This window comes from Gossypium raimondii, chromosome 4 (genome assembly GCF_025698545.1).
Source record: "Gossypium raimondii isolate GPD5lz chromosome 4, ASM2569854v1, whole genome shotgun sequence".
Lineage (NCBI taxonomy): Eukaryota > Viridiplantae > Streptophyta > Magnoliopsida > Malvales > Malvaceae > Gossypium > Gossypium raimondii.
This window is the reverse complement of record NC_068568.1, coordinates 20,751,118-20,823,206: the sequence shown is the minus strand read 5'-3', so window position 1 is coordinate 20,823,206 and position 72,089 is coordinate 20,751,118. Positions and strand designations below refer to the sequence as shown.

General features: G+C 33.9%; 4 protein-coding genes across 4 annotated transcripts; 2 read left to right on the top strand and 2 right to left on the bottom strand.

Annotated features, from left to right (window-relative positions):
• Positions 1 to 23,890: 23,890 nt before the first annotated feature.
• LOC105767784 (CEN-like protein 2) lies at positions 23,891 to 25,720 on the bottom strand. The gene is made up of 4 exons (XM_012587353.2): positions 25,403 to 25,720; positions 25,240 to 25,301; positions 24,526 to 24,566; positions 23,891 to 24,416 (listed from the first exon to the last, which is right to left on the bottom strand). The coding sequence occupies exons 1-4, from the start codon at positions 25,589 to 25,591 to the stop codon at positions 24,199 to 24,201; spliced, it is 510 nt and encodes a 169-aa protein (XP_012442807.1). The 5' UTR covers positions 25,592 to 25,720; the 3' UTR covers positions 23,891 to 24,198.
• An 8,187-nt stretch (positions 25,721 to 33,907) lies between these two features.
• On the top strand, positions 33,908 to 37,045 carry LOC105766682 (CAAX prenyl protease 2). The gene is made up of 8 exons (XM_012586249.2): positions 33,908 to 34,270; positions 34,586 to 34,645; positions 34,763 to 34,975; positions 35,271 to 35,382; positions 35,769 to 35,840; positions 36,069 to 36,131; positions 36,510 to 36,587; positions 36,699 to 37,045. Exons 1-8 carry the CDS (start codon positions 34,061 to 34,063, stop codon positions 36,833 to 36,835), a joined length of 945 nt encoding a protein of 314 aa, XP_012441703.1. The 5' UTR covers positions 33,908 to 34,060; the 3' UTR covers positions 36,836 to 37,045.
• A 4,596-nt stretch (positions 37,046 to 41,641) lies between these two features.
• LOC105766683 (hypothetical protein) lies at positions 41,642 to 42,855 on the bottom strand. The gene is made up of 2 exons (XM_012586250.2): positions 42,742 to 42,855; positions 41,642 to 42,188 (listed from the first exon to the last, which is right to left on the bottom strand). Exon 2 carries the CDS (start codon positions 42,143 to 42,145, stop codon positions 41,909 to 41,911), a length of 237 nt encoding a protein of 78 aa, XP_012441704.1. The 5' UTR covers positions 42,146 to 42,188; positions 42,742 to 42,855; the 3' UTR covers positions 41,642 to 41,908.
• Positions 42,856 to 67,791: 24,936 nt separating this feature from the next.
• On the top strand, positions 67,792 to 68,382 carry LOC105767239 (uncharacterized). Its single transcript, XM_052629203.1, has one exon. It carries the CDS (start codon positions 67,792 to 67,794, stop codon positions 68,380 to 68,382), a length of 591 nt encoding a protein of 196 aa, XP_052485163.1.
• Positions 68,383 to 72,089: the final 3,707 nt, after the last annotated feature.

Below are 72,089 nucleotides of genomic sequence, written 5' to 3'. Positions count from 1 at the left end.
TTGTTTTATAACAAAATAGATTGTTTTAATTGATTGTATGACTGAATAATTGGATAACCAACTATATTTTACTTAAGCATGTAATTCATCAGTTTGTAGCTATTTTGTGTATGCATAATGTATAATAATGACATACCTAGCAGCTTTGTGCTGTAACTTTGCGAGCTCTTTCCCGTCCATATGACTTTCCTCTCCTTGTAATGTGTGACTTATTTGAGTCATCCATGTCTCCTCTTGATCCAAGCTAAAAATTTGTGGGATGTTGTAGCTTGGAGTGTCTCTATATTCTAAAAAAATTTGTCCTCCTTTCTCGATGAAAATTGAGGACGCCAGCTTAGATAAAGCATCTGCACGCATGTTATCCCTCCTTAAAAGTTGCTTCAGCTATACCTTGTTGAATCCTACGAGCAATTGGGCTGCGATTGAATGATACATCTTTAGAACTACCTCATTCACCCCAGATTTACCACTCATCTTTTTTTCCACCAATTGGGAGTCTGTGTGTACGAAAAGGTCCCTCGTCCCAAGTTGGTGAGCTAATTGCAGTCCTACAATTAGAGCTTCATATTTTGTTGTATTGTTGGATGTTTGAAAATAGAAAGATAGCCTATATTTCCATTCAATCTCACTAGGATCAACTAGGACTACTCTTGCTCCTGATCCTGTCTTTGATATGAAACCATAAACATAGGCTAACCATGTTTTTGAGCTATCAGTCGCGTTTACATCCTCCTGAGGTGAACTAACTAATATGTTGCGTGTAGCAAAATGGAAAAAGAGATCTTAGAATAAAGAATAAGTCTATCAAAAATTATCATAAAGATAATGAATTATACCGTTGATGGTCATTAGTGTTTACAGGAGATTACAAATATCCAATATGTTTAATTTTATAAAATACTCATGGCACAGTATCTCAGGTTATAAATTATGTTATCCATTGGACTAATAGGCTTCTCAAAAGAACATTCGACTATAAAATCGACTAGTATTTTCCCCTTTATTGTCGTCATCAGTGCGTACTCCCCACCAAACTCAACTAACTCGATGCTCCACTTTGTCATCCTTCTTGATGTGTCAACTTTGACCAATATATATTTTATAGGTTGACTTGTTATGATGACAACAAGATGGGCCTAAAAATAAGGGCGCAGCTTGCGAGTTGTGACAATTAGAGCAAAGATAAGTTTTTCAATTTTTGAGTACCTTAGCTCACCATTCTACATCACCTTACTAACATAGTACACTGGGAACTGGCAGACATCTTCAGCTCTAAGCAAAACAACTACAATTATTTCCTCTAAGGTTGCCAAATATAAGTAAAAGGTTTCTCCCACTCGTGGTGACATCAAAAGTGGTGGGAAAATGAGGTACAACTTAAGCTTTTCAAAGGCCACTTAGCACTCTTTAGTCCACGAAAAAGAACTGCACAAAGGCTTAAAAAAAAGGTAAACATTTATCTACCATTCTTGAGACAAACTTAGTAAGCGTGACCACTCTTTCTGTCAAATGTTGTACGTCTTTTATCGTATTCAAAAGGGGCATATCCATTATGGCATAGATCTTTTATAGGTTTATCTTGATTCCCCTTTTTGAAATCGCGAAACCTAATAACTTAATAGCCTTGACATCAACAACACAGTTTTCTAGATTTAACCTCACGTTATAAGCTCGCAACACACCAAATGCTTCAATCAAGTTCTAAACATGCTCACTAAGAGTAGAACTCTTTACCAGTATATCATCAACATAGACCTTAACGCTTCACCCAATTTGTTCCCTAAAAATCTTGTTCGCCAGCCTTTGGTAGGTCATGTCTGTATTTTTCAAACCAAAAGACAAAACACGGTAGCAGAATAACCATTCTGCAGTAATAAAAGTTGTCTTTTCCTGGTCTTCTGGTGCCATGGCTATCTGATTATATCTAGAGAAAGCGTCCATAAAACTCATGAATTTACTACCCGAAGACATATTGACCAATCTATCAATCGAAGTCAGGGGTAAACCATCTTTAGGGCAAGCCTTGTTAAGATTGGTGAAGTCGATGCACATTCTCCACTTCCCACTAGCCTTCTTCACCATTATGATGTTTAAGACCCAGTCAGGGTACTCTACCTCCCTAATAAACCCTGTTGATAACAACTTTCCAACCTCTTGTCTCAAGGCTTCAACAACATGTGGAGCAAATCATCTTCTTTTTTGTTTCACTGGCTTAGCTTTGGGTAAGGCATTCAACCTATGAACAATCACTTAAGGTTCCACTCCTGGCATATCTATGGCTGACCAAGCGAAGACATCAGCGTTTACCCTTAAGCATTCCGTTAAACTATCTTTTTCCTCACTAGTCAATGTGTCCAAAATTTTGACCACCCTGTCTACATCATCATAAAATAACTGTAGAGTTTTTATGACCTCGTTTGCCACTGCCTAACTATTCTTTGATTCGACATGTACCCTACTCCTGTTCACGTGGGGAATTTATCTTCATACAAAATGTTGCCACCATCATCTTCTCCATTCTCATAACGGGTTGTCTAAAAATAACATTGTAAGCCATGGGGTGATCCATTACAAAAAATTAGGCATACTCAAAAGCTGCAATTGCTGCAGAAACAACCATGGGATCATTCACTTTTCATCACAGACCAACTTTTTATCTTTGTTACTAAATTCAACACTTCACTTCGCTTGTTGACACTGTTTCTTGGGTGTATTAACTAACATCACACTCCTCATGTGAGCCTTCCTCTTGGTGTTGTAGGTTGTCCAATCCTCATCTGTGCCCACAATTACATGTATCGTACCCCTCACCTTCTATTTGCCCTTGGTGTCAACATGCGAACTTTGGCTCTGTTGGGTAGTATCTTGAGCCACAAATTCTACGAGCTCACCATTTCTCACTACCTCTTTAATAGCATTCTTCAAAAAATTAGTCTTTAATCTATTGTCCCCCATCATTAAGGAAAGCACATATTTCTTTTTACCTGATTCAGAATATAGGCATAAGTAGCATTTAGAGGGTATAAACTTCAAACTTGCCCTAGGGTGTACCTCCTCAAGCGATCTGGTTGGGCTCTTTGAGATGCCCTAGATGGCTCATTTTATGATTTTGGTCTCTGTTGCCTCTCATTCAGCATACGTAAATACTGATAAGGTGGCCCTTGTCTGTTGTGAGCCCTATCCCTATTTCTAAATTGTCTATCTTCCCTCTAGATTGTGCCACGTACCGCTCTTTTTATCTTTTCTACCTTTACAAACTTGTGGGCCCTCTCATACAAATCTACCAAACTCTAAAGCCTATTGTCAGTGAATAAATATTATACATGCTCATTTTGTACTCCCATAATAAAAGCAGCAATGGCCCACTGATCTTCAAGGTTTTTTGTGTTCAGTGCTGCCACGTGGAAACATTTTACGTAATCCTATAGGGATTCTCCTTCCCTCTGTTTCATAGACATTAAACCCATTGGAGTCCTCATGATTGTTCTATGTGATCTGAACCCTCCCAAAAACATATGACCTAGTTGAGAAAAACTTCAAATAGATCCCTGAGGATAGATAAGTACCAATCCTTCGTACTCCCCTTAAGCGTCATGGAAAAAGCCTTATATTTCGTAGAATTTGAAGCCCCAACACATTCATGTAGTCATTGTGTTGTATGAGATGAGATCAAGGGTCCCTCTTTCCTCCAAACAAGTCCTTCGAGACCTTGAAATCGACTGGTCAACCTACTGCAACTACTTCTAGAGCCAAATGTGTCACATCCCAAAAACCAAGTTAGTAGAAATTGGGTTAATGAACCAAAAGTGGTCACGCCCGAATATTTTTTAGTGATTGAGTAGTGGGGGAGTTGTCCTTAATTATCTGTGTTCGAATCCCTTCCTTCACATTAATTTTTATATGGTGAAATTTTGCTTCAAACCTTAGCAAAGGTCACACCATGTTTTTAAACTAAATGTTGTAGTTTGTGAACAAAAAAGTAAGTTGCTTTGTGGTTAGGAGCTTAAATAATTTCTTAAGGGTTCTAAGGGTCCTAGGCTTAATTCTCCACACTCTTTATATTTTATTTAATTTTTTTGGCAACTTTTGAATAGGAAAAAGCTTTCATAACCGTCCACTCCTAGTTACCATGCAAAAGAACTTTCTTTCCTCTTTTAACTAGTCAACTTTACCTCTTAAAATCCCCTTTTCACTCTCATAATGCGCTTTTTAGTCCTTTGTCCCCTCAACATGCCTATTTTCTTCACCCTTACCTTGTGTGCCATATATTGAACCTAGACAAGGTCAATTACACCTTTTGATGTTCATCTTTTTTTCCTTCCTCTTCATTTTTTCCACCCCCTCTTTTGCTCCTCCCTATTTCCCCCATTTTTTCTTTTGTTTTAGCCATCAACCACCATTTGTATTATTTTTCCTCCTTTCCCCAACCAATCTTTTGTGTCAAACCACCATCATCACCACTGGACCTCCATCTTGTTGCTTCTTCTCTCTTCAATTTTCTCTACCGCCACACTTAGTGGCGCCCTCATCCACCTGTCAACCTCCGTGAGCCACCACCCATCATCACCCTCTTTTCTTATATTTTTTCTTTTCTCCTCTCTTCTTCTTTGAGAGAGTGGTCGAAACCATAACCCTTACTCTTTCTCCCCGGTCAAACCCTAGCCTTTAATGCCGGACCACCACTATCGTCGCCGTTACTGTCGTAGCACCACCATCGACGATAGAGATTCTTTCTCCCTTCTTCTTCATTTTCAATTATTCATTATTCTTTTTAGTAGTCAAGAAAATTCTGCACTAATTATTTTGTTTAATTCTTAATTCTAAACTCTATTTTCTAGGAAATATTTTAAAATAATCCTCCTTTTTAGATCATTCTTTCCCCTCTGATTCATGATCAATACGATCTGTCAATCCTTCCATTTCAATCGTGATAGTGTAAGTGTAAGAGAAGTGTAGAAATATTTTTCTCCTCCCTATTTTCTTCCCTTGGTCGAATGCTTTTGAGGGCCTTAGTGATTTATTCTCTCAAGTATTAACATCTCGTATATCTTATTTATGGAAGGGTCAATTGACACCAACTCGAGAGATCATTAAAGTAGGAATCAAAATCACTAATCTAAGTGATTATTTTTCTAAGGGTAAGTGTTAATAGGAAAATCGATACCAATAACGTATCAACCTTATTAATGATCGTTATTAACGTAATATCGTCATTTGTTGATTGAATAGGTAATCTAATTTTTAGATCCAAGTGTAGGCATTTTAGAGAGTTGTTGCACATCGGATCTACGATCAGGTGTGGGTTTTAACACTAAACTAAATTAAGTCTTTGTTTTATATTGATAAAAATGTTGTTATTTAGATAATATTATTGATAAATATACTTTATGTATCCATAAAGAGAGATAAACCATCGATATAGATTTTTTCAATTAAGTATTTCCCCAAATCTTATATGTTGTAAAGAGCATGTTGTGTTCGCAATTGAAGTGTTTCCTGGTACAGCTCCGGTGTCAATGTCCCCCTATTGTATGGTAGCCACAGAGTTGAAAGAATTAAAATTATAATTGCAAGACTTGTATGGCGGCTTTGTATTGACTATCGGTAATTGAATAAGTTGACGATTAAGAATCGATACCCTCTACCTCGTATTGATGACTTATTCGATCAACTAAAAGGAGTTTCTATCTTTTCAAAGATCGATTTGAGATCGGGTTACTATCAGTTGAAAGTGAAAGATAGTGATGTACCAAAGACGGCATTTCATACGCGTTATGGCCATTATGAATTCTTCGTGATGCCTTTTGGATTGATGAACGATCTGGCAGCATTCATGGATCTCATGAATCGTATTTTCCAACTGTATTTGGATCAATTTGTGGTATTTTTTATTGATGATATTTTGATCTATTCGAAATTCGAATCCGAGCATGAGCAACACCTCAGAACTGTTTTGCAAGTGTTATGAGAGAAACAATTATACAGAAAGCTTAGTAAGTGTGAATTACGGTTATCAGAAGTTATATTTTTTGGTCATGTTATCTCAGCAGAAGGGATTAGAGTAGACTCAAAAAAGATAAAGGCAATTGTTCAATGGAAAGCACCGATGAATTTGTGAGAGGTTCACAATTTTCTTGGACTAGCTGGTTATTATCGAAGATTTGTAAATGGATTTTCGAAGATAGCTTTGCCAATGAAAATTTTGTTACATAAAAATCTTCAATTCGTCTGGGACGATCAGTGTCAAGAAAGTTTTGAGAAATTGAAGTAGATGTTGACTGAATCGCCAGTTTTAACTCTACCAGAATCGAAAAAAAGATTTTGTAGTTTTTAGTGATGCTTCCTTGAACGGTCTCGGTTCCATTTTGATGCAAGACAGAAAAGTGATCACTTATGTGTCTTGTTAGCTAAAGAGCATTAACGTAATTATCCGATGCACAATTTAGAGCTAGTTGTTGCAGTTTTTGCAGTAAAGATCTGGAGACACTACCTGTACAACAAAAAGTGTCATATCTATATCGATCATAAGAGTCTCAAATAACTCCCATCTCAAAAGGAGTTGAATTTGAGACAGCATCCTTGCGTGGAGCTTCTGAAAGATTTTGATTGAATTATTGATTACCACCCAGGTAAAGCTAACGTTGTAGCTGATGCGTTGAGTAGAAAAGCAGTGGTTTAGTTACAAGCAATGTTTTCTCAACTCAGTATCAATAATGATGGAAGCCTATTGGCTGAATTAAAGATCAAACTGGTGATGTTTGATCGGATCAAGTAAGCACACTTAGATGATGACAAGTTGGCGAAGAAAAGAGAAATGGTTCATAATGGTATATTAAAAAATTTCAGCATTGATGATTGTGTTTGCTTGAGATTTCATAACTGAATTTGCATTTCGAATGTTTTAAAATTGAAAGATTTGACACTTCGCGAAGCTCATGATAGTCCTTTTACGTTACATCCTGGAGGAATGAAAATGTATCGCGATCTGCGAGAATCTTATTGGTGGCTAGGAATGAAAAGAGACGTGGTCGAGTATGTAGCTAAATGCTTAACTTGTCAACGAGTTAAGGTAGAACATCACGCTCCCACTGGATTACTTTAGCCTATTTATATTCCTGAATAGAAATAGGATCGTATCATGATGGATTCTGTAACAGGGTTACCTTTATCGGCAAGTAAGAAAAATGTTGTATGGGTGATTGTTGATCAAATCGGCTCATTTCATTGCGGTCAAGACTGATTGGTCACTTCAAAAGATTGTTGAAGTTTATATTCAAGAAATTGTAAGATTGCAAGGTGTCCCTATATCGATAATCTCTAATCGAGATCCGCGGTTCACTTCGATATTTTGGAAACAGTTGCACGAATCTCTTGGTACGGGACTTAATTTTAGCACAACTTTTTATCTGTAGACTGAGGGACAATCTGAGCGTGTTATTCAGATTTTTGAAGACATGCTTCGTACTTGTGTTCTTGATTTTGAATCGGAATGGGAGCGTTACTTACCTTTGGCAGAATTTGTATACAATAATAGTTTTCAATCGAGTATTCAAATGGCCCCGTATAAAGCCTTATACGGTCGTAGGTGTCGAACACCTGTTTGTTGGATGGAATTCACTGAAAGAAAAATGATCGGGCCGGAATTAATTCAAGAAATAGAAGACATTGTTAAAAAAATTCGAGACAGATTGAAGACAACTTTCGATAGACAGAAATCTCATGCAAATTTGAAACATCGAGATATTGGATGTTCTGTTGGCGATAAAGTATTTCTTAAAGTTTCGCCTTGGAAGAAAATTTTGAGATTTAGCTAACAAGGAAGCTGAGTCCTCATTTTATCTGACCGTATGTGATCATGGAAAGAGTGGGACCAGTTGCGTATCGTTTAGCTTCGCCTGCAAAACTATAGAAAATGCATAACGTTTTTCACATTTCAATGCTTAGAAGATATCGATAGGATCCATCTCACGTTATTTTGACGGAAGATATTGAGATTCAACCCAATTTGTTGTACGAAGAAGAACCGGTTGAGATTTTGGCCTGTGAGGTGAAAAAGTTACATAATAAACGAGTTCCGTTAGTGAAAGTACTATGGCGCAGTCATAGTGTCAAGGAAGCGACTGGGGAACCCGAAGAGACGATGAGATCTCAATACCCCCACCTCTTTTCAGGTAAATTTCGGGGGTGAAATTTAATTAGGGGGAGAATTGTAATGACCCGATAGTTAGGGGTGTCAGAAAGTATATTGCTGGGACTCTGTTTCCGTAAATCAGACTCGTAAATATTTTTAATAAATATTTACAAAGTTAGTTGTGTAGTTAATTAGGTATAAAGACTAAATCGTATTTGAGTTAAAAGTTGAATTATAGATTAAAAATTAATTAAGGGGCCAATGTAGTAATTATACTTATATATATCTATATGTATAGTGGACGGCATACATTATAGAAATATATTATAATATTAAGAAATCTTAATTATTAAGTTATGTCTATATATGTATTATATAATAAAAATTAGTATAATAAAACAAATTAGGTATTAAAAGAAAGAATAAAGAAAAAGAAATAAAAGAAGGAGAACGCATGGCCTTAGCGTTTTTAAGGTTCAAACTTCAATTGGTTAGTTAATCTAGTCATTTTTCTTGTAATTTTTATATTTTGGAGTCCCAGTGTTAAGTACTACCCGACCCATGTCAAAATTTTAGTAATTATTAAGACTTTAAATGTTGTTAAGGTTGAATAGTTTTAGTATTAGGGATTAAATTAATAGATTTTTCAGCTAGAAATGAAAAAGGATTAAATTGTAAAACAAATTGTAAATTTTGAGTAATAGGGACTAAATTTTGAAAAATTTGAAATTTAGGGGTTTAATTGAAAATAGGGAGTTAAATTTATTTTAAAGTGAAATTTGTGTGAAAATATAGAATTAAATGTAAAGAATAAAAATTAGTCTCGATTTAGGGACTAAATTGAAATTTTAGGCAAATATTGAGTAGAAATTGAATTGTGTTATATTGATGAATTTTAATTGTTTTAATTTCGTAGTTAACATTGTACCAAAATCCTAGACTAAAAAGGAGAAGGATAAAATCGACGTCGAATAGCTCGGAATCCACGGTGTATTTCTATAATTCGAACCTAGTTGATAATTGTTGTAATTTGATATAATGCATATGGTAAGTGTTTGAGGTGATTATTTGAAATCTTGATAGTTGATTAAAATGGATTGAATCGGTATATAAATTATGAATGTATTGATTATTAAATTGAAAGGACTATATGTGCTAATGTAAAAGTTGGATTTTGTTTATTATAATATGAAAAAATTTATATTGGATATTGGTTGTTTTTGAAATGTGAAGTTAAACCCTATTAACTGTATCGGGCTGAGTCGGATATAGATGGCATGCCATAGGATAGGAAGAGTTTAGGGATTTTTTCAACTTTGAGTCGATGACGCACTGGGTGCCAATTTGCTTTGATTTAACCGATGAGACAGTGGGTGTCAATGTATATATCGCTGGGCGTAATTATTACTTCAAATTTATCCGATGAGAAATTGGCTGCCAAACTGGTGTGTTGATTGGATCTGTGTATCCGTCCTAGTCCAAGTCATGTTAATAGGGGTAATTAAATAAAACGGTTCTATAATTGATATTGGATGATATTATATGTGAATTGAAAATGGGATAGATATTTGAAACATGAAAATGAAATATGTTATGACTAAATGAGACACATGAGTTATGTACTCATGAATTGAGTATTGAATGGCTAATGTCAATGTATAGCCAATTGTGGTTTGATATGTGAATAGTTATTTATATAGCAATTGTGTGAATTGGGACATTGTTAATCAAATAAAAGATGTTAGCATGTGCAGTTAGAGTATAGTACGAAATGATGTTGAAATGATGTGTTATATGTATGAATTCAAAAGGTTGACATATGATAGTTGTGGTCTTAGTCATTAATATGTGTTTATATTTCAATTGTGCATTTTGTACTCTCTTGTCCTTAAATGTTCGAAATATAGAAATATCACTGAGTTTTACTCAGCATATGATTTTGTTTTTCGTGCGCAAATTAGGTACTTCTCTTTTGATCGTCGATTCAGCATCCAGCAACTATTCCGAACTCAAATGTGGTGGTGTTTATCTTTTGTGTCGGCATGTACCAAGGATGTCTAGTTGATAGTTATTTTGTGGATGGATTGTAAATGAGGTTATAAGTGTAATGTTGGTTTGGTATTTATGTAAACATGTATTTTTGTTTGAAGCCATAGTATGGTATGGTGAGTTGAAGCAATGCTTCATATGTGCATGTGAATTTAATTTAATGTTTTATGTAGATATGAGCTAGGCCAAATTGATAGATTTTGGTATGTTTATAATTTTAATTTGAATGATGCATTGATGATATGTTTTGATGATATAAATGTGGTACCAATAAGGGTACATTGGTTAGGCACCTAGGATGATTGTTTTGGCATGTTTTCAAATGTTTGAAATGAATGATTAGATTACAATTACTCGATAATGCTCTGAAACCCTATTCTAGCGACAGATACGGGTTAGGGGTGTTACATCATTTGTTTTGAATTGGTAAACCAATAATTTTAAGTTTTTTTTAATTCTGAAAGTTTATTTCGACCATTTTCATTGACAAATTGTTTTTTTTAAATGGGATTGAAAATAAAGTTGAACATTTGATTTTACTAGTTTTGAACGAACTGCATAAATGGTTTTTAAAAAATACATCTGAAATTAAGAAAGTTTTTCTGGGCCATTTTGTTGGCCAATGTAGCTTTATGAATTTGGCCATAACGACTGAGCCAGGTTTGGGGTGTTACATTTAATGGTATCAAAGCCCGGTTCAAAACTCAGACCGTGGATTTTTTATTTGAGTTTGTATGCATATTTGAAAGGGGTATTTTGGGAACCATGTCATAAGAAAATTTTCAAAAGATTTTTACAAAGTTAAATCTGAGAATTCCGATGTCGTTCCTAAGTTAGTAGTGTTACTATTAAATTGTAGATAAATATTAAGATTATATTGTTTAAAATTATATATTTGAACTGTAAATTTTAGACTGTAAACACTTAGGAAATAATTAGACGTTTTATTTTTGAACCATAGATTAACATAAAACTTTAGACTCAAGAAAGCAATATGAAAACTCGAGGTATGCGAACTCGTGGGATGTGATTTTCGAGGAGCGCAATGTCGAAGAGCTCAAGATTATTTGTTAGTTTTTTTTTTTTAAACTTGTGCCTGACCTTGAGAAAAATGGCATCGTTAATGCATCTACCACTAAAATAGGAAATCAGGAGACTAGGGATGATGCAAGAATTGTTGGGAGTTTTAGAAAGGGTTTTCGAGACTACGGTTGAGAAGAACAAGATATTAGAAGGGTGTAAGTGGCTGGAACGCGAGGGAAAGAGAAAGATTAAAGTGGGAAATAAGAGGAAGTCTAGTTCTACTAGCCCAAATTCACAACCATTGAAGTAGGCCAGAGAGGATAGACCACAATAAAATGTTGTTAAAGCTAAGTACTAGAAGTTCTATTGGTTTAAACAAGAATTTTTTTTTTATTTGTAAATATTGTAGTAAGCGTCATTAGGGAAAATGTTGGAAAAAGTAAGGAGCATGCTTCAAATGAGGGTTCGTTGAGCACCATGTTGAAGATCATTCACGTCATTTTTTTAGATAAATGCAAGCTTCAACTCAGAAACGAAATTAGAGATTGGTTTATGTTGCTAGGCATCAAAAATATATGCCTTGACGGGTTAAACACCTGAACCCAAAACTCTGGTTTGCCCAAATGAGAAGTTAATGGGGGAATTTTCATTTAGGTGAGCCATTTTGGATTTTCAAACTAAAAGGAAATATGTTGGTCGAAAGTCTGTCCACACTCACCGCACCAAATTGTTGAATGTTTTTACTGTGTGTCCTCTTGGTAGGGAGAATCGAGTATTTATACAGCATGGTTACTATTCATGAAATTGACGTTCTAAGTAGGCTCCATGCATTTCGACACGTATTTTATCCTAGACTTAACATGTATTTGCTAGTCTAGGTGATCGTCAATTCACTCATTTGGCTTTGTACCTTGTGCTTGTGAACACCCAAGGACATGTGAATTGGGCTCGCGAGATTACACGCCATCCCTTCAACGCAGCTACTTGGTGGGGCCTAAACTTGGGTCGTAAGTCGATAACCCTGGTTATATCCAAGTTTCGGGTTGACAATTAGATATACCATAACAATCTAAAATGCTAAATGTAAAAAAATTATAATGTGAACAAAAATATTTATTTAGTACTTTGTAGTAATATATATAATATAGATGCATAATCAATGAATATTTCATTAATTTATTTTAAGATGTAATTCTTAATATATTATTACATTTTAAACTCAAATAATGGATAAATTAATAATTTTAGAGGATAAATATATCATGACTCCTTGTATTTTTTGAAAATTTGGAACATAGTCTTTGTCCTTTCATTTTGAAAAATTTAGTCACTCTATTTTTGATTTCAAATTGCATATAACATTGTTAATAATTCTTTATTAAATTTATTGTTGCAAAATTTTAAAATTTAAAAATTAGCCACTTGGTAGCTTTTAACTAAAAAATAATGTTGTAATAAACTTGAATTTAACAAAAAAACTAATATTAGCATTGAAAAGTAGATGAGCTAAATTTTTAAAATAAAAATATAAAGACTAGATTCTAAATTTTAATAAATACAAAGACTTATGGCATATTTTAACCAATTTCAATATATATATTCTAAGAATAACTAATTTAACAAATACGAAAACTCTCCGTAACGAATCAATTCAATATTGACATCACTACGTATCCTCAACTCACGGTTGGATCTATCATTTATGTGTTTTCGTTTTAAATGCCAATGTACTTTCGCTTATAAGAAATTTGGATTCAATTAGTGATATAAAACATGGAAGAGGTTTAGAGTTGAATCTGTATTGTTTTAGCCTTTTACTGCTTCTTCCTTTTTATAGTTTAACACAGATATTATTAAACAACTATGGAAATTAAAACATTAATTCATGAATTATGTTAGGATTTGGGAACTTCCAACCCAAATGACCTAATAGGATCCGGATCTTCGACCCAGATCTGACACGGAAAAAGAATGCTCACCTACAATCATAGTTCGTTGGGGACCCCGCTGAAATGCCAAATGTCCGCAAAGATAGCTCGCACAGAAAGCTTGTAAGGAGAGCTCGTGTAAGCCTCGTAGGAATGAGGTTGCAAGTTATGTTCGCAGAAGGGATCACGAGCACTACAAGGGATCCCCACTCGTGACTAGCAGGCATGAAGCTCGCTGGAGGAGTCAATCCCTGGATCAGAAAGGGCCGCGTGCTCCGTAGACACGCATCCAATAAGCCAAGGGATGCTTAGGTAATGTCAGCACCAGGGACAAGGAATGTCAGTACCATCAGCCCCAAGACCGAATAGGATCCGGATCTTCGACCCGGATCTGACTCAGAAAAAGAATGCTCACCTGCAGGCATAGTTCGTTGGGGACCCCGCTAGAATGCCAAATGTCCGCAAAGATAGCTCGCACAAAAAGCTTGTAAGGAAAGCTCGTGTAAGCCTCGTAGGAATGAGGTTGCAAGTTATGTCCGCAGAAGGGATCACGAGCACTACAAGGGATCCCTACTCGTGACTAGCAAGCATGAAGCTCGCTGGAGGAGTCAATCCCTGGATCAGAAAGGACCGCGTGCTCCGTAGACACGCATCTAATAAGCCAAGGGATGCTTAGGGAATGTTAGTACCATCAGCCCCAAGACCGAGACAAAATAGTGGGCCCTATTGTGAGCTATAATAGTAGTAGTAGGAACATGTATAAATACCCCCTGTGTTTCCCTTAATACAATATGAGAAAAATATTACTCAACAATTGGTGCGGTGAGTGTGGACTACTTTCGACCAACAGATTTTCTCCAGTTTGATTTAGTTCTCTTCAACTCAAAAAAAAACAAATGACTCGCTCAAATGAGACTTTTCCTTTCATCCCTTCCTTCGATCAAGTGGGACCGTCGGGTTCTAACCCCTAACATGATAAGATAAACTTGTTCGTAACTTGGTTCGTTGACAGACTCGAAAACCTTGACAATGCGATTTACCGAAGGTCATCCCCTTTGTTGGACCTTAATCTCTTCTTGGGCCAGGGAATGCCCTCTTCCCTCAATTAGGAACCACCCCCACTACTGTTCCTGGCCCTCCAGGAGTAGATGATGTTCATGAGGGAACAAATGGCTGCAGAAGAAGCACGGTTTGTAGAACAGCAAACCTTCCAGTACGATTTACTAAGGCAGAACGAAGAACTGCGCAGAAAGGTACATAATGTCAACTTAAGGTCCAAGGAAAACGCCAATACCCAAGATAAAACCCCGAGTACCCAGGTGAAGGAGTAGCTGAACGAGATGGACGAGCTTTGTCATGACGTGGGAGCCTTGCACCCTGAGTCACGGGACATGGATTGGTTATTCTGCTCCAACAACCCATTGGCCCCCGAAATCATGACAGTAGGCTTACCTTGCGATTTCAAGGTACCTGAGGATATGTTTGAATGATAAGGGTTCCACAAGCCCATCTGATGTAGTATAATGACTATATGAACGTGTTGGGGGCATCAGATGCAGCCAAATAGAAGGTCTTTTCTATAACACTGAAAGCAAGTGACAAGGACTGGTATTTTTCCCTCCCGTAAGGCTCAATTTGCAACTTCTCGCAACTGGGGAAAATGTTATTAGGAAGGTTTAGGGCCCATCGAGCAATCATGAACAAACCCATGGGGTTGATGTTAGTAAAACAGCGGGAGGGTGAGTTCCTTCAAGACTATGTAGAGAGGTTCCATGCAGCTATACTCAACACAAAAAACTTGGAAGATCAGTGGACGATATATTCCTTCATTATGGGAGTGCAGAATGACCATCTACAGTACTCGTTCTCAAACAACAGACCGAAGAGCCTAGCCGCCCTATATGTGCAGGACCATAAGCTCACAGAGGCAAAAGAAATTAAGAGAGCATCGCTGGCTAATTTCAAAATGAAGGATAGATAACCCAGGAGTAGAGAAGGGCAATGTGCTAGGCAATCTCCCATCAACCAGTCCCTGCGGGTCAGGATCGACAGGTCGCACAGAACCTTAGCCCAATGCGACACACTTAGAAACCCGCAGAGTCCCTAGCAAGAACATGCGAGGCTCTACCGCCCTAAGGCAGGTTTCAAGCTTACACCCCGTTGAACGCCCAGTGATCTTGTATTCTTAACAAGTAAATAGCCTGGGCATCCTTCCCAAACCACCCCCGGTGCAAAGTATCGATAGGAAGACAAATTCTAGGGACTGGTGTGCCTTCCATGATGACTTGGGGCATAAGACCGAAGACTATCTCATGCTAAAGGACGTCATAGAATAAGCGGCCCGAAATGATGAACTTATTGAGTTCATAAATCAGAGAAGTCCGCAGCAAGGCCAAAGCTCGCAAGGTTCAAATCCGAAGGGTAAGCAAAGGGTGTGAGGCACCATTCATGTAATCGTAGGCACTAACGATGAATGGATGCAGCCAAGCGCAAAACAACAAGCACACATGAGATGTGTGATGTCACTTAGTCCCCCAAAGAGGCCACGACACCAGGAAAAATGGAATGTGGAGTTCAAAAGTGACGACAATGAGCTAATCCATTATGAGGAAAGAAACAACCTAATGGTGGTTTTAGCTGTAGTCACAAGCTTCAAAGTGAAAAGGATACTTGTCAATAGCGGCATCGCAATGAAATTCCTATCTTGGGAAACGTATAAGAAAATAGGCTTAAAAAAACAGTCATTGCCAAGCCCAGCCCCTTGTTCAGCTTTGTGAACCACCTTGTCTAGGTAAAAGACGCTATCACATTGCCGGTCACTTTAGGTGACGACAAACAGACAACCACAAAGTACGTCGAATTCTATGTGGTCGACCTCCCGATGGCATATAACACCATCTTTAGAAGACCAATCATGAGGATAACGAAGATGGTGATGGCGACCTTTTCTATGAATATCAAATTCTTGACAAGTACCGGCATCGGCTTCTTGTGATCCAACTAGCGCATGGTGAGACAATGTCACATGTTGTCCGTTAGGCAGGCAAGACAGCCTTTGACCGAGAAACAGAGTTCACCAAGCCAAACTATCAACTTAGCCGATCTGGATGTCAGAGAAGAACATAAGGATAAGAAACTTGATGCAGTGGACAACACCAAGACCTTACAGCTATTCTGCGACAATAAAGAAAAAACAATTAAGATCTCGTCAGCGCTAAACAAGAAAGAAAAAATTATATTGGTCAAATGCCTGAGGGGGAATTTGAACATCTTCGCATGGTTTCGCAATGGATATGCCAGGTGTGGATTCGCGGGTAATAGTGCATAGGTTGAATGTGCTCCCAGAAATAAAGCCCGTAAAGTAGAAAAAGGGAAAATTTGCACAACAGGTAATAGAGGCACTGAGGCAGGAGGTCTCCAAGTTGTTGGTTGCCAAATTTATTAGGAGGGTGAAGTATTCGGACCGGATCTCAAATGTGGTAATGGCAAAACAGGCGACAGGAAAATGGAGGATGTGCATCGACTTCACTAACCTGAACAAGGCATGCCCCAAAGATAGCTTCCCCCTGTCGTTGATAGATCACCTAGTTAACGCCTCTGCTGGGCACAAGTTTATAAGCTTCATGGATGCCTTTTCGAGCTACAATTAGATCCTACTAAACCGTGATGACTAAAAAAAGACAACTTTCATCACTGAAGAGGGTGTCTTCTGTTACCAAGTCATGCCATTTGGACTCAAAAATGCAGGTGCAACTTAACAAAGGTTGGTAAATAGGATATTCAAGGAGCAGATAGGTCGCGGCTTGGAGGTGTACGTAGATGAAATGCTGATAAAAAATGAATCTATGGAGAAATATGTGCAAAACCTCTCTGATATGTTTGTGAGATTGAGGGCCCACAACATAAAGCTTAATCCAGAGAAATGTGCCTTCGATGTGCAAGCCAGCAAGGTCCTAGGTTTCATGATCCTAGAAAGAGGAATAATGGCGAATCTGGAAAAAATCCAGGCCATTACGGAGATACCTCTTACGAACTATAAAAGAAATCCAACACCTTATGGGCAGGGTGGTGATACTGAACAGATTTATCTTTAGAATGGCAGACAAGTTCCTCTCATTTATCAGAGCTCTACAGAAACCCTTCTCATGGACCGAAGAACGCCAAACCGCTTTCGAACAATTGAAACAGTACCTTACTTCCCCCTACTACTAAAGTTACCTCAAATGGGAAAAACATTATTCCTATACTTAGCAACCTTAGAAGAGACAATCGTGGCCGTCTTAGTCAAGTCCAAAGGCACCCTCTAATTTCTGGTGTACTATGTCAGCAAGGTGCTTCAGCATGGCGAGCTTAGTTACACAAAAATAGAAAAATGCATCTATGCTCTAATTATTGCATCTCGCAAGCTACGACCATACTTCCAGGCCCACCAAATTGTTGTAGTCACCGACCAGCCAATGAAGGAGGTGTTCACCACGGCAGACACCCTGGGGAGGATAACGAAATAGGGCATTAAACCTACAGAGTTCGGCATAGATTTCACCCTATAAACGGTGATAAAATGGCAGGTGTTGGTAGATTTCATGGCAGAATACTCTTTCGAAAGAAGTGAAGACACGACAGAAAACACACCCCCAAGAATTACGCACATAATAGATAAATCGAAAGGTCGGATGGTTTATGTTGACGATTCTACGGCCAAAATAAGATCAGAGGCACGTGCACTCATGATAGACCTACAGGGCAATAAGTGGCAATATGGACTGTCGTTTGGATTCCAAGCATCGAACAACACCGCTGAGTACGAAGTGTTTATCTTTGGGCTACAATTAGCGCACCAGTTGGGCACTAAGAACTTGACCATACGCACTAACTCCCAGCTCATGATGAACCAAATACATAGCGAGTACAAGGTGAAAAAGTAACACTAAAATAGTACCACACAATGGCAATCCAATTACTGGTGGGGTTCAACAAAGTCGAGGTCAAGCAACTCTCAAGGAATGACGACACGTGCGCAAATGCTATGTCAAAGTTAGCATCCTCCATCACTATTGAGTAGACAGGAAAAATCCTACTCTAACATAAGGAAACGCCGAGCTACGGTGCCCCCAAGTGCTATCTACCCCCTATAATCCACACGCTACAAAGTAAAAAGAAAAGCCAATACTGAAAACAGCATGCAAAATAACAATGTAAGGTGGAAAGGTACATCCTCGATACAAATTATGAATACTTGTTGAAATCCTTGCATGAAAATTACATATCCATTCATTCCAAACTTATTACATACTAAGTTAGAACGACGTGTTTTGTTCGCCTTTTGATAGATACACCCTCCCAGAGGGTGTGCTATATATAAAAAGGTTTTCGCACCTATTACTGCGATGTCTTTCTCCCTTGAAAGCTGAGTATATCATGAGAGAAATCCATGAGGGCATTTGTAGCGATCACCTGAGAAGCAGATTGCTAGCGCAAAAAATACTTAGGCAGGGTATTATTGGCCTACTATCTACAAGGACACCTAACACATGGTCCGCAAATGCAATTATGACCAAAGAAACGCCAGAATACAATGACAACCAGCAGAACCCCTACAAATCATGACAGGACCTTAGCCTTTTGCAATGCGGGGGGTTCAATATCCTCGGACCATTCCACATAGTCACGGTACAGAAAAAGTTCATTATAATAGCTATAAACTACTTCATCAAGTGGATCGAGGCAGAAGCTCTGGCAACTATAATAGAAAAGCAAGTGGAGTCGTTCATGTGGAAGTCGGTTGTCTGTAGATTCGGAATACCTCATACTATTATCACAAACGATGATACACAGTTTCAAGGGAAATTCATGAAATTTTGCATAGACCTTCAGATATCCTTGGCTCAAAGCTCGGTGAAGACCCCGCAAACCAATGGCCAAATGGAGGTTATAAATAAAAAAATTCTAACGGCTCTCAAAAAAAGGTGAGGGAACTAAAAAAGGCTTCGTTGGAAAAGCTGCCATGAATCCTGTGGGCATTACGAACCATGCCCCACACCGCAACAGGTGAAACAGCCTTCTCACTCGTTTATGGTACAGAAGTCGTAATCCCTATAGAGATAGGTTTAAGATCACATAGAACATATCACTTCAATGAAGAAATTAACCATGAGGCCCTGAGACTCAACTTAGACTTAGTTGATGAGCTCAGAGAAATGACTAAAATTAGAAATGTAGTTCATGCTCAACAAGTAGCTCGCTACTATAACTCTAAGGTCAGAGGAAAGCAGTTTCAAGTAGGTGACCTTATACTGAGAAACATTGAAGCTAGCTTACCCACTTCCTAACGAGGAAAAATGACTCCGAGCTGGAAGTGACCATAAAAAGTAGTAAAGAAGATAGGCTATAGAGTATATAAATTGCCAAGAATGAAAGGCACAATAGTATCGTGAACTTAGAATGCCCGACACCTCAAAAAATACTATGTATGAATATCCATCCTATGAATAAAATTTCATTCCAAAAAACTATCGTCGACAAAATCGAGGTTTGCAGGCAAAGTTGGGACCTCCAAAACAGTTAGTGAGACCAAAGCTCCCAGCTATAAAATTAAGGTTCGCAAGCGAAGAGCCGTGACCTCCAAAACAGTTAGCGAGAGCAAAGCTCCCAGCTGTAAAATCAGGGCTCGCGGGCAAAGAGTCACGACCTCCAAAATAGTTAGCGAAAGCAAAGCTCCTAGCTGTAAAATCAAGGCTCGCAGGTGAAGAGCTGCAACCTCTAAAACAGTTAGCGAGAGCAAAGCTCCCAGCTATAAAATCAAGGTTCACAGGTGAAGAGTCGTGAACTCCAAAGCAATTAGCAAGAGCAAAACTCTCAACTTCAAAATCAGGGCTCACAAACGAAGGGTCGCGACTTCCAAAACAATTATCGAGAGCAAAACTTCTAGCTGTAAAATCAAAGCTAGTAGGCAAAAAGTCGTAACCTCCAAAATAGTTAGTGATGTAAAATCAAGGCTCGTAGGTCAAGAGTCGCGACCTCCAAAATAGTTAGTGAGACCAAAGCTCCCAACAGTAAAATAAAAGCTCGCAGGCGAAGAGCTGCGACCTTTAAAATAGTTAGCAAGAGAAAAGCTCCCAACTGTACAATCAAGGTTCGAAGACAAAAAATTCTAAAAACTTCTCAAGTATGAAACAGCTCGCAAGGTCATAAAAAATCTTTTTTAAGTAAATAATAGTTCGTAAACCCATATCCTCAATGCATTATCAAAGTATGCTACATGATACGAAGAACACAAACAACAGAAAGAAAACCAACAAGAAATAAAAGCAAATACTTATTTATTCAAGAAAAACAAGAATACAGGATTATTATTCCATTACATCATCAACCCCTAACACCCTGGTCCGCATTGACAAGAACGATGCCCTTAACAATTGAGGAAGCAATAGTAACATCCCCTGTTACCGAAGGAGGAACGAAGTTCACATGAAAATATCAAATCCTAGGCTACTCATGTCCACATCATAAAATGCATCAAAACCCACCTTGTGAACATCAAAAGAGCCACAAGCAACTTGGGCATGAAAAAACAGATTCTTCTTGAAATCCTAGAGAAAGTGGAGGATGTTCTGGGATGTCTGTTGCTTGAAAGCTATCAAGGCCTCATCTTGCTTCCAAAGGGTATTATCCGCCTGCTCTTGGCACTCCTTAATAATCCTTTTCGACTTGGTAGAGTGCCTCGCAGTGACCTTCCTCAGCTCCACCTCCGCAGTTATACGTCTCTCTTTCTCTGCAGCGAGCTCAGCTCCACACTCCTCTGTCTTCATCACCATAGTCACACGGTGTTTGGTGAGGACCCCTTGTTTCTCATTTATTATCTCTCTCTTCCCTCACCTCGTGATACAGCTCGTATACCCTCTCCAACTCAGCCTTGGTATCCTCGAGTTCCTTATTACGAGCCCCCGTGTACCTCAGACCAAGAGCGCCAACTTTAAATAGTAAGCGGTGTAGAGATTAAGAGAAGTCCTCCCCAACCTTAATAGGCACACTTACAACCGCGAGAGTCATTGGAGAATTCTAAGGAGCAAGGGGAAGGGGTGCCCTCATTAATGGTAAAGGGTGAGTTCGCCTAGGCAACAGTTGGCAAACTTGCCATAGGGGAAGAATGGATGCAGGCGATCACAGTAATAGAGCATCCGCGATCAGCTCTCCTTTTTCGGCGATGCTCTAACGGAACACCACTCCCCTCCTCCTCATTGGAAGGGTTGATATGCATGGCCCCAACAAAAGTCTTGCGCCTCTTGCGACTACTACCTATCAAAGCATCAATATCTATAACTTCGTTAAGCTCATGCGAGATGCTGTCACTATCACTGAAATTATCCTTGCAACCCCAATTGCCCCCTACACCATCAACAACCCTAAGATTAGTAGAAATAATTAACAAGTCAGTACCTCCACTAACCCTCTCCTATTACTCGAACTCAATAAGGGCAAATGGACAAAACGACATCTTAGAATAATGGTTGAAGAAATTCGCAAGCTCCTCCAAACACCCCGTCAATATTATGCCCAGCTGATCGAGGGAATCGTGAGGCCAAGTACTCATCGCTGGTTGCCCAGCAACTGATCGTGCGACCTCTTAGTTGTCGCCAGCCCTCCAACCATTTAGGCTAAGATCCTCCAAATAGAATCTGAAGACATTCCTCACAGTCAGAATTGCCTCCAGAGCCTCTAAAGTTGCTCGATAGCCTCATTAGTGGCAAGACTCCTCTGGAAGGCGTGCATGTCTTCACTAGGGGAGGACCACCTAGTTGGGAACACAAAGTCTTCACCAAGTATGCTGCGAGTTTGGATATACGTCCCCCATTCCAAGTGAAGTTTATTGCATTGATTTCGTATAATCGTCTGCACCTTCCAACAAGGGGAAAAGTAGTAGAACCCTGCTGGTTCCCCCACATTAGTCCCTTTCAATTAGTACCTCATCTACACCATCAATAACCCTAAGATTAGTAGAAGTAATTAACAAGTCAATACCTCCTCTAACCCTCTCCTATTGCTCGAACTAAAGAAGGGCAAATGGACGGAACAACATCCCACAATAATAGTAGAAAAAATTCGCAGGCTCCTCCAAACACCCAGTCAATATCATGCCCAGCTGATCGAGGGAATCGTGATGCCAAGTACTCATCGTTAGTTGCCCACCAACGGATCATGCGACCTCTTAGTTGTCGCCAGCCCTCCAACCATTTAGGCTGAGATCCTCCAAGCAGAATCTAAAGACATTCCTCACAGTTAGAATCGTCTCTAGAGCCTTTGAAGTTGCTCGATAGCCTCATCAGTGGCAAGACTCCTCTAAAAGGCGTGCATGTCTTCACTAGGGGAGGACCACCTAGTTGGGAACCCAAAGTCTTCGCCAAGTATGCTGCAGGTTTGGATATACGTCCCCCGTTTCAAGTGAAGATTATTGCATTGATTTTGTATAATCGTCTGCGCCTTCCAACAAAGGGAAAAGTAGTAGAACCCTGCTGATTCCCCCATATTAGTCCCTTTCAACTTGTATAAGTGTTGAAAGATAGAGAACATTGGCACTTCGCTATAATGGCAGCTGTCGAGAAAGTACGCCATGGGTAGCCACTAGGAAAAGCCAAATAATTGGCTAGGAGTGAGGCGGTAGTCCTTTAGGAGATTGTAGAAAAAGAGATGCAGTAAGAGGTGGAATCCCACCTCCAGGACGTGCAACGGGAGAAGGAAACTATCCTTCATTGCCTTGCACACGCGGTGCGACCCTGAAGGAATGGAAAATTCATAGGAAAAGTGGGGAAGTTGGATTCCCTGCACAGCTAAAGTTCGCTTCATTTCCTCCGGCGTGGTGGTGTAAACATAGGGCTTTTCAGTCACAACGACTGGAGCTGGACGGGCTGAGATGATCTAGTTGTGGGTTCCTCTAATCTTCACCGTGTTCGAGTAAAAAGAAAACAGAAATAGAAACTAAGAAGCAGAAAAGATTTGTGAAAATTACCTCGATCCCAATTTGCAGAAAATGCCAAACAGTGAAGAAACCTAAAACCCCGAATATCCCCTTTTAATGAGAGGTTCCTTAAACGTTCAGATGGCCAAAATCGGACCAACGACCCAGATACGAGTAAGAAGAAATGGTTTATCTCTCAACGATCAAATATGCGCACCGAATATCCGGATTCACACATGGCAAGGTAACTGTCATACACCACAGCCCACGACGTACCTAACAAGTTGCGTTTGAAATGGACCTAAGGTCCGCCACTTTATAACATCCCTTAAGCCCACTAATGGGGGATTGGATTGTTAGGATTTGGGAACTGCCAACCTAGATGACCCACTAGGATTTGGATCTCTGACCCAGATAGACCCGACCCGAAAAAAGAATGCTCACCTACAGGCATAGTTCACTGGGGACCCCGCTAGAATGCTAAATGTTCGCAAAGATAGCTCGCACGGGAAGCTTGCGAGGAGAGCTCGTGTAAGCCCCGCAGGAATAAGGTCGCAAGCTATGTCCGCAGAAGGGATTGCGAGCCCTGCAAGGGATCCCTGCTCGTGACTAGTAGGTACGAGGCTCGCTGGAAGAGTCAGTCCCTGGATTAGAAAGGACGGCATGCACCGCAGACACGCGTCCGATATGCCAAGGAATGCCTAGGGAATGTCAGCACCAGAGATAGAGAATGTCAGTACCATCGGCCCCAAGACCGAGACAAAATAGTAGGCTCTATTGTGAGCTGTAATAATAACAGTAAGAACATGTATAAATATCTCTTACGATTCCATTAATACAATACGAAAAAAATATTACTCAACAAACTGAAAAAAAAATAAAAGGTTTCCAAGTGTAACACATAACAAGTTACACTACCAAAAATAAAAGCTTATAAGTTTGAACACCTCAGTAAGCCATGGTAGAGTCTCAAGAAGAAGGTCTCTGCAGTAAATTATTTATACTAATGGTACTGCAAGACTACATTTTTTAGAATAACCACACAGTTTACATAAAAACCCTGTTTTTTTTCCCAATCCAAATGGAACGTTCTTTCTTGAGTTTTGAAGGTTTAATTAGCGTCTCCTTGCAGCAGTTTCTCTTCGTGCATTGAAATAAACAGCGGCAACAGGGAGGCCAAGATCGTTCTCAGCAGCGAAATCTCGGGTGTTGAAGTTATCTCTCGAAGAAGGTGACCTGATTACCTGTCGACGTTTCTGCTTGAAAAGAACGAAAACAAACCTGTGGATTCCTATATCTGGCCTTGGGATCTCATAGTTCACAACTTCCCTTCCTGTTTGATAAAATGCCCCACAGACCAAAAAGTTAAAAAGATCACTACTTTTTGTTATATCTTTTTTTAAATTTGTCCAACAGGTAATTAATTACAAGGACAAACCTACCAAACGTGGCATCTGTTGTGCCTGGGATGTCTGTCACAATCCTGTTAAATGGTCAAAATCAAAAGAAACTGTCAGCTCTTTTTCTTTTCTTTTTTGGCAGGTGCAAGCTCTTATTTTCTAGTTTTATCTATTATTTGTTGCTTTCCAAATAACTAAGATCTCTACTAATATCTTATCAATGCATGCAGACTTGATTATTACAGAGTTGAAGAAGTTATGAACTTTGGTTTTGTCCCAACTCTTAATCATTAATTGATTAGATTAAAGACGTGACATGACAATAAGTTTACGAGTGGTTGTTATTTTAATTATTAATATATTGAAGCAATTTGCTTTTCAAACAATAGTTGTTTGGGTCCCGCACACAGCTATTGTGGTGGTGATCATTGAAGAAAGTGGGAAAAAGTACTGGATTTAGAGCCACTTTGGTAACCCTCTCTAGACTGTATCCCAACAGTGAACTCTTTCATGGGCATGCATGATGGACTGGACTGCTCTATTAATATATCTATCTTACTCTCCTTTCTTAAAATATTCTATCCGGCACATATCTAAACATATATATGAGGATATAAGAATTTTGAAATTGACAGATTACATAAAATATTTATGCAAGTAATTTGCTGTTTGAATGTAGGGTTGAAGGGTGATTAACCCTAGAATACACACGCGTATATATATATGTATTGGTAAGAGGAGTAGGGTTTTGAATACCAGTGAAGGTGTTCCCTTAAATAAGGATCACTAGGTCCAGGGACATCAGGGTCGGTCATGACCTGCAACAAAAATAGAAGAGCATGAAACAACTTGGGATTATAAAAATGGAAAAAGAGGAAAGAGGTGATGAAGAAGAAGAAGGTGAGGCAGAACCACTTACCAGAGTGAAGAAAGTTCTCAAATCACCACCTTGAATCTCAACCCTAGGTTTGGTGGCAACAGATGAAGGGTAAAACTCATGTCCATTAAAGACTTGCTTGTTATTGAAAGTGACGGACATTTTAATGCTAGGATTGAAAGAATCAAGAACATCCCCAATTACTCCCCCAACAATGAGAGGCTCTCCCATTCTTGGTGACACTGAATGAAAAGAAGAGAAGGATTGTTATATATGATTCTATTGAAGGAAGGATGTAATGTAAGTAAGAAGAGAAACCCTTTTTATAGTGTATGAAATGGAAAGACTGCTACTTCTCTAGATATAGATGTTGAAGAGTACTATAAACTTTTGTAATAAATGGGAATTCATAAAAGGAAGAAATGAGTGGAAACTCCTTTGGCTTTTGCTATATTCAATATCATATTGTTTTAGTTGTATATATATATATGATTATTTCTCAGTTGGGGGACCCTGGAATTGGTTCTTGATTGGCTGTTTGTTCTAGGTTCTTTTATAACATTTAACATGATTTTCATCGGGACCCAAAATATTAAATATGCTTTTGGTAAAATTACACTTTTAACTCTCCAACAATTTATGAATCCACTTGGTCGTCCAAGAATTGAATTATAAACAATGTTTTCAAGTTTTCTTTACCATGCAACTTGAACATCAAAAAAAGGATGTACGAGTTTTGGAATATTTGGAAGCCCCCCCTTGTGCTTGAAACTCAACTAGCCTTTCTTTCTTTTTTCTTTCATAGATCCTAAGAAATTGTTAATTGTTTGTTTTTCTTTAATGATTAATATCATAGAACCTTTCCCAAAGTTTAGAGATGCAAATTTTTGAAAGGAAGTTTTACCATATTTAGAGATATTCTTTTAGAAGAGAAGGCATAAAGGGGACTCCACCATAAGTGACTCAGTGAGTGGTACATAAGTCATAAAGCAAGGTCATTTCAAAGTTATAAACAAATCCGGAGCATGTCCCAGATTTGGCTAAATGAAAAATATAGTGAATTTTCCATTAGTAGAAGCAAAAACTTGTGTCACACTCTGTCCTCATTTTCAGTCATTCAGCTGCTGCATTCATCACACGCCAAGTTTCATCCTTAATTATGGCAGATAATTACACAATTCAATTCCATTAAAATACCACTTCCAACATTAACACTAATGTTTTTTTAAATAAAATATTAAGAATAGGAGACAAGATAATACGGTGTTAAATAGGTATCCGATAACAACTTTAACATTAATATTTTATTATTAATTCATTTTTAAATAGAAAGAGTGAAAATCTTTATCATTTTCGAGATAATATAAGATTAGTTAATATTCCATTACCACTAATGATTTTTCTTATTAAAATTTTCTATTTCTTTAATATATTCTTCAAGTAATAATTTATTATGCTAATTTCAAATTTTAATTATAAATTATTTTTTGATAAAATATAAACTATATACATTTTAATAATTATAAATAATATTAATAATTCATGCTGCTTACTACAAATTCTAAAAAAAAACAATACATGTTTCTATGGTTAATTTTAAAATATTTATATTTATTGTGCACAATATCGATGTATTTAGATTTATTTTTTTCAATGTATTTTTATATTTTATATTTTTGTTGAACAAAATCAACCATTTTATATAAATGCACATATATCATTACCTTTTTTAAATTAATAATTAATTTGAAAAAATAAAATTATAAAATTTATGCAATATCGCACAAGAATCTAAACTAGTTTTATCTATTACACTCCGTTCAAAACATTACGTTTATAACAAATATACCATTTTTAAGATTTAGGTCAAAGTTTTCCTTAAACTATGCCAAATAACATGTTTTAGTGTATATATATTCCTTTTTTCTCACTGTAATCAAAAGTAAAGCCTTAACTATTTATTATATTAGTTTATTTATTTGAAAAAATCCAAAAATTAATTTACTTGATATCTACATTCATTTATTAGTAAAATAAATTACTACAAGTTTCAATTTTCGTGCATTAACAAATTTAAAAATAATTTTCAATTATAATTTAGTAAAATGTGTTTTTAAGTAGTTTTATCTAACAAAATTCTTACATTTTAATAAAATAAATGCAATAATACTGAATAATATACTAAGTAATCTTACAAATAATTGATAATTTTATTAAAAATAATCTTATATTATATGTAAACATATATATATACAAAGCCCTCAATCTCTAAAATATAAAATATAAAATATAAAATACTGTATGATTAAAGGCTAGTTGTAGCCTCCAAAATTTTGCAATAGCAATACTAACCAATATCTTATAGTTAAATGATTACGAAACAAAAAGAATATTGGTTTTGATCTTGGCAACATGGTACAAATTCTCTTTGCATGGTTATCTCATTTTGGGAGCTAATAATACTGTCTTGTCGGAATCCACCGTCAATTACAAAATTATTTTCAACTTAACTAAAATTTAACTCTATATTCTGTTTTTGAAAGGTGAATTCGTTAATAACAAACATTCGTCGTAGATGGTAAAGGACAAGTTCCATCAACACAACAAAAGCTTTAGTCTCAGCATTACTAGAACATTATGACACGTTGACAATTGGCTTTGTCACAACTCAAGCTCGATATACCTGGAGTGATTGCAAGCACTCAATACAATAAGGAAATCAGCCCTAAATGGTCCAAAGTGGCAAGCAAAAATCGACAAAAAAGAATCGAGCATTCACCAAACTAGAGAGGACAACAATAAAATCATCCCTAAAATCACTTGAAAAACTAAGATTACATGCATAACCAAGACTAAAACGTGCTATAAGAGCAGACAAAAACTTCTAAAACTGAAGACTTATTAAACAATGAAAAAACAAACAAAAAACATATAAAACTTAAGACAACATGGGTCCAAATCGACACGTGAAATCATTTTTTATTTCTAAAATACTCTCAAAACATAAACAAATTAAGAAGTTAATGAAGAGTCACCCACTTTCCAAGAAAAAATATCGGTGGCCAATGGAGTTTTAGCGAACGACAGGCACTGTCATATGTCCATCATAACTTGTGAAGACAACAAAGATACCACTACAGCAAAACAGGCTTTTAGCGGCATTTTTAGCGGCGTTTGGACAAAAAACGCTGCTAAAAATCGAGCATTAGCGGCGCTTTTTGAAAAGCACCGCTAAAAATAGAGCATTAGAAAAAAAAACCTAAGCCCCACGCTGCTCTAAGCTTTTGGGGCTCTAGCGGCGATTTCAAAAAGCGCCGCTAATGCTCGGGGCTTTAGCGGCGTTTTCAAAAAGCGTCGCAAAAACCATTTTGTCTGTCTATTTATTATTTAATTAGTTTATTTATATTAATTAAAATTCAATTTATTTTTAATTAAATATTTAAAATCTTCAAAAAAAATAATGACACGTAGAAATAATTTGAAATGAAAAAACATAAAAAAATATTTGTTAAAAATGAAAAAATTAAAATATTCGAAATGCCACGTGATCTTTAACCAATTCTGCTCTTCAATATAATTACCAGGAGTAAGCGCTATAGCATGTTTCCAATACTCAGCGACTTGATTGAACCAAGCCTCCGCTATTTCAGAATCCCCCTGTCGAATGGCCTGTTCTCCCCGGTCGAAATAGGTGGTTCAATTCCTTCCCTTAGAACCGTACTTGAGAGTTTCCTACCTCATACGACTCGACAGTCAATTCTTTTGGTGTCCCATTTTTTTACCCTACCATATATCCAATTGAATGAGATTTCTTATAGATTTAAAATAATTTTAAAGTTTTTTGGGTACATTACTGATTGTTTTTTAATCTATATACTAAATAATTTCTTATATAATCGTAAAAGAGATAGTATTAATTTTAAAATATTGAATTAATTATCACTATAGTTTAGGTTTTGATTTAGGGTATATAGTTTAGAGTTTAAGGTTTATGGATTATGGGTTTAGAGATAATGATTTATGGTTTAAGGGTTAGGGTTAAGAGTTAGGGTTAAGTGTTAGGGTTTAGGGTTTATTATTTATGTTTTAGGGTTTAGGGTTTAAAGGATAAGGGATAGGATTTAAGATTTAGATTAATTAGTATTTTTTTAATTTATATATTAAGTAATTTCTTATATAATTGTAAAAGAAATAATATTAATTTTAATATATTAAAATTATGATTATAGTTAAATTATTTAAGAGATAATAGATAAACTTTATATATATTAAATGGTTTAGGATTTAAGGTTTACTTGAGATTTGTTAAATGATGAAATTTTATACAATCAATTAATGCCTTTATATTTAAAAATATTTAATTTAAACCATTTGATATATTTAAATATTAGATTTTTTTTAAATGATAAATAAATAAAATCACTTAACTAATAATTTTTAGCAGATAAAATAAAGGATGTTTAACAGAGCAAAACGGCATCGTTTTGTTCAAAATGAAATGATTTTTTGCGGCGTTTAACGCCGCAAAAGATAAGCAATAATGGCGTTTTTTATTTTTCCCCAAATTTCCCCCCTAAAACCCCTAACTTTGCAAACAAAATGAAAAAAGAAGAGGAAAATGGAGGCACCGAAGACGATTCAACACAAAATTGGAGGAGTCCAGAACGACGCGCTGCGATTCGTTCTCCACGGCGTTAAGAGCAACCTCGTCGGATCTCACCCTCTCCAATCTACTTACGAATCAACAATCCCTACTACCGTTTGTTTCCCTGGAAAATATACGAGACTTAATATTATTATTTTGTTTGTTTATTTGTGTGTGTGTTTCATATTGTTGTGTTCATTACTCAGATCTCAAACGCACGCTTGAGCATAGTTCATCGACCGCATTATATTTTTGAAAAAAAAAAGTGGTTTAGAGTTTTTGTTGCCAGATGGTTCTTATGATTCTTATAAACTCCACAAAATGATTCTTTTTTAAATTCCTTAAATTACCTATCTCGCTGATGTGATTGTGGCTCTTTTATCTCGGCTGGGTTGACAACAGTTCTCCTCTCTGTTCGGTAATAGAGAAGCTCAAATTCTCGTACTAGGTCTTGACAATGTTGGCAAAACTACTATTCTCTGTAACCTTTTTATTATTAAAAAGAATCAAATAAATTCAAAACGTAATAGAGTTTACATTTATTGTATACAAAATATCTTGAATTTTTTTTCCAATTGTAGTTTAATTCCAAACAAAAGATTTCATTTACAAAATCATAAAAACTTTAAAAAATATTAACTCTGTTAAACGGTAAACGATACTTTTTAAACAACAAATGTTAACTCTACTCCAATTTGGTCTTTTTTAATTTATTGTAATAGTACATAGACTAAATATATCCGTCTAATAGTAGAAAGACTAATTTGATCAGATTCCTATAATAAAGGGACCTCTTAAGTACATTCACCTATTTATAAGTTAAGCAAATACAAAAACTATCGAACTAGTAACTTAATCTAACGATAAGAAAATTATATTTGAATTTCGTAACATACAAGTTAATTTTTAACATAAATGCTCGCACTGTGCTAGTGTCAGGGGTCGCAAATCTAAGCCCGTGACAAATACGCACAGAATGTCCCATGAAGGTCAATTGATTAAATGGGGCTTATTGGACCCACTTGTACTGGCCCGATTCGTGGAACAAATGGAGAAACCCATCTACTTGAAGCATTGGTGGCCTAATGAAATACTCTAGTAAAACTAGAGTTACCAATGTAATTATTGTAAATCCTAAAGGATAAGAATGTATAGAGTTTAAATACCTAAGGACTCTCATATTGTAAATAGGCATTGATCGCACCCTGACGTGTGTGCGTCGAGACTATGAATCAACACAAATACAATCAATAATCTAGTAGTGTACTACAAGTGTGACAAGTCAGTTTTAATATTTATAATGTTACAATGGAACATCTCGAGTATTCCAATGATTGAACCTAAGAGAGTTCGGGGACAAAGTGATTAATGTGGAGCAAGCATGCAAGTAGAAAGTCTATATAATTACTCACTAAGTATTATATTACGACAAATTATAATCAATGGGTAATTACACTAATTAACTATCTAACGCTAAGGACTAAATTATAAAATAGTGAAAAATACACAATAACAATTCAATGAACACAAGTGGTTGGTTGACTTCCATGTTGTTGATTAGTGTTTGGATTAGGGAACTAAAAATTTTAAACTTCTAATTGGTTCAATTTTACCTCTCGGTCACCATTTTATCATATTAGACGATTTAGTCTGGTTTATCTCTCGACCTCACCGAACTAACTTCGAACTACCTAATTGGTTCTCAATAAGCTCTCCTCTTGGTATCATCTACCTAAATATTCACCTAGAGTCGTCAATTCTAAGTTTTGAATTTTATTTGATTTAGTCCAATTTTTCATCCTAACTCTATTTGAAGTTTTTTCGAATTGAGTCGAGTGAAATGAAATTCAAGTCGAGTCAAATCAAGTAAAATTTCTATAATTAAATTTAAAAAAATTAAACATGTCAAATTAAAATCATGTTATTGTATAACTACATCCATGAGCATATAAATTTGAAACCACATATATTTGAAAAAGTTTTCAAAGCAAAATAAGAAAATATGATAAACTTGAATCATTAATTAACTTATTTTGGTCCCCAAAATTATTATTTTAAAATTTTAACTTTCTTTATATATTCTTTAGATTTTTAAAAAATTTAAATTTTTTAAAATATAAATTTTGAAATTTTATAAATATTTTAAAATTATTTTGATTTTTTGTTGAGAGAAAGACTAAATTGCTCATTTTCAAAATTGATAGAACCAAAGGACTATTTACACCAATCATTATTGAATTATTCGAGTTATTCAAATTGTAAATTCAATTCGACTCAAAATCAAAATTCAAATTACTTATTCAAGTTGACTAAAAAAATCAAAAAATCAATCTAATTAACTTGACATTTGATTTTTTTCTAATTTTTGAATTAAATTGAGTTTTATTCACCCCTAATCTTAATTATGCATCCATTTTGGGTTTTGGAGGCTCCTCAAACAAGGACCTTGGATTGACTAAATCTTGTCTATTCATATTATTAATATTATCTGGAACACATACCCGATTAGGGATTGCCACTTCAACGTGCAAACCTTTGGTCAACATCGATCAACACCAATCAAAGTCACATGGTATATTTTTATAATTTTTTATTACATTTTTATTATTTAATTTATTTTTATAATTTTTATTTATTTTTTAGAATGTATTTTTATTTTTATTACATATGGATGCCACATGACACTTTCTTATTGGATTGAAGTGCCATGTGGCACATTCTAATTGAGTTGTGTCACGCGACACTTTCTAAATTTTTTTTAAAATAATTAGAATCAAATTGATAGAATGTGTAAAATCAAGATTAAACTAAAGGAATGTGTAAACATTTGGGGTTAAATTTGTTGATTTTTTTAATAATTAGGACCAAAATTAATAGAATGTGTAAAATGTTAAGGACTAAATTTATTATCATACCAATCAAAAGTTTGTCATTCATCATTCAGTCTAGTAACTAGTGCATTTTAACGGTAGAGTGACTAAAATAGGAAATTAACTTAACGAGAGTGACTAAATTAACAAAAAAAAATTGAGTGACTGAAATAAGAACACGCTAAAACTTGGGTGACTATATGAGAATTTACCCAAAAAATTATCATGGCAGCTAAAGATGAGCGTTCATTCGGATCAAGTGAAAATTTTAAGTTAATCGAGTTATCAAGTTGACGAGTCTCATTTTATCATCCTAACTCGATTTGAATTTTTTCCTAATCGAGTCGAGTAAAATGAAATTCGAGTCAAGTCAAATCGAATTGAGTGAAATTGTTCAAGTTAAATTAAAAAAAAATTAAACATGTCAAATTAAAATCTTGTTACAATATAACTAATTCCATGTTAGAGCACATAAATTTAAAATTATATATATTTGAAAACCCTTTCAATACAATAAGTGAAAAAATATTTTAATATGATAAATTTAAATTATCAATTTACTTATTTAGGTCCCGAATTATTATCTTAGAAATGTTTTAAAATTTTTAATTTTTATATACTTTAGAATTTTTAATATTTTTAATATTTATACTTTTTAAAAATATAAATTTTAGAATTTGTATAAATTTTTGAATTTTAAAATTATTTTAATTTTTATTGAGAGAGAGTTAATTTTCTTATTTTCAAAATTAGAAGGAACCAACAAGACTTTTATATTAATGTGTTATTTGAATTAATTAAATTATTCGAGTTATTTAAATTTTAAAATTCAACACGACTCAAACTTGAAATTTAAACATCTTATTGAAGTTAATTAAAAACTGAATAATTCAATTTGGTTAAGTAAAAATTAAAAAAAAAAATCATTTTTTTTGGGAATGGTTTCGCCTGGGAGCTGACTGGAAATGAAGTGTTAATGAGGGGTTTTTTTCGGCCCAAATTTAATTGGAGGCTTTGAAGTGACCCAAAAACCCTCAAACAAGAACCGCCCCAAGTCAAAACCCGAAACCCCTTCTCACTGAAAGGGTATCAAACGGAGAAGATATTGAACCGGAACTGGCTTTTCTTTCCCACCTTCTCTTCCTCTCTCCGGCGATCCTGGCTGCCGCCTCTCCGCATCCAGACATGGAAGAGAGCGAAGGTAGGTTATCGAAGCCAGTAGCGGTGATTGCTTGCATCGCTATGACACTGTTTTATGTTGCGATTCTTTATGCTCCTACTCTGATCCTCCGCCTCCCGCCTCCCCAATCCTACGAGAATTTCATGATCCGACGGTTCATTTGCGCCGCCGTTTGCTCCGTCGCGTCCGTTATTTTCTGCGCTCTCGTCCTTCCGGTATACCTCTTTCCTTTGTCTCTCATTTTTATTTCACTCATTTATTATTATATAATTATGAACGAAGTTGAGATTTCTGTCATTCTGTGAAGTAAGTGGAAACTTTATTCGTTGAGCTAAAAAGTGAACTCATATATAATTAGAGATGAGCGAACGATTGAATTGTTAACATGCATTGAACTAAAGCCATTTAACATTTTCATGTGAAAGTAAAATCATCCATTTTGCGTTTTACAAAAGTGTTATTATTATTTTTATATCCAAAACACGTTTGTTCCTTTTTTTATTATTCTAACAATGTTCGATTATGCGTAGATAACAAGTGGGGAGGCATCTTACTCGTTTGGGGTTTATGGTATTCGATCGGACCATTTTGTAAGAATCATACTTATGGAGTATATTTCCTACATTGTTGTTATGGATTTATTATTTATGTTTATGATCTGCTGGTTCAAAATCAGTTCTTGAAATGCAATTTTATGTGTGAAACAGTGGCAAGCAATGGTCTTTCCTCTTTTCTTGACTTCTCTTATGTATGCTGGATCTTTGATGCTCAAGTCCATGTTATTGGTAAATAAGTGGAAGGAGCATAGACATCAAGCGGGAGAGCCACTGTTAGGTTGTATAAAAAGTACCCTTCTTAGCCTCCCGGGCCAGATGTCTTCAGTAGCTTCCAATGTTTTATTCTGGAGGAATTTTATCGTGGTTAGTATGCTTACCACTTAAATTTCTTCATCTTTTGGGTGAATGCAAATAATTGTAAGGTCTGTAAGTAGGGTGTGTTTGCAATATTTTATTGTTGAAAAGGTTGCATTGTGCTTGCTTATTCTAGAAAGTAGTCTTCCAAATGGATTGAATATTGTGTTACATGTCCTGCTTATTGTTCAATGTTTAACAATCCTTCTTAGGAGAATAGCAATAATTGAAAATTAGAAGGAAGTTTTCGAAATTGTTCCCTGTTTCTTCAGTCTTCTGTCCTTAATAGTACTTTAATGAACAGGCACCAGTAACGGAGGAGTTGGTGTTTAGAGCATGTATGATTCCATTACTTCTTTGTGGGGGATTTAAAGCATACAATGCCATTTTTCTCTGCCCTACTTTCTTCAGTTTAGGTGAGTCCTTTTTTTGTTAAACACAGTTTGATCATTCATGAGAGGATTTATTATCTTTTTCCTTTGGGTGTTAAGTATTTGTAATAGCTTAGACATGCTTTCATTGCCTATATACTGGTATGTATCGGTGCAACAATCTGTTTTTTTAACTTTTACCACAGTATAAAGAAGTTAAAAAGGATAAGGTTGGCACGAAATGATCCGTTTTTAAAATGTTATTATCCAACTTTGCATGTTCTTGTTCATATTTGCAGGTGTTGCTCAATTATATGTGCTTGTGCATTTATTGCATTTGTTAACCATAATGCTTTCTATTTCTGCCACATTGCATATTGAGTTGAATGGCATATAAACTGTTTCAACTCTGTTTTGTCAATGTCTTGCAGCACATTTGAACCATATGATGGAGATCTACAGCCGACATAACTATAGCTTGCTTAAAGCCTCCTTGGTTGTAGGTACAAACTAGATTTTCCTGCTTGAATGTGATGGTTGGAATGTTATTTTAAGAGGAAAGACAATATATATTTATATAATATAAGTGTAGAGTGGGTTGATTGCTTTTGTCTTTTAGGTAGAAACTTCGGTTGGCTTGAAGCTTTTGACACCTTGTTTTAGGAACAAGAATGTTGTTTTATGTCTTTTAGATGCTAATACATTGTTGCTTCTTGTGATGTGTTTCTTAGGTCTCCAGCTTGGCTACACTGTGGTCTTCGGTTCATACGCTTCATTTCTCTTCATTCGAACGGGTTGGTGGTTATTTTGCTGATAAATGTTATTGCCTTTTTTGTGATCTTTTTCCTAAGTACATATTGGTCCCACTCCATTTCTGGTTTCCTTTTGTGTTGGAAAGAGATTTCTTTTTCGTTTACTCATTTCAGCTTTCTGTAAATTAGGAATAGATAAAAAATGGTGAAATATGGATGCAGTTGCTGTAGATTGACCCTAGGTAGAAAATAACCTGGAAGCAGATAAAAGGGGAATTTGATTGTTATTGTTCTTATTATTGTGATATTTTGTTATACAGATCTAGAACAATACAGGTGTTTTTGCTATGGGTTAGTTTATTGTCTCATTACACTTTATCATTCTGCCTCATTGATTCTACGTGTATTAATTCTTTGCAGGAAACATTGTCGCTCCTTTAGTTGCCCATGCATTTTGCAATTATATGGGATTGCCGGTGCTGTTTGTACATGGGAAAGGTACGGATTAGAGTTTCTATTACTTGAGTCCCTTTATAATTTTGCTCTCTGAGTGTACTAGGATGTATGCCTGGACAAATTGATTACCTTTTTGGTCCATTATATTGATAGGGCCAGTTAGCATCGCATTCGTAGCTGGAATGGTATCATTTGTGTGGCTTTTGTTTCCTATAACACAGCCCGACCTCTACAATGAGAATACCAATAATTGCAGATGTTGGCAAGGATATTGTTCATGGAATCAATAGGAATGACAGTCCAAAGGGGAAGGACCTTTTGGTCTGACATGGGTTGTTTGCCAAATCGGAGCATTGACTAGATGGAATGAGTATAGTTGTATTTTTGAACCATTTCATGATCAAATCTTGTTGTAATCTTTCGGCATGGCTTTTTGACTTTGCCCATCCAATTGTTGTAAAATTGTTTTGGTTTTACATTGGACTCAAGTATTTTGCTCACCTTGTTTCTCTCCGTATCTTTCTTTTGGTTGAAGGGGTTAGAGTCAGAGTTGAAAAGGGAATTTAAATATAGAAAGAAGATACATATTGCTTCGTGAAAGCTGGAGTTTGATAAGTAACAGTTTTTTAAACACAGGTTTGATTTGATTAAATTTTTAAATAACAATTTTCAACAATGAATCTTATAATGATTATTTACCTTGAAGATATCTGCAAAACGGGAAATAAATGATTATGAAAAGTTTTACTTAATTTGCACTCCTAAAACTGAAAGTTCTAAGTCACCCAACCCCAGGAGATCTGGGATTTTTTTTTAATTTCTCGAAGTTCTATTATATTTTTTATTCCCCTTGCCACGGTTTTATGTATCATTTAATTTTTAAATTCACAGTGTTAATATTAATTAATGTATGGTTTTCTTTTGATTTCTTTCACTTTCAACTGATGACTTACGATTATGTTGACATTAAAACTATTATATTATTCTTTATTGTTGGATTCCATTTTCAGTTCACCCTTTGATTTGACCAGGGTGTGCAAACTTTTTTTAAAATTGATTTCTTTAATTTAATATTTTAACCCATTAAATAAATAAATAACTAACTGACCAATTAGCTATTATCAAATCTGACTTCTTTTTACTAATTTTAATCATCAGTATTTATTATATTTATTTCCTTTAAGGTTTTGATAAACTTCCACAAAGTAGCATTAATAAAAATAATTCTGTGGAGGACTTAGTTCTATATAAATAATCGAATCCTTTATGACAACTATGAATATTAGACTGACATTGGTTAGATATTTAGTTTTTACAAATACATGTAGAACTGTTGATACCTTCAAAAAAAAACTATAACTATCGATTTTAGCAACCATGCAACACCAAACTGAACCAACCCCTGTATTCGAGATTAAAACTCTAAAAAATACAAGGCATTGGTGGGTGGAGGTGCAAGGTCAGATTGAAGCGGATAAAGAAAGCAGCAGCTAGGTGTAAGGGGCAAATACTTACAGAAGGGCAATGCCATTCAAGCCATATTCAGTGGTTTGGTTGTTGGTAATAGCTGATTACAATCCAATTCAATAAAAATACTGGGAACGCAACAAAAAAGAATTATGCAAATCTTGCTGCAACACAACCCGCAAATTAAAAAGAAAATAGTTTAAAAAGAGAGGGTATAAGAGCTTAGATTTAGTTTAGAAAGACGAAGCTGGGCTATATCAAGACTTGAATTCCTTATTCACCAGTTTTGGTGGAATTGAAATTGATGACCAACCAAATTCCATCTCTGTTCTTTCTTTTCTTACAAACTTCGTTTTTTACCTTGATGATTCACGTTTGTTTAGCTAAACTTCAAAACTTGGGAACAGTGGAAGATAATAGAAACAAAAATAACATATCAAAAAATAGAAAATCACAGTTGCTGAATTTTGGGCCAACATTGAGCCGGTGACAGTTGGAAACAACGCCGAATGCTGGCAAGATGCAGGTTTGACTCGTGAGGTAGAGGTAGAGGTAGAGGGAGAAAATCTATGACAAATAATCCTGTTTTAATATAATTTAATGTCTTTAAGTGCAAAGTTTGATAAAAATAAATATTTATATAAAGAAATACAGCTCTAAAATTTATTTTATTAAATATTATGTATTTTTATAATATATATATTATAATTAAATTAAAATACAATAAATAAAATTCAAGGGTAAATTTGTCATTTTAAACCTATTCTACAAGTATTCCTTTACAATTTTCTTTATCAACCAAACAATGTAATACTATTACTTGTGAATTACATTGCAATCAACTTAACTACATAACATCTATTACATCTCTATTCCATTTCCACTTAATATATATTTCATTTCTACCCTATTCCATTTCAGTAAACTAAAAATACCGTTGGAGTTTTTTATTTGTGTATATATATTAAAGGTAAAATTAATAGAATATTGTAAAGAATAAATTTGATTAAGTTTGTGAGCTACTTGATCGCATGCCGGTGTACAAATACTGAGCAGAGAATTAGCACGAAATTAGAAAGAATTAGAAGCCGTTTTTACTTACTGCAAGAATTATAAATGTCATAATGGAACACTCAGAGTATTCCAAGAATCGAACCCAATGGATTGTCAATTGGTAAACATGTTGTCATATTAATTACAAGCTAAGCAATTACTAATCTAGTTGAATAGGAAATTAGTAGCGCAAACCAAATATGAAAGTATATTAAAGCTAAATTCTAAATTAACAAATAAAAATACCAAACTAACTTTCTTCCTCTTTACTAGAAATAATGCAATTGTATTGAAATGATGGTCGAATGATTCATTAATTGCTAATTAAGTTAATAAACCTATGCTAATTATATTGTTTGTCACTTTTAGCTAGAAATCTCCTCTCAGTCTCATCCTAAACTAAAAGATGTCACCTAAGCTCTCTTCTCGATCTCACTTAGGCATATAGAACTCTTCTCGATCTCAGCACTCAACACAAATGTATTAAATTCTCACACGATAGAGCCTCTTCTAAGTCTCATCTATCTAAATCGTCCATTAGAGGCGTCAATTCTAGTGTGAGCCTCTTCCCATTCACCTTTTGTCACTGCTTGTTCCACCTTATTCTGACACCGATAGTCAACAGAAGTCCAATGAGACTGTGTTTGAAACCCCAACACCAAACAACCCAAAAATCGACATTTATTATATTCAAATGTTCACAACAAAACCTCCCCATCACCATATTCGACTTTCGTTGCCATCGCTGCCTATTAACCCACACTTTGACGATGTTCGAAACTCCGATGCGGCCAGAAACTTTAAACGGCGACGATTAGGCTTCATTCGGAGGAAGAAGAAAAAATAAAAGAAGAAAAGGAGGTTGGGAAGTAGAAAGGAAAATCGGGAAAAGGGAAAAAGAAAAAGAAAATAGTTTTAAAATATATATATATATAGTATTTTTAATATATTTTTTAGATTATAACATCATCATGATATCGTTAATGACATGTGTCATAATCTTATTCTGCCAATTATCTTAAACTTAACGGCGTTATAAAAAAATACCGATTTAGTTTATGAAAAAAAGATTGTGACGTCAATCTGGAACAAAAAAAAATCATAAACACCGAGCTAAGAGAAGCGGATAAGTTTAAGTAATAATTATATATTTTTCCCACTAGAATTTTCAGAATATATAAAACAATTGCACATTAGTGTACAGATCAGGTTCCTTTGCCGTGGTTTTTTGTTGCATTCTACTTATGTTGCAATATAATATCTAAGATAATTTAGAGATAATAAACAATAAAGTTGTTATAGTGGTGAGTATTTCTGTCTAAGATGTATGGAGTAATTTTCTTTTTCTATCTAAAATATGTGTAAATCCCAGAATGATTGATTTTCTTCCTCAGCAGATATTTTGGGAATAAAAAAGCTACTAATCTTCTGCTTTGCTTGGTTCTTCAACAAGGTACGAGGAATATAATACGTTTGGTAAATAAGAAGCGACCCCATTTGCTTTTCCCTTTTACTTCAGCCTATGATTATTTTGAACTTACTATTTTCCCCAAAGTTGAGCCCCATGGGTCGGATTGGTGTCTTCAGTTCTTCTTCTTCCATTGTTTTTCATGGGATTAGGAGGAATACCCTTCCGGCTTTCCACTGTGATCTGTGAGTTCCAAATTTTCTTCTGTTTAATCACAAAGGAAACAAATGGGTCATCTTTCAAGATTTGATGACTTACCCAAAGATTTTCTTTTTATTTCCAAAACATGTAAACTGATGGTGGATCTTGGGGGGGTTCTCGAATGAGCACTGAATGACTGTTGTCAGCCAATCCTTTACTGGGTCTTCTAAGGAGATTCGGGTCATCATATACTTTTGTCCTCCTTTTAGTTTCCAAATTCACTAGCTGAGCTGGTGACAGGGTTTGGTGGCCACTGATTATGAAAGCCAAAGGGCCATTGCCTGGGCTTCATAGACTCACATATTTGAGTTTGATAAGACATGTTTATCTATTTTACCCTTTTCTTTATTATACCAAAAGATTTTGGTTCATGGTCAACCATCATCACCCAAGGGACTGTGTCATGTCAATGACTTGATTTGTGGGTTACCACTTGTTTCAAGCTTAATAGACTTCCATTGACTTCCTCTTCATCAATCTTTTTTGTTTGACATTAGCTTGTTTAACCAGAGGTTCAAAAGCCACCCATTTCTTTTCTGATCATTCCTTTTTGCATATAGCACAACTTAGTTTCTTTCACAACAGGCAAACGTGCAAGCTTTGTCTACTGTTGGAAAACTAAACAGACATAGCGGACACTTGAACCCCAATTGTGTATCATTAGTACTCTTGTTTAAGATGGAAGTACTTGTTGGTTCCAAATTAGGTCTGCTATTGGACCTCGTGCATTTTCAGCCGTATATAACATATGCATGTAACTGTACTAGTAAGGTAAAATCTACCCTAGGGAATAGAGTTGAGCTAGAGATATTTCTAATTGTCATGTATGCTGGTGATTATGAAACATGGAGTTTGTTCGTCCATTTCAGTAATCCACCTACACAAATGAGAACAAATTTATCCAAAATTAGACTAGAAATGTGATAATATTATATTGATTCCTAGCAGATAGACTCATACATCCTTCGTTGATCGTAAATCCAGATCATCCCCCACAAAAGAAGATACTGAGAAAGATGGAGAAAGATACTACAACTACCCTATATTTAGCTGAAATGAAGCTAAATCTAGCCTTCTACCACCGTTTAGCTATGGTTTTACAGAAAAAGAAAAAAGGGAGGCCAAGGGCCCGGGGGGGGGGTGTACATTGGATCATAATGTCTATCTTGGGGAATCAGGGTTGGCTAGGATTTGGGTTAGAAGTTGAGCCAAGGTTTAGGTCAGGAATGGCACTAGTTGCTGAATTTTTTCCCTTGGAATTGTTGTTATTGGCCTTGGAGAGTTTCTGTTTCAGCTCAGATAACAGTGCTTGATTCTCTTGGTTCAGAAGCTGTGCTTTCTTCCTCAGCCTTTCATTCTCTTTCATTATGTAACAGTTCTGCAGGTACAGATTTGAGTTCAGTCTTTCCATGACTATCAAAATTAACTCTCTTCCAATACTACCTGTGATGCCCCTGAAACCAAAATAAACCAAGAAAGAAACAGTATCAATATATATACACATAAAAGGGAATCTCTCCTAGCATTCTTTATTGCTTCATGAAAATCATTGCACTGCATATGGAGAGGGTATTGTTATAATAATTTTTGAATATAAGACTTTAAAAATGTTACTTAGTAAACACGCATAAGTCGTTATGTATGCATGAGACCATGACATTAAACATCATTCAATAAAAAAAAAAAGTCTTTGTAAGAAACACATGTTTGTCCATAACTATAAAGTCGAATAAAGAAAACATTAAAATATCTAGGATAGTTCTTCTTCATTTTCATGTTTTTGTAGGGTTTATAGAGAAAAACAGAGCAGCCCCTCATGTAGTTTGTACAGCAGGAGAAAGACGTTGAAAAAGAAGACAAATAGGAGGAAAATTCCAACATAGGGAATTTACAAAAGAGAAGAGAATCCCAATAGTTAGACGCAAAAGCATCATAGGTAAGATGTGCGGTTAGACATGGAACAAAGAGTTATGGATTAGGCATTGCAAAACAATGGCCATGATGTACCTTTTGAAGGGAAGGGAAGGGAACGTTGGGTTGGGCGAGGAAAGCTAAAAAAACTCCGGTTCTTTTAACAAGTAGCAGTAGCAGTTAAAAAAAATGAAGTGAGGGACAAAGAGGAAGGGAGGTGGGGTTAATATAGAGAGAGAGGGAAGGGGGAAGGGGAAGGGGGTGGCAGCGACTCACTCGTCTGACACAACAATCATGCATGTGTAAGCTTAGAAGGCGGCCGGTTAGGGGGCGAGGCATTAATGTTTTTATCATTTTTATGCCTTTTTATTATGGGATATATGGCGTCATGTCACAATATCTCTTTAAATATCGTTGTTTACTAGACTACATTTCAATAGCATTGCAAATGCAAAGGAAGGAGAGTGATGAGGTTGAAGTGGGTCAATGATGGGGTGGGATAAGCAGGCCGTCCCAAGATTCGCAATGATGTTTTGGATTGGTTCCCAACCATCATCAGCTCTTCCTCCTTTTTCATAATCAATTTTTTCTCTTTTTTCTTTTCTTCCCTAATTATTTTTCCTACCCTTTTATTATTTCTTCCCTAGTTTCACTTCTTGCTTTGCTAATAATCATTTTCCTTTTTCGACCCATAAAAATATTTTGGAAATTAAAATGGTGGTTTTCCCACACCCTAATCAAAACCACCTTTTTTTTTCTACCCATCTCTCTCTATTCTCACCAATTATATCTACTCAAATAGGGTCAAACTTACTTCATAAATTACATCTACCTATAGGGGTAGTCTTGGGATTCAATTATTGCATTAGGGAAAAAAAACACTCTAATACAATTCTACTTATAATGATCCCCAATATGCTAACTACAACAATAAGCTTTGACAATCTTTTAATGAACAAAATTAATATTTTTACTTTACTTAATAATTTATTTCCCTTTCTAACTTTATAAAACAAAGTTATTTTAATCATTCATTTAATTTTTCACCATTTTAATATTTAAATTTACGTTTTTTATTAAATCATCTCAAAATAAATGAAAAAAATAATATTTTTCAACTTTGTTGATGGGACATATATGTCAATTGTCACGAGAATGACACCTAAACATTTTAAAAATGTAAAAATTAATTAAATGCTGACATGTCATTCATGTGAAAATCCACATGTATGTCACACGTCAACAAAGTTAACGAACGATTATTTTTCCATCCATTTTGAAGTAATTTGATAAAAAAATACAAGTTCAAAAATAAAAAAATAAATGATAAACTAAAATAACTCTTTTATAAAATAAAAGGGCAGAAAAAATAATTATAAGTAAAATTTTATTTCTTCACTTTACTTTACCCTTCTATTCTAATGTCTTTAATCTTACTTATATAATAAATTGATTTATAGAGGCAATTTATCTTTTTTCTTTTAAAATTGAAAGAAACACAACCAGGAGAGGTAGTTTTATTATTTGGAGAAGGATCATGCAAAAAGTGTTTTATCAATTGCTACAATTAAGAAAAAAATTGCATTTTGCGCAGTTTATAATTTTGTTTGAAAAAGATATAATATTAGAATAAAAAAAGTAATAATTACTCCAAGTAAATCTTAACTCATGCCTTATAATTTATTATTTATTATTATTAATAGATTTAAATTACGAAATTTATGAAAACTGTGGGCTTTTAGTGCAACCAAATGACGACACTACCCCTATATCTATCAACTGTTGTACACCATTGATGATGTTCTGTTTTTCGTTATTATAATCATTTTTTTGTTTTGAGAGATATTTGAAATAATGAGAGGAAATGTAAAAGACAAAAGAGGTTGGGCCAGTCTCAACCTCTTCATGGGTTATTGAGTACCTTAACGTGAAACATCATTGTTGACAGATGGTGGTCTATGGGTAAAACGGTCAGTTCAGGGTTTCACCCCCTCGTGGATTTCCTTCCTTCCTTCCTTCCGAGTCTTAATTATTCAATGGGCTGATTGCTACTTTAATTACCTCTTTACCCTTAACGGTTCATTCCCATCCTTTGAAATAATAAAGTTGGAAATCTTAATAATAACTGATAACAATAATTCTAATAATTACTGTTAGGGAAACATAAAAAGAGAGAAGAAATTAGATTTGGGCTACTAATTGCCTTTTTACATGGAATCAATAATTAAAAGAAAATGTAACTTTTTATTTTTAGTTTTAAATATTTTATTAAAACTTATAATTTTGTAACCGAATTTATAAAATCATCTAGCAACTGAGTTGGTTTGTGTCACAACTCAACTCGACACCAATTTAGTCAAGAAAATTATTAAAATAAACTTATAGATTTTAAATAAATTAGGCTTAATGGTGTAAAAAGCCTTCAAAATTTGAAAAAAAAATTAAGCCCTTGCTCTTTTTTTTTTTTACTCAATTGGGTACTTGAACGGCTAAAATACATCAAAAAGACCCTCAAACATTTTCAAAAAAAATTAAACCGATCTTCTTCTTCTTTTTGCACTCAATTGTCAAATTGCATCAAAAAGACGTTTTGACGGTTAAAGCTAACTACTTTTAATTTTTTCAGTTAAATTCACCATCTGTCACAACCATGGCATGGCATGACATGTCGCAAGAAAAATGATAAAATAAAAATAAATAAAAGTTATAAAAAATATTAAATTTTAATAAAAAATATAAGAAATATTTAATTTTTATTAAAAATTATAAAAATTATAAAAATTGTAAAAAAGTATAAAATATATAGAAATATAGAAAAAATATATATATTTTATAAAGTCGTAAGAAAATGATAAAAGAATGTAAAGAAATATAAAATTCGTACAAGAATTATAAAATTATCATACCAAAAAAAAATATTTTATACTTTTTTATTTTTTATCACTTTTCGCCATATGTTACATTGTGTTGCGACACGTGGTGACTTTAATTGAAAAAACTAGGGACCGTTAACTTTAACAGTCAACGGTTAAAATTAATGGTTAAATGGCTTTTTTGATGCATTTTATAACTTTTTTAATGATTTTTAAAAAATCTTACAAATTTTTATATTTTTACGATTTATATATATTTTTTAATTTTTAAAATTTAAATTTTTTTATATTTTTATTAAAGTTTAATAATTTTTATAATTTTTATTGATTTTTATTTTTTATATTTTTTGTCACATGTGACGTAGTGATTGTGTCACGGGGTGGCTTTAATTAAAAAAAATTATGGGCTGTTAACTTTAACGATCAATTGTTAAAGTCTACGGGCAAAAGGCCTTTTTGATGCATTTTGGCAATTGAGTGCAAAAAAAAAGTAGGGGCTTAATTGCATTTTTTGAAAAAATTTAGGGTCTTTTTTTTTATGTATTTTGACAGTTCAAGTACCCAATTGAATGCAAAAAAAAACAGGGATTTAATTACTTTTTTTGAAAAAGTTTGAGGGCCTTTTTGATGTATTTTGAAAGTTCAAGTATCCAATTAAGTGCAAAAGTAAAAAGTAAGGGTTTAATTGCTTCTTTTTTTTTAATTTGAGGGTTTTTTTAGCCTTTAAGCCAATAAATTGTTATTACAACGATACTTTTGTGTTTTTCATATTTAAAAAAATAAACAAAAAATTACAAATACTAATATTTTAACCCATGCCACCAATAATTATTAAATCTATTCTTTACCACCTCAACCAAACTTTAATTTAACATTTTTATACATTCTAATATTGTTACACAAATTATTTCACCTACATTATTTGTATATCTATAATCTATATTATTTATAAAGCTCTTTACTGAGTTTGTGTCACCCATCAAGCGGGTCCCAATTCAGGTAAGCAAAATCACTTTAGTATCTCTTTGCATTTAAAATAAATTATATTATTTGAGGGTATTACAATTTTTTATTTAAAAAAAACTATAAAAATATGCATATGATTAGACTTGAACTCATGCCAATTAGATTAGCAAAACCTCATATATATACCACCAATTCTATATATATTAATGTTGAGATGATGTCACAAATTAACTAGACACCAATTTAGGATTGATGAAAATATCATGATAAATAATCGTGTTCATTTAGTAATCTTAATATGATGTATTCATGTATTTAAATTTTGTTTTACTTACAATTTAATCTATTTTTATTTTAATATCGTACATATTTCATATATTATTAATAAATAGTTTCAAATCATTATTTATTAAATGTTATTTTAAACACAAATTTATGTTCTAAATACATAGTTTTCACCCGCATACGCCTGTGATAAAGTTTAAAACGAAATAAAAAAAAACACAAATTTTGTTAATTGAGTTTGTGGCACAAGTCTACTCAACACTAACTCACAATTGATGACAACACCATGATAAACAATTGTAGTACATTCAGTATTGTTAATCTAATTTATTTATGTGTTTAAATTTCATTTTATTTACAATTTAATCTATTTTTTTATTTTAATATCATACATATTTCATGTGTTATTATGATTAATTAGTTTCAAACCATACGTTTAATTATTTATTTATTTTATTTTTAAACATACATTTATATTCTAAATATATGGTTCCCACAGACATACATGTGTGATAGGATTTCTAGTAAGATTAATAAAACCTCTAACCAAGTTTGTGTCACAGGTTAACCTTGTACCAACTCGGTTAGAAAATTACAGAAATCTCCTTCCGTAATTAAAATAAATCATATCATTTGAGGGCATTTTAGTCTTTTCATTTTAACAAAAACCAAGAAAAATATGAATATGGTAAGATTTGAATCCATGCCAATTGGATTAGTAAAATCTTAAATTTACCACTCAACTAATATTTTATTTTGAGAATATTTTATACTTTTTAATACGCACAATTTATTATCTTCACCATTGTATATCTATATACTTACTATCAATAATACCCCAAACCGAGTTGGTGTCATGGGTTAACCAAGTACCAACTCGATTAGGAAATTATGGAAATGTCCTTCTATAATTAAAATGAGTTATATTATTTAAAGGTATTTTAGTTTTTTTTTCCATTTTAACAGAAACCAAATGATGAGATTTGAACCCACACTGATTTGATTAGTAAAACCTTAAATTTACCACTCGAGCAAAACTTTATTTTAATATATTTTATACATTCTTTTTAATATGTACAATTTATTATCCCCACCAGTTGTATATCTATACTATTAATAAAACATCTGACTAAGTTGGTGTCATAGGTTAACCGGGCACCAACTTAGTTAGGAAATTATGAAAATGTCCTTCCGAAATAAAAATAAATTATATTATTCAAAGGCACTTTAGTCTTTTCATTTAGGAAAAACAAGAAAAATATGCATGTGGTGGGAGTTAAACTCATGCCAATATATTTATACTATTAATAAAATCCTTAGCTGAATGGTGTCACAGTTTAACTGGGTACCAGCTCGGTTAGGAAATTATATAAATGTCCTTCCATAATTAAAATAAGTAATATTATTCGATGGTGTTTTAGTCTATTTATTTTAACAAAAATCAAGAAAAATATGCATATGGTGGTATTTAAACCTATGTCAATTGGAGTAGTAAAATATTAAATTTACCACTCAACCAAAACTTCATTTTTTTCATACATTTTTTATATGCACAAATTATTATCTCCACTAGTTGTATATCTATATTTACTATTATTTACGTGTTTTACTGAGTTGGTAACACCCTCAACCGGGTCACCAACTCAGTTCTTAAATTACGAAAATGTCTTACCATGATTAAAATAAGTTATTTTATTCGAGGTTACTGTAGTTTTTTTTCCATTTAAAAAAAATCAAAATATGCATATATTGGAATTTAACACGAACCAATTGCATTAGTAAAAGCTTTAATTTACCACTCAACTAAAGCTTTGTTTTAATATCTTTATACATTTAAAATTCAATTGTGCACACTTTATTACTTGCATCAATTGTATATTTATATACTTACTATTTATTAAGAACTTGACTGAGTTCGTGTCACCCTCAATCGGGTTGTCACATCCTGAGTCTAGCGGATTTGGGTTAAGGCGTGGAGTCGTGAAGTTATCTATTTAACGTAGTGTAATCCGCCATGTTATAGTCTTCTGGCGAATTGAAATGTGGCGTATAGTGTAACACCCTAACCCGTATCCTTCGCTGGAATAGGGTTATTGAGCATTACCATACAAACGGAACATTAAAACATACATTTCATACATTAACGCAAACATGACATAAATCATTCATTCACACACATATCGTTCCTAAATCGAGCCCTCGAGGTCTTAAAAATACATTAGAAATAATTCGGGACTAAATTGGAAACATTTGGAAATTTTAAGAAAAAGTTAGAAAAATTTGACTGCAGGGGTCACACGGCCGTGTACCTCACACGGTTGAGATACACGCCCGTGTCTCAGGCCGTGTAATAATGAAATAGGGACACACAATTGTGTCCCAACCCATTTTCTCACCTGTGTAATTCTCAAAATAGCCCTACACGCCCATGTGCCAGGCCGTGTGTTAGGCCGTATAATAGCCTGACTTGAATGCAATAAAACCTATAGGGGACACACGGTCATGTCGCCAGGCCGTATGTCACACACGACTAAGTCACATGCCCGTGTCTTAGGCCGTGTGGACAAGAATTTCCCAAAATAAGCCATTTTTATCACCAAATCAAGCATATACCTAAAAACATTTTGTGCACATAATCAAGACATCAAAACCTTACCAAAATATGCATATAATGACCAATTCATTAGCCTTAAATTCATCAACCAATATGCCATTTCAAGGAACCTCACAAGCAAACATCAAAGCTTACCTACACATACATACTTTACCATTTTTCAATCATAAACATCTAGTTCAATAACATCTTAAAACATACCACATCTTAACCATATTGACACCAATTCATCGCATACCATTTTGGTCATTCAAACATGCATCACAAGTACCCAAAATGACATAGTTGGCAAGCATCAAAAGGTACCAAATCCAAACAACTTATACATGACATAATCATCAACTAACATTCAACTAATATCAAAACAAGTCCACCTATACATTCCATTATAATCTTGGAAAAAACATCAAAAACTACCGATATTTATGTTGGATAGTGTGATAGATCTTCGACGAGCTTCCAAACTGATCGAGCTTCTAATTATCTATAAAATATAGGAAAGAAAACTACTTAATCACATAATGCTTAGTAAGTTCATAAAACATGAAACATAACTTACCATTTCATTTAAATAACATAAATATAAGCATAATGTAATCCAACCACAAGCTTGGCACAAGCCTAAGCACCATCATCAACACATGTTAGTGCATCCATACATAATTCACTTGAAGTAAACATATGGTGATTCATTTCAATATGAACATATATCATTTGTATCATTCAACCTTTCCATGAATATAAACATATTACCATATGAAAAGTTACCTTTTTAATCATTTTCATTTCCCGTTGAACCACTTAGAATATCATCGGATACTCGGGAAAGCTCACATGAAGTTTGCTTAAACATATAACCGTAACATTTTCTTTACATCGTTGCTCACACGAGCAGTGAAATGGGCCTACTCACACGAGTTGTGGGTTAGAATGTAAGCTATACTGCTCACATGAGCTATGGAGTATCCGCAATAAACGCAGTGCCTCAGCCATCGGTAGGAATTCAAGACCAGCACCCAAAACATGAAATCCCTAATGACATGTTATTTGTATACTAAGAATTCCTAAGGTTCAACCGGGACTCATTAAACGTCATAGCATGATTTTAGATATACATTGTTCAATAGAATTTTAAATACATATTAACATATAATTAAACAACATAAACATAACAATTCGTATATAAGAATTTACCTCGACAATTAGAGCGTAAAAACGAAGTTGATTAATCTGAGGCTTTAGCTTTTCCATAATTTAAATTTGTATGTGGTCTATATTGATCTAAATAGACAAATTCAATCCATTTAATACTTCTATTATTTAATTCAGTCCATATTTCATATTTTTCAAAATTACTATTTTACCCCTAACATTTTAAATTTTCACAATTTAGTCTTTAAGCTCATAAATTGAAATTTAAACATTTTAATCATTTTCTCATGCTAGCCGGATTCTCTAGGGACCTAAATCAATCCATACAAACCATCATTTCATGATTTTACCATGAAATTTTATAATTTTTACAAATAAGTCCGTAAATGCAATTTTCATCAAAAATCACTTTACACAACTTGTTTATTTATTAACAAGGACTCATAAACTACCATTAAACATCAAGAATCACACAAAAGCATTAATGGTACAATCCTAATTCTTTAACAGTTTTACAAATTGACCACCGAGTTAGCTAGGTAAGCTACAATGATCCCGGAAATATAAAAATAATTAAAAACAAAGCTTAAAAACATAACACTCATGAGCTATACATAGCTGAATCCTCAAAGCACCAAAAATGGTGTTTTTCCTTCCCTATTTCGGTGGTGAAAGACAATAAAGAAGATACAAAGTTTTACTTAATTTTAATTTATCTTAATAATTAAATTACTTATTTAACCTAGCCTATTAACATTAAAATCACTTAATTTTATATCCATAAATGTCCACTAGCTTTATGAATGGTATAATTACCATCTAAGTGCTTTCACTTTAAAGCTTCATAGCCATTTGACCCTTTTAACAAATAGAACTCCACTTTTATACTTTTTACGATTTAGTCCTTTTCACTTATTTAAGCATGCAAACATCGAAATTTCTTAATGAAAGCTTAATAAGAGACTTCTAGCATCCCATAAAAATTAAAATAATAAAAAATAATAATTTACTCATCGAATTTGTCTACCAAAACCACTGTTTCGATTTCACTGAAAACAAGTTGTTATATATAGTAACCGTTATAGAGGTGAATAGAGGTTTTATGCTATTCTTATATTGTTATCTAAAAGAAGGGTATATTTAGTGAAGTATAAGCTGGGTGAGTTACCGCCATATGCATAGTACGTTGAGTTGCATGAGTACTGTGTTAATTGGGTTTTGTAGTGAGGTCTGGTTAGGAATCAACTGGATTAACTGGTCAAATATCAATTATACAAGATTCTCATTTATATTTCTCTCGGAACCTATAGGCCATTAAGAAGGACAAATTATTGATTCAATCGACACTTGTTAATTTTCAATAAGAGAAGATTGGTTATATATATATGGGTAAGAAGGGTTTGGGAGGAAGTTTTCTTCGTCCTTCAACATTACTTTCTATTCCTTTTTTCTTAAATTTAAATGTTATCTTTTCTCTTTGAGCTGGAAGCTAAGATTCTTGACTTAATCAGTGGTTGTTCCATCTCCTAGTAAGTATTATAGCTTTGCATATTAAGTTTTTGAAGGAGTAAAGATGTTAAGAATTATATGAACAGTAAGTTATAAATATAAACTTTTGCATAGGGGTTATCAATGATTAAGATGTTAGCAATTTGTGTGTAAATGGGTTTTAATGTTGAATCTGTATTCTTTGATTAGTTGCTACTGCTGGGTCGAGATGGATGTCCAAGTCTGGAGTTTCGAGCTACAATTTAGGTGAATATTAGGTGAGACTCTATTATGACTCCTGCATGTTAATTGTTTAAGAAAATACATATATATAATGATAAAACCTCAAGTAATGAGCAAGTTTGTGAAGTATAGTAAAGATGTTATATGTGTAATATGCAGGTAAGGTTTGATATCGATCAGTTATGCGTGAACAAATCTGGGTAAGTAAATTCTGGATAAAACGTCCCTTGTGATGCCTCTGGTTGGGCATGTATATTTCTAACTAGACTGGCAGATCATGATACAAAAATAAGTATAAGACCATGTGGTTAAGACCCATGGTAATGTATGATATGAAACACTCATGGTGTAGCTTCCAGCAAGATAAAAACTAGACTAACAGATCACGACATGAGAATGTGTAAGTCTATGTGGTTGAGACCTATGACAAGATATGACTGTATGAATGTTCATGGTGATGCCTTCAATAATGTATAGATCGAAATGATATACTACAACATGAAGTTATGTATAAGACCATGAGGGAGAAACTCATGACACCTTCTATGAAAGTCCACCAGGACAATAAACATGTGATTTTGTATGTTTGACTGTATGGCATGACCTGCATGATTGTGTGAGGTTAAATGATAGGTTTGTGAGTTTGGTTGTTAAATAGAACTATTTTGTAAAGTAATTTTAGTTAGTTTTGAATTTAGGGACTAAATTGATAAAATACTAAATTTAATGAGAAAGTTTTGTAAAATTTAGTTACTTAAGGGCTGATAAGGGACTATATTGAATTTGACACTAAGATTTTTGGTTTAACTATGAAAGATATGTAAGTTTTGATTTTAGGGACTAAATTGAATAAAAGGTAAAAGTTTAGGGCAATCATGTAAAATATTACTTAAGGATCATGTGCATGTATTTTTACATTATAAGGTAATTGAAGTTGATAATTGAATTAAATTATATTATAGATCAAGAAACGGATCAAACAGTAAACAAATGCGAAAAAAAAAATTTGTTGAGTAGTCATTGGTGTTGTGTCTGCTGCTATTTGATTTAGGTAAGTTCATATAGTGTATAAGTTAATTTAATTATTTCCTTTGTGATTTAATATGTTTATGTATGATTGTGATTGAATTTCTTTGTGCAATAATCTTGAATATTGGCTGGATCAAATTGTAAGGAATAATATAATTGGTGTTGGTGATTGGAAAAGGAAATGAATATAATTGTGTTCAAGCTAATATGTTGATGTTTGAATGACTGGAAGTTATGGATATAAAATGAGGCCTATATGATCATAGTGAATGAATAGGATATGAATGACATGACATTAAGGTTATTACCATTTCGGGTGCTGGTCTTAGATGTTTTACCGATAGCTAAGGTCTTAAATTTGTTGCAGATTCTTCAGAGCTCATGTGAGCATCATCGTGTAATGTTATCAACTCGACCCACATCTCGTATGAGCAGACCTATTTTCACAGCTCATGTGAGCATTATATTTATAGTTCGTGTGAGCATTTCTATCCTGAGTATTCGATGTTATTTCGCTATAGTTCATCGGGTAAAAACAGGACGTATAGAACAAAAATGATAGAATAATTTGTTATAAGTGAATGGTGATATATGTACAAGTATGTTCACTTGAATATGATTCATAAGTGTGGAAATGTTTTATGTTTATATTGTGAAGGAACTAACCTTATTGGTTTGTGATTTGCATAGGCCATCAAAGAATACCATGTTTCTTAATTGTATAAATTTTATGTTTAATGCTTAAGTTATGTTAGACTCAGCTAAGTTATGTTACATTTCGTACGAACTTACTAAGCACTGTGTTGCTTATGTTTGCTTTGTTTGATTTCTTTTAGATCATCAGAAGTTTTGCAGTTGGTTGGAATTAAGTCTGAGCTCACACTATCTATTCAATGACTTAGTAGACTTTTTTTTTATCATTTTGGGATAGGTTATAAGTGGCATGTAATGTTAAGTTTATAGGTATGTGTTATGTTTTGATATGAATTGGCAAATATGTTTTGGTCATATGGTGAACTTTGATTAATGTTGTATTGGTATTTGATGGTGATTATGTGGGAATGTTTAGATATGTGAATTGTGGTATCGATGATAATGAATGTGTGATTGTAAATGGTTGAGTTGAGGTGCCAATTGTGGGACATTGGTTGGGCACTTAGGTTGGATGATTCAAATTGTGTTTTGGCATATTTTTTATGTGTTTGAATAGGTTGAAAGATGGTTCAATACTTGTGTGTTAAGTGAGCTTAGGGGTAGGTAACTTGTTTAAAAAGGTTCATGTAGGTACACACGGTCGTGTTCTATACACGGGCATATGGCATGACCGTGTGGTCTATTTGGTTTAGGTAATATTTGGGATACACAACCACGGTTAGTTTAACGGCTTGACGACACAACCGTGTAACTCAATATTACACGATAACAGTCTGTTACATGGTTTAACAACATGACCATTCACTTAGCTCTACACGACCTTAACCTGTCACACGGCCATGTGACCCTTATTTACTAAATTTTTTGTACTTTTTGCATAGTTTACAATTAAGTCATCGTATGTTTTCGAGTTAGTTTAAAGGCTTTCGCAAGCCCGTTTGAGACTTGGATTGAGTATGAATGCTATGAAACTTGATTGTATAAGGTGTTTACATGAAATCTTGTATGTTTAAGTTTATATACGAATGCTATATGTTTTGTTTTCTAGAGTAGCAGCCTATAGCTCAGGTTCGACGACCAGGCTGGGTTAGGGGTGTTGCAATGTTTTCAACGTAGTCATGGTGCCTAAGTCCGACAATAGGTGGTAAATTTGTAAGGACTTTGATCTGCCACAATTCGTTGTGGCAAATTAGAGTTTTTTCAACACTTAACGAGCTTGTTTTCTAGCCATTTTAGATTATTTTGTTTTGTTTTCCAATTCTATTAGCTTGTGTTTAATTTTAGTAAAAGCATTTTTACACATATTTTGGTAATGTAATGACCTAATGGGTCAACACGTGCTTAAGAAAGGACTAACAAGTCGATTTAGTGTGCAAAACACTATTTTCAGGTTAAGAATGCAAAGGACAACGACAATGTCGCAACATCGATATGTAGTGTCGTACCATCATACTTCGAAACCAAAGGAGTCATATTCGAAGTTCAGTGTCACGACACCAGAGTGACAAAATGCAATTTTAAGTTAAGGGTGTTTTCGTCTACACAACACATTTTATTAAGCCCTATGGCTTGTAATTGGCCTAGTTGGGGCAGAACATATGGATATTAATATTCATATTTAGTCTAAGTTTAGGAGGTTAGTCAAGGGAGCCGTTTTAGACTAGATTTTTAGGATTTTAATTTCAGTTTTAGTTTTTTTTAATCTAGTCATTTATTTTAAAAAATGAAATTTTTTTTTGTTTTGACTTGGATTCGATTTGGATCCAAGCTTTTGTTTATTTAGTTTTTATAAATTTCTTTTTGGTTTTCAATTGCAATTGACGTTATCTTTGCAACTGTCAAAGGAATTTCAGCTTTCGTGCACAAATTGATATCAAAACAGATCAATTTCTCTATTCCATTTTCCTATTTAAATATTTTCTTTGCATGTTTAATATGAAATTAGGGGAAATTGCATCTAGATCCATGAGTAGCTAATTTCCTTAAGAAGATTGATGATCAGATGTGAGAATAATTAATGGAAGAATTAGGTTTTTTTTCAAATTAGTTGGCTTAAATTATGCATACTTAAACCCTAAGATTGACAACCCTAGGAAGTAATCTAGGCAAGCGAGGTCGAAAGAATAGTTTACTGAGTAACTCGTAATTTATCCCAATTTAAATGGTGAGGTCGAAAGATAAGTTTTTTTTATTAATTAATTAGTTAGGCCTGTAACAGCCTAATTTTTGGGTCTAGTCGGAACAGTGGTTTCGGGACCATAAATCCGACGAGAAAAATTTTATTTTTATGGTCTACAATTTTATGGAATGATTTCGTGAAAATTTCGTTTGAAAATTTCGACGTTTGAGCACTCAATTTATTTAAAAGGTCTAAATTGATATGTGATCCCGAAAATTATTACAGTAAGAGAGTAGGTATTCTTGGTATAGTAAAATAAGGAAATAAAGTGATAAAAAGGGTAATTTTGAGTTATGTCAACATTGGGAAGTATATTATGACATATTAATTCAAGAAATGATTAAATCGCAAAAGTGAGAAAAACTTTGTTGCCCAAGAATAAATACCAAAAATTTTATGGATTAAAGTGTAAATATAAAAGTTAAAGGATCAATAGTGTAAATATTTAAAGGGTGGAATAATCTAGAAACTAAGGAAAATGGATGAATTAGGACCAAATTGAAAAGGTGAAGAATTTTGAGGACTAAATTATAATTTTACCAAATTAAGTGATGACGTAAGGACGGAATTTCAAAAGATTATAAAGGAAAAATAGTCAATTAGAGAGAGAGAATTCTAGAAGGTAATGATGATGTTGGTGATATTTTAATTAATTAATTAGATAAATGTTATTTAATTAATATTTTATTAAGATTTTATTATTATTTTATTATTAAATGATTAATATAAAAGGGAGGAAAGATGAAGAGAATTCATCATCTTTTCCATGCACCAACGTGAGAAGAAGAAGAAAGAAAGAAAGTTTTATTTTCTTTACAATTTGGTCCTTTCTACCAAAAATCCACCATTTTCACCTAGAAATCAAAAGAATTTCCATAGCTTCCAAGAGAGAAAAATATTAAGGAGACAATGGGGAGCTACAATATCAAGTTATATTCAAGAAATAGAATCTGGAGGAGAGACAAAATCAAGTTAAAGATTGAAGTCAATAGCACAAGGTAAGAACATTAAGATTTCAATATATTTTTGAGTTTGATATTATTGAAAAGGTAGGAAATTAATGTTAATGTAGAGTTTCCTTATATAAGGTTCTATATTCTTGTTGTGTTAGTAAAGGAAATAAAAGAAAGTGATAGAAAATATTGAAGAGAAAGGAAAGGAAAGTGTTATAAATTTAGTTATCAACATTTTACATTAAAACAGTTTTGAGACAGCAGCAGTAATCTGAATTTGAAAATTTTCCAAAAATCGTGGAAATTTAATTAGAGGATGCAAAAAAAATATAAACTTAAATCTTATTGAGTCTAGTTTCGCAAGAAATGATGTAAGTAATGGATTTGTAAATCATGAGATATAATAAATTTTGTGAGACAAGGTTAGAATGATTTTGGGTTCCCCTGTTCTGAATTTGGAAAATTATGATTATTGAATAAAAATAATTAGGGGCTTAAATTTATATATTTACAATCCTTAATGAGTCTATTTTTAATAGAAATAAACGGTAACATCATTCGAATTCCGTACGAGGAGATAATTAAGTTTTAGTGAAGAAGTGTCGGAACTGTCAGATAGCAGAATAGAGGTGACTTTAAAGAATAAACTGTACTTATTGGCTAAACCAAAAATTTTGAAAATTTTATGGTAAGAAGATATGTGAGTCTAGTTTTAGGGAAAATTTTTGGATTCTTATTTTGAGTTCTGTATCTAAAGATAAAAATAATTTAGTGACTATGACTCAAATGGACAGCTTTGAATAAATTTACAAGTAAATAGTGAAATCATAGATAATGTTACTTATAAGCATGTTATATAATTAAGGATGTGGAATGGAGAGGAGGAGAAGGAATATATATATATGAATATTCATCTAGCATGGATAATTTGCACGTTTTAGGCTCGGGACTAAATTGAATAAAGTAAAACTTTATGGGTACTTTTGTAAAAATATAAAAAATAACCAAATTGCATGAAATGGATTTTTTATTTATTTAAATTACAAGAATTTATTTTTCTGAGCCTAAGGATTAAAAATCGTCATTAATTAAAAGCTTAGGGCCAAAATGGTAATCTTGCTAGAGTATTAATTGAATGTATCAGAATGTGAAATGAATCAAAATGATGATCAAATTTATTTATAAAGATCCGAATGGCTCAAATACGAGACTTGAACGTGGAAAAGAAAAGACATCAGATTAGTGAAATTGTAAACACGAACAAGTAACGAGGTAAGTTCGTGTAACTTGAATTATATTCTTCAATGCTTGAAATGTATGTTACTGATGTAAATATGATTTTAATGTTCATTGTATGAAAATTGATGAAACATTGATATATTTGATAAAAAGGGGAAGAAATCTCGGTTGAATGGAAGGAAAATTCGATGGATCTCTGAAAAGAAATTGACGGTAAAAAGGATCTAGCCCGGACGGGTGATCCTATCCTGATATAGCCTCCCGAAGAATATGTGTGAAAAAGATCTAGCCCGGACGGGTGATCTTGATATAGCCCTCCCGAAGAACATGTGGAAAATGGATTTAGCCCGGACGGGTAATCTGAATTAGGGTTTGAATTTAGCCTGGACTGGTAATTCAGATCCAAGCTCATTAGAGTAATTGTCGTTGCAGGGGATTTAACCTGAACTGGTAATCCCGCTATAAGAAATGAGGTTCGCGGGAGTGTGGTCTCTTGCAGGGGATTTAGCCTGGACTGGTAATCTCGCTGTAAGAAATGAGGTTCGCGGGAGTGTGCTCTCTGAATTGGAAAATGTGCGCACATGAATATGAATTGACGGACCCAAATTTTTACACTAAAGTGTACCCCTGAAAATCCATCGAAATTTCAAGAAATGCAACGGGATAAAAATAGAAAATGATAAGTACTTAAAATAATGAAATTAAACTTGAAATACATAGAAATGATAATTATTTGATATACTGAAATATGACATGAAAAATACATGTATGTGAAACTTGCACGATAATTATGCATATTCAAGATTATGAACTGCTCTGGAATAAATATAAACCGAACTTATAGAAAATTATGGTACATGAAATATTGTCATAATGAATTGAATGATTTATATTTAAGAAGAAACAACAAGAAAATGATATGTATCATGACATGTAAATATGAGACTACCTTTGATACGTTGATACAAGGAAAATTATGTGTATTAAGACAAGTAATAAATTTAAGTGAGACATGGCGAGAAAATAAGTTTGTCAATATTAAAGTACGCTAACCAATGTTGTTGCTTGAAGTTTAGGCAAGTGCCAAATTACTGTTGAATGGTAATATGTTTAATTATAAGGTGCATTGGAATGGTAAGTGCTTAGATGAAAATATAATTGAGCTTATGAAAGAGTGGAAAGGTTTCAGTTATGTAATTTCTTATGAAAAGATTTGTTATGTGATACGCCCGTATGAATCCTGCACCTAATTTGGAAATAAATAAAAAAATTTAAAATCTCTATATATATTTAGAATTCTACGAAAAATTCCCTATGATTCCAATTTAATCCCAGTAGGTTCCTAATGAATGTTTTGAGCTTCGAGGGCCCAATAGAGGGCCATTATAATTATTTTCAGAATATGAATAATAAATGACTCAGAATTATTGAAAATGTTCAGTAAACTTCGGTAATGCGTCGTGCCCTATTCCGACAACGGATACGGGTAGGGGGTGTTACAAGGCCAAAAGTTAATAACCAATTAGTTAATAGCTAATTGAATAAAACATGAATTCTAAAGTTAATTGGGAAAACTAATGTAAGTTAATCTTCTGCTTGTTTATTGGAGTTAATTTCAACTATTAATTTGCCTTGCTTAATTTTATTTAATTTATGTTATTTAATTTTAATTTGGTTTTTCATACTATAATTTTAGATTATTACTATTTAGCCCTGTTAGTGTAGAAAAGTAAAATTTGGTTTAATTCAACCTCTCTTGGGTACGATCCTCAGAATACTTTCCGAAGTGTTTCGTTGTAACACCATGTATGGCTTTTCACGGTGGATATAGTTTGCATGATTCTTTGAAACTTTTCAATCTCTCCTAACTCAAATTCTTTTCCTTTTCTAATTTCAATTAACCCCTTTGTAAGATTTGCTTATCATTTTTTAACCATAATCCCCTTTTCTCTTTCACTAGTCTATTATTAACTCTTATCTTTTGTATTTGTGTCTTCACTTTCCCCTTAATAATTTTCTTCCTTGTAAGGTTTTTTAGTCCAATTTCTTTATCGTTTTAAAATTGATTTGTAATAAATTTTCTTAGATTATGAAAATTGCATATGGCTTTGAGTTTGTATTTTTTTTGTAGGTGCACTATTTTTTGTTGAGTTTGTCTACATCCTCTTAGCATGTTTACATTCTTAATCATTTATTTTCTTCTAGTGCAAGATCCTATGGCTATTATACCTTTCTGTTTACACGCTTGTAACTATAAATCTCTCTAACTCTAACTCTAACTCTAAATCCTTGCTCCTTTTTTTCTATCAATACTTTGCATATATCTTCTTTGTCACCTTTTGGTCGTTGTAATGTGTCTTTTGGGTCAATTCTAAGTTGTTTAATGATAACATTTTTCTTATTTTGATTGGTTAGTTTAAAGTTTTGATAGTTCAATAATTTTTTGGTCTTTGTTTTCTTCATAGGAGGCTTTAGTTTTTAGCCCCTTCATCTTGTTTTTCTTTGCTCGTCCTTTGGTTTTCTTTTCATGCATCTTTATTTGTAGTGCTTTGACTCTTTAAATAGTAATTATGTCTTTTAGTTCTTTGTAATCTTAAATGTTGTTAAGCCAAAGGAAGAGTCTCCTAAATCCCTATTGGAAGGATGATAAGAAGAAAATAATCAAAAGCCCATGTCTAGTTTTTTGAAATATCCTTGTAAACCATCTAAGTATATACCACCTCTTTCTCAAGTATAATTCGAAGGGAGGCTAGCTGGTTGAATAACGATGAAACATATTTATGAAGTGAAGATGAAGAAATAAAAGATGTGCTACATCATCAAGTTAAAATGAAAGAACGAGAGAGAAGAAGAACCCTAATACACAATTCTATTATTGCATATCTTTTTTATATAGAGTTTTCAGTCAGAAAAATTTGGAGGATGGTGAACACTTATTAGCACTAGAGAGAAAAAGTTACTGTAACACCCCCAAACTTTTGATACCATAATTGGTATTGTTTTGAGGATGTGTACAATGAATTGATGAGGAAACCTGGAAAATGAGTCAGTTAAGGAATGATCTTATGAAATTAATTTATTGATTAGATAGGAAATCAATGTGGAATTGCGAATGTAAAAATGTGGTAAAAAGACCAAATCATAAATTTTGAAAAGAACAAGGACCAATGTGCAATATGACCAAATCAAGAAATTTTGGATCAATAATGATTAATTTATATGGGAATGAATAAAATATGAATTAGTATGATCAATAATGTATTAGCATGTACATCTTAAAAAATTCGAGAGTGCTCTCTCTAGTGATTCAGAGAAACAGTAAGATACTATGGCTGGGTTGAGGGTGTGTGGTGACTTTTTTTAGGGAAGTATGGAGAAGGACGAGATCTCCCTTTTAGAGGAAGAACTCGTACAACTATCAGTGAAGAGTTCTTTAGTGATCCTGATTGGAAATCTGTCGTTAATATGTTCTGTTTGGACAAAAAAGTCATATAATCCTGACACTTTTAGGGCACAAATAAAAAATATTTGGAAAACGACAAAGAAATTTGAAATCCAAGTGGTGGGGCAAAGTCTCTTCTCGATTTCATTCGATAGTGAAGAGGATTTAGATATGATTATGGAGGGTAGACCATAGTTTTTTGGGCGACAACTTATCATTTTTGATAGGCTAACGAAACCTGTACACCGAAATAAGATTAGATTGGTTTTGTCTCCTTTTTGGCTTAAGATTGGTCCTTGTCCGCTGGAATATGATAAAAAAGGATCTTATGCATGCCATTGGTTCGACTTTTGGAGGGGTGATAAGATCAGAAATAAAAGGAGACTTTTGTTGGCTGAAGACTTAAATTGATGCACAAAAACCTTTAAGGAGAGGCATTTTCATTTCAACAGAAGTAAAGGAAAAAGTTTGGGTGGTTTTCAAATTTGAAAACTTACCAACTTTCTATTTTGGCTGCGGCAAAATGGGACATATAGCAAAGGATTGTGAGGAAATCTCAGTTAAAGACAGAGAGCAATGGGTTGATGAATTTCCCTATTCTACAATGTTAAGGGAAGAATCAACACTCGTCAGAAAGGAATGCTTACAATTTGGTTCCTCTTCAAAATGATTGTTGAAATAGTGTAATTATACTGGGGGCAAAATGACGTGATTTAGGAAATGGGGCAGATTGTCGATGTTGATTTTTCTGATCAGAGGGTGGCGGAGGTTTTGCTTGTGGTGGAGTGAATGGCTACAAGAGAGAACCCTCCAATTGTGGAAACTATTGTTTATCACCAAAATTTAGGGGATTTGGTGGCTCCTTTATTCCTTAAAATTATGGAGGATACGATGAGAAGGGAGCTTTCTAAGGAGATAATTGAGACTGATATGCAAGGGGAACAGAATAAGATGAAATAATAGGTTGGGCCCATTAGTCCAATTGTGGAAACTTGTCATAAAACAAAACTGGCTAATTGGAAACATGTCGCTAGAATAACAAAAGAAAAGTATTCAGAACTAGCAAATGGCACGGGAAAGTGAAAAGTGGGAATAAAGGACCTTGAAAAGGTGGGAAAGCAAGATCCGAATGGGGGTAATAATAACAAATTAAAAATTATGAAAGAGAGTCCTAACAATTTCAGTGTTTTGGAAATTGAGATAGATTTGTGGGAGCAGATTGTTGATTTTTTTCAACAGGGATCGTCGGTTGCCAATCGACAAGACGTCCAGGAAAAATGAAAATCTTATGTTAGAATTTTCATGGATTGGGGAGTCCACGAGCAATATGAAGACTTTGATAAGTAGTGAAGTTTTATTATCCCCGATGGTCTTTTTCATTGAGACTAAAATTGATGAAAACAGAATGGAGAAGGTGAGAAGGCGATATGAATTTAATTATGGTATTGAAGTGGAGCTATGTTTGGCTTGGAAGGAGGACGTTAATGTGCATTTGAGGAGTTATTCAAAGAACCATATAGATGTTTTCATTAAGGAGAATGATAATGATAAGCTTTGGCATTTTACAGGTTTCTATAGTGCACTTTACGCGAGTTTTAGGAAAGAAACATGGAATCTCTTGAAAAGGTTAGAGAATGAAAATAAATTCCTTGGTTGGTGTGCTGGGATTTCAATGAAGTTTTATACTCTTTTGAGAAGGTTAGTAGGGTACCAAGAGAGGAACATAATATAGAGACTTTTCGAAAGACTCTCGATGATTGTTAACTAGGGTATGTGGGGTACTCGGGGAATTAGTTCACTTGGGAACTAGAAAATCTGCTTGAGACTAGTATTAAGGAGCGGTTGGATAGAGGGGTTGCTAATGATGATTGGTTGAGTATGTTCCCGCATGCAGCAATTAAACATTTACTGAATTCTTTCTCAGATCATTGCCCGATCCTATTAAGCACTGTTAGTGAAATAAGAAGAAATAAAGCAGTTAATTTTAAATTTGAGCCGTGGTGGACAATGGAGGATTTTTTAAAAGGAGAAATTAAGCGACTTTGAGATTTTGCTATAGGATTTATTTTCAAAAAATTAAAAAAATTGAGTACTGGTTCGGTAGAAGGGGAAAAGATGATTAAGGTGAACCGTATTGAATTGAAGTGTGCATTTTCTAAAAAAATGGAAGATCTAATGGATGAAGGTCGAGATGATGATAATTTGGCAACACTTATAGATGTTAATATCCAACTGAACTTTGAGATTGATAAGGATGAAGCTTTTTGGGAACAAACGGTGAGAGCTAATTGGCTTCGTTTGGGTGATAAAAACACTATTTTTTTCATAAGTACGATTCGACTCGAAAAAAGAAAAATACTATTGGAAGTGGTGTGTCGTTGAAAACACCAAAAATAATCTATCCTTAAGAAATAACGAAAAGAATAATATAAGGGAAGTAGGGTCAAATCCTCAGGGACTGGATCGCTACAACTTCTTATTCCTCGAAATCTTGGGCACAAGAAAAATGTCTGACCTGGGAAAAAAATAAAAAAAAATAGAATTACAAATATGGATGAGTTGAAATTGAATAAATTGAAATTGCAATTGTAAAAAGAAATAGAGTTGAGGGAATGGGTTTTTCGATTTGAGGGATTCCAGCTTCCGGTTTTCTCGATCCTCCTTTGGTTTAATCATTCGCTTTTAAGTGATCTTTCTCATGACTAAATAAGCCAATTATAGTGGAAGAGGACGCCTACGATCACCAACTCCACTTAGGTTTTAGCCTTACGATTTAGAGGAACCTGACTCTAGCCAACTGTCATTTTTGTGGGACCGTTTTATACTAGATCATCGTTTCTTAATGGCGAATGCCATGTCAATTTGTCTCTTGGGCTCGACAACCTCTGACGTAGTAAGTTAACGAACGGATTGTGCAACCTTCCCAAAACATACAAAGCGGTCACCTTTGCACAAGATGAAAAGATTACTTTTGGAAGAACATGGACAGAAGTGTCAGTCTCGTAATGCGGAGAAACGATGAATACCCGTTGCGAATGGTTAAGTACAGGTTCTAAGCCTCATGAAATTTTCTTAGAAGAGTCTTGATAACCTTTGGCTAGATGTGTTTATTGGCTCATGCTTTTCGGGAAAAAAAAAACAAGTTTAATAAAATGAAATTTTATTGGAAAATAAAAAGAACAAAAAGGCTAAGAGCCTTAAAGGGAAGGAGTTATTTACAGAAGTGATGAGTGAATATTCATGTCACTCCATCCCCTATTTATAACACATAAAAAACCTAGTTTGTTCCTATTTAAACTCTAGAAGATAATACAATATATAATTTAAAATTAAATCTAAACAATATCATAATAATCCTAACAATAATTCTAAAAATAAAATTTAAATTTAAATAAAGTCTTATGTTCATAAATCTCTTCTTTCAATTTTTACCCCAAGTCTTTCACACTTTATATTTTCGGCACCATTTCTTCCTTATTTCGCATGCTGACTTGTTTTGTCTTTAAATTCACGCTTTTTATCCCCAAATTTCCTTTTGCCGTCAATTTAGTCCCTACAAGATAAAAAACCACAAACAACCCAAATTAGTAAGAACGTACTCAAAATACATTTGTAATTAACATATAAAAGTATGTCATTTTAAAATATTATTAGGAAGTTTGGAGCAAGAAGATGGAACGGTAGCAAGCATAGAAGATGAAATTGGGGAGCTTGCTACGGAATATTTTCAAATTTTATTTTCTTCAAATGGGATTGGTGATCTATTGCATATTTTATCAGGGATTAATACTAGCATCCTTCATGAGGAGAATCTTTTCCTTTTAGCAAAGTTTATGGAGGAAGATGTTTACATGACATTGAAAGAAATGAGGTAGTTATGTTTTTCTAGAAGTACTGGCATATTGTCAAGAATGATGTTCTTTGCTACTATTTGGGGGTTCTTAATGAAGGTAATGATCTTGAATATAAAAATGTTATTGAAATTGCTCATATCCTTAAAATTCCAAATCCCAAAAACCTAACAAATTTTAGACCTATTAGTCTGTATTCTGTTTATATAAATTTGTGGCAAAAGTTTTAGCAAACCAACTTCAGGGCGTTATTGGAAACTGTGTCGATTGTGCTCAAAGTTCCTTTGTGCTGGGGAGATTAATTTTTGATAATGTTTTACTCGCTTATGAATTGTTTACACATGTTTCGTTACAAGCGCACTGGAAAGAAGGGCTACATGGTAATTAAGCTAGATATGAGTAAAGCCTATGAAAGGGTTGAATGGGCTTTTCTAAAGGTGGTAACGTTAAAGATGGGTTTTGCTTCTGATTGGGTAAGGATCATATTGAGATGTATTTCATCGACTTCATAATCGGTAAAGGTTAATGGTTGCACGGGAAAAAGATTTCAGCCTTCAAGGGGACCCTCTTAGTCCTTTTTTATTTCTCATTCGTAGTGAAGGTCTTTCAGCTTTGATGAGGTTGGCTATGGATGGTAGGCTTTTGAAAGGGGTTAAGGCTAGTAGATGAGGGCCTAAAATCTCACATCTCTTGTTTAAGGAAGACAATATTCTATCTCGGGAGGCAACAACAAGAGATGCTCTTTTATTGAAAGATATTCTTAAAGGAATATAAGAACTGTTCCTGTTAATATGTGAATTTCAGTAAATCAACAATCTTCTTTAGTTCAAATGCTCCTGAAGGGGAGAAGACTTGGGATCAAAATTGATGAGGGTGTGTTTTTCCAACAATGTTGAAAAGTATTTAGGGCTGTCAAATATGGTGGGAATAAAGAAGAAAGCATATTTTCAAAGCTTAAAAGATAGGATTATGGAGAGAATTGAGAATTGGAGCATGAGGCTTTTATCACAATGGGGAAAGAAATTTTTTATTAAATCAGTCTTACATGCAATCCCCACATATGCAATGTTGTGTTTTTTGCTGCCAAGGTCTTTTTGTGGAGATATTGGAAGCATTATAATGAAATATTGGTGTCAAAAAGGACAGGGAAGGCGAGGGATACATTCGTGCGAATGGAGACATATGTGTAGGTTGAAATAGGATGGGGGGATAGGTTTTAAAAACATGGGAAAGTTTAATATTTCTTTGCTGACCAAACAGGGGTGGAGGATTATAAACCATCCAAATTCACTTATTGCGCATGTGCTAAAAGCTAAATACTTTCCAATATCTGATTTTATGGATACTCTTTTAGGGAATAATCCGTTTTATACTTGGAAAAGTATTTAGGCGTCAAAAGGGGTTTTAAATAAGGGCTTATGCTGGCATGTGGGTTTGGGGAATAAAATTTTAGTATACGATGATGCATGGATTCCCGATAATGCAAATTTTAAAATATCCAGAAATAGTCGTAATATGCAGAATTTAATGGTGTTGGAGTTAATAGATTCTAATGAATGTATCTGGAAGAAGGGGTTAATAAATATTGATACCTTCTTGCAGTCGGACGCTGTTAATATCCTTTAGATTTTGCTTGCTCAGGAAGCCCATGAAGATTTTATGGTATGGGGTGGGGAGCCTTCGGGGGAGTTCTCTTTTTGCAGTGCCTACAAACTATTACAAAAAAATTTAGAGGATCCTACTGCTTATGCATTACAGACCAGATCTAGTGTTTTCTACAAACTTTTATGGAACCTAGACCTCCCGGGGAAAATTAAAATTACTATTTGGAAGATTTCTTGGAACTATCTACCTACACTTCCAAACTTGAAGTTTAAGAAGTTGGTCACAACTTCCTGCTGCCCTCGGCGTGCAAGTGCAGAGGAATCAATGGGTCATTTGTTTCGGCGCTGTCCTATAACAGTTGAAGTTTGGTCAGAATTAAACTATTTGCACTTTTTGAACATTCAGTTTATGGAGTTTGAAGAATGGCTTACCTGGGTTTTCGACACTTGCACCACCCATCAAAGGAAGATGTTTTGCTGTGCACTCTAGGCTATCTGGAAAGACAGAAACAGAAGGGTTCATGATAGAAAAATTATTACAGGCAAGGACACTGCAAATTTTGTTTCTAAGTATATGGAAGAACTTAAAGGGTTGGAGGAAAACATCTGTACTAAGAGAAGGGAGGATGTGAGTTGGAAAGCTCCATCGAGTTCAGTCATCAAAATAAATTTTGATAGTGCTTTTGATGGTCGAAGATTTCGATCGGTGTCAGGAATGGTTGCTAGGGATGCAAGAGGAACAGTGTTGTTCACTCGTACGAGTTTCCATGAGAAAGTAGTGTCTGCCTTTGCTGCTGAAGCTTTAGCTTGTCAACTCGCGATGAGTACGGGTTTTGATAAAGGATGGATACGAGTCATTATCGAAGGGGATTCATTAACAACAGTCAAGAAATGTATCGAAGGGGATTCATTAACAACAGTCAAGAAATGTAAGTCTTTGAAACTTGATAAATCACAGATTGGAGTTTTCATAAGAAATATACAACAGATGAAGAGTAATTTTCAAGAAATCAATTTCAATCATGTTCCAAGATCAACAAATGAACTCGCTCATGCTTTGGCAACAAAAATGCTAAAAGGGGGGAAATCGGTTTACCTGGAGGGGAAAGCATTTTCGTTGATGGATCCCAGGACAACGATGGGGAGATCGAGAGAACCGGATTGATTGAGAAGGGAAAGTTTGAAGAATGAGGGAAAGGAGTTTCTTTCTTTTGACGTCTGATCTATCTTTTTTGGACGCTCCTTCTTGGTTTTGTGAAACCATCAGTTTTGAGCATTGATGGATATTTTTGGGACGGGGGAAAAACAAAGGAACTGATTGGGAGTAAAGGTCGGTGTCTCACTGCTTCTAGAATCCTCTTTGCTTTGGTTTTTGTGTAATTGATTTATCATGTGTGTTTTAGTTTTGTTTGAGTTTGCTTTTAGGTTTTGTTTGGTGTTTTGGGCTTACGTTTTTTTAGTTTTTTGGTTTTTGGATTAATGTGAAAAAAAGAAGAGGAAAGTATTAGCATGTACAATTTGACCTTGTCGTTAGAAAAAAATGTGACTGACCTTCAGGGAAGACTATCGATCTGCACCTAATTCTGGTACGATGGTACTAATTTGAGCTGAACAATCTTCAAAAACTTCGAAGCTTCATGAAACTAGCTTTGATACAATGTTACAGGAGCTAAATCTCCATGAATGAACCGCAATAAGCAAGAACTAAAGAGAAAGAAGGTAGAATAATGGAAAAACAAAAATCAAGAATAAAAAATAGGGAGAAAGAATCAACTATGAGATTACAGAAAATACACTTACTTACATCCAATTACTAAGAATCTAGTTACAAGAAGTTACCTTAATAACAAAGATTCACTATATAACTACTATCTATATGATTCCTTAATTCCTTAAATTCTCAGCAACTCTTTTATATATTACTTACAACCTTTTCATGTTTTAAGTAATTCTATTTTGTATTACAAATTACTGTATTTCTTACAACCCTTTAAAATTTTATGTATTTCTTTCATGCTCAACAAATTCCTTACTTTTAAGTTTTTCTTTCATTTTCAATTAATTATTTAATTTCTTAAAAACCTTTTCATGTTTTAAGTAAGCAAGCTATTTTGAATCGTAAGGTGTATTTCTTCTCATTAATTTAGGTTCTAATGGTTCATACTCTTCCAACCGCATGGGAAGCTCATTTTAATGAGCTCCTTTTAAAATTTTCCTACATGAAATTAATATCTTGTTTCTCCTGATTTTTTCCTTAATTTAGTTATGGAGATTTTCGAGTGTCAAATGTTATACATGAATTCCCTTTCTCATCATATGTGAAATCTATTTAAATTATTCTATTCTAAATTTAAATATATTCTCGCTTTTAATTTATTGTGCTTTGTATTGAGTTTGTTTTAATAATATTTATTATTTATGATTTGTGCTCTTTAAAAACCAAAACACTTAAAATTGACATTTAATAAATCATTTGATCATTTGCAAACCCATACCACATTTTCAAATCGGAGCATGCTTCTTTTTTTAAAATTAACAGAATAATAAATTTAATTTTTAATATTTTTTCTTTTTCTTTAATCTTTTTATTCTTTAGCCTCCGATCTTAAAAATTAGTTAAATTGCATTTTATAATGAAAGAGTCCATTGCACTTTTAAAATTTTAAAATGTGAACATCGCAACTCGTGTAATGGTAGATATATACTTTTATGTTGATGTGGATATATATATTTTTTAAAATTTTGTATGAATATTTTTGAAGTTTTGAATCATTTTATGTATATTTTAAACTTTGATAAAGTATACGAGGATTATCATGTAAATTGTCATCTCAACACATTAAAATTTTAACGGTAATATTTTTTAAATTGGATCTATTGTTGAATCGGTCAGGTCACTGGTTCGTCGGTTCAGTAACATCAATGTTTTTTAAATTGTAATAGTGGCCGAACTGGAGTCATTGGTTCGTCGATCCGATTGGTTTAACCAATCATATTAAAAAAATATTAAAATTCAAAAAAACAATAAAAAATAAAAAATTGATTCAACTGGTTCAACTGCTTGGCTCAACTGGTTTTTTTTTTTGTCTAATTCAACCGATCTGTATCGATTTTCAAGTCAAATAGTTCAAAACCCTTCTGCACCAATACCCCGGCCAATTTCTGGCTTAACTGATTTGTCCGGTCCCATTTAAACAACATTAAATTTTCCTCCAAAAGAATTTGATTAAAATTTAAAAATTAATTTTGAAAATGATGAAAAATTATTAATAATAATGAGAAAAGAAACAAATAAACGTTATCCCAAAAGAAAACTTGCATTATTGATAACCAATAGCTCATTGACAAATTTCTCATAAAACTAAAAAATGGAGGGTGGTGCATAGGCAGCATCACCCTGGTATTCTGACAGAATTTGCATGAAAACAAAATAAAAATAAAAAAATAAAAAATGGTGGAGGCAGCTTAATAGGCGGCACACTAGGTCAAATACAGGTCGTATGCGGTAAAAACCGGACCCAAAATTCGACCCACTGTCATAGATGAGATAGCATACTAGGTCACGCCTAGGGAAAAGGCGGCACCCAGTGGTGAAGGCATCGACACAAGCGGCACCTAGGTCACGCCTCTGGCAGAGGCGACACCACCAGTGTCAGGCAGGTGGTGGGATAGGATGGTCATGCCCGTGATTTGGGGACATTATAATGGCCCCCAATGCTCAATTTTGGCCGGAAGAGTACCATTTTTGAAGAAAGAAAAGAAGAGAAGAAGAAGAAGGAGAGGGTGGGAAAGAAAGGGAAAAAGAAAGAAGAAAAGAGAAGGAGAATAGAGAGAGGGAAGGAGAAAGAGAAGGAAAAAAAATAAAATGAGAAGGAAAGGAGAGTTTGTTGTTTAGGGAAGATTAGGTGTTTAAAAAAAGGTAATTTTTTTTGTTATAAATTAATGTTAATTTAATTTGTTTTTTTTTGTTATTATTGTTGATTTAATTTGGATTTAATTTTTAATTTTATTTTTGTAAGGTATTATTTGGTTAAAAAGAGCTATTAAGGTATGTTTGTATTTATTTTATATTTTCATTCATTCATAATTTATTTTTAATTTTGAATTCATTCATAATTTATTTTTAATTTTGATTGAAGTAAAAAGTCTATTTATGTCATGTATAAAGAATGTTTTATTTTATGTAATTTATTTGTTATGTGTGTTTTAGGTTGATTAGATTTATTTTTATGTAATTTATTTGACATATTGTTTTGATTATTTTAATATTATTATTTTTTATTTTTATGTAGGTAAAAGATGAGACCATTGATATGGAATTAAGAATTTATGAGATAAATTAGGAATTAGTTTATATGTTCTATTTTTTAAGATTTTATAATTGAGAATAAGAGTTTATGTTTTTAAATTTTATTTATGTTTTTTTATAAATATTATAAATGAAATTTCTTTTGAAGTTCTATGCAAAAAAATTATATTTTTGACAATAATTAAGTTGGCATGTTATTATATATATTATATTTTAAACCAATACATTTTACTTATTATCATTTTAAAATAATAATAATATTTGTATTTATTATGTATCGTTTATGTTATGTTTTTGTTATATTTTTTATTGACATGTTATTTTATTATTTTAATATAATTTTTTGCTTTTATGTAGGTAAAAGATTAAACCATTGATATGAAATTTGTGAATGGGACCATTGAGTTGGAGTTTGAGTTGGAATTTATAAGATATATTTATTTTGTTAATGTAGTATAGCAAAAATATTATGTGGACAAAAGCTGTTTGGTATTTTTTGTAATTAAAAGCAATATATAAAATTTAGGTATTTTGATAAATATTTAAAATCCATCAAACTTTGA

Coding starts and splice junctions, on each gene's coding strand:
- LOC105766683 (XM_012586250.2), bottom strand. CDS start 42,145: ATGGAAAGACTGAACTCAAATCTGTACCTGCAGAACTGTTACATAATG.
- LOC105767784 (XM_012587353.2), bottom strand. CDS start 25,591: ATGGGAGAGCCTCTCATTGTTGGGGGAGTAATTGGGGATGTTCTTGAT. Junction 25,302..25,402: donor TGAGAACTTTCTTCACTCTG/GTAAGTGGTTCT, acceptor TTTTTGTTGCAG/GTCATGACCGACCCTGATGT. Junction 24,567..25,239: donor TTAAGGGAACACCTTCACTG/GTATTCAAAACC, acceptor ACCATTTAACAG/GATTGTGACAGACATCCCAG.
- LOC105767239 (XM_052629203.1), top strand. CDS start 67,792: ATGGAAGAACTTAAAGGGTTGGAGGAAAACATCTGTACTAAGAGAAGG.
- LOC105766682 (XM_012586249.2), top strand. CDS start 34,061: ATGGAAGAGAGCGAAGGTAGGTTATCGAAGCCAGTAGCGGTGATTGCT. Junction 34,646..34,762: donor GTATTCGATCGGACCATTTT/GTAAGAATCATA, acceptor TGTGTGAAACAG/TGGCAAGCAATGGTCTTTCC. Junction 36,588..36,698: donor GCTGTTTGTACATGGGAAAG/GTACGGATTAGA, acceptor TTATATTGATAG/GGCCAGTTAGCATCGCATTC.